The sequence below is a fragment of the Eleutherodactylus coqui genome, chromosome 3 (assembly GCF_035609145.1).
Source record: "Eleutherodactylus coqui strain aEleCoq1 chromosome 3, aEleCoq1.hap1, whole genome shotgun sequence".
Taxonomy (NCBI): domain Eukaryota; kingdom Metazoa; phylum Chordata; class Amphibia; order Anura; family Eleutherodactylidae; genus Eleutherodactylus; species Eleutherodactylus coqui.
In genome coordinates, this window is record NC_089839.1 from 207,332,117 (window position 1) to 207,404,205 (window position 72,089).

At 47.6% G+C, this 72,089-nt stretch overlaps 1 protein-coding gene across 1 annotated transcript; it reads left to right on the plus strand.

Annotated features, from left to right (window-relative positions):
- Positions 1–7,339: 7,339 nt before the first annotated feature.
- On the plus strand, positions 7,340–35,442 carry TEX264 (testis expressed 264, ER-phagy receptor). The gene is made up of 4 exons (XM_066596912.1): positions 7,340–7,682; positions 9,966–10,187; positions 24,389–24,545; positions 32,098–35,442. The coding sequence occupies exons 1-4, from the start codon at positions 7,416–7,418 to the stop codon at positions 32,361–32,363; spliced, it is 912 nt and encodes a 303-aa protein (XP_066453009.1). The 5' UTR covers positions 7,340–7,415; the 3' UTR covers positions 32,364–35,442.
- The last annotated feature ends 36,647 nt before the right edge of the window (positions 35,443–72,089 follow it).

Genomic DNA, 72,089 nt, shown 5'->3' on the forward strand with positions numbered 1-72,089 from the left:
GGCAAGCGCAAAGTCCTCCATTCATTTCAATTAGAGCGCCAAAGATTCCCGAGTCAAACGCTCTCATTGAAATGAATAGAGTGCAATGTGCCTGCCCGACCTCTTCTTCCTGCACTGCCCAACTTGCGCTCCCGTCATTCGGGTACCGACCGAGCCCCTGTTCTTGTGATCAGTGGGGGTCCCATAGATAGGGGATAACTTATTGGAACCCTTTAATGCTTTTAGCTAGAATACCTGCTAAAATAAACCTCTGCTATTTACTTGAATAAAAATTATTTTTTTAAAACCAGGAGTGTCTATAGCTTATTCATATGAAACCGTCCAGTATTACCACCATTAATGGCTCTCTCCTTCTAAACTTTTTATTCCTACAACAGTTAAATAAAAAAAAAAAACTGAGCAGCTCGAGTCTGATTGGGACATGTGTGGGGTATTCTTGTATCTTGTCACCACCAGGCTGATGGGCGGAGACAGGCTGAGGTGAAGGGAACGCCCAGAGGTTCTTATTGGCAGCCACATACACCCCCTCATTACTGTGCCCAGAGCTCCACCTTCAGAAAGCTGCAGAGAGCAGCAGCTCGGTGGAGACGTGAAAAGGCTTCACAGAGGGAGGGAGCTCCCTCTGTGTTGCTGGGTTGTCATGGCAACAGGACGCCAGATACAGGCGTCCTGCTCTGCCAGCGACTAAATCAGTAGTGTACAAAAAATAAAATAAATCCTTATTTTTTTCTTAAAAAAAACTCTTTTGCTCTTCTTTCCCCTATTTTCATGAAGCACATTAAACATTTCAGCTAAACCCCACATATGTGATATCGCCACTGGTCCCTTTTAGGGCTGTATTTTTGCAGAGGTTCCCGTGGCGGCATGATGCTGCGAAAAAAAATCGCATGCTGTATTTTTGCACCGTGTGAGTTCTCCATTAATATAGTATTAAAGGAGACCTTCTGAACACCGCAGAAAAACATTTTTTCACAATCGCCAGCAGGGACTTTTTGGTTATCTCCATGGGATTCCCACGGCGTTAAACTGCGGTCATATCCCACTCCGTCCGTGGCGGACTCTGCCAGCAGCATATCGCACTAGAGTCCCACACGGCAGCCAAGAAAACCACATACTCACCTCTCTGGATCGCATGCCGTGCCGGCGGTGGACGGTCATGCGTAATCACGCGATACTTCCGCTGTGCTCACAGTGGAAGTCTCGCATGACCGAGGTCTTCCATTGGCTACAATAGAAGCCGGACACGTGTTTCTCCGCGGTACTTCTGTGCTCACAGCGGAAGTATCGCTTGTTGGACAGTTTCTATTGACTACCATGGAAGCCGGCTGCGTGTTTTCCCGTGGCAATTAGAACATGCCGCGGTTTCTTTCACACTGCGGAATTCCACAGCGTGAAAATTGAGCTATTAGGCCGGATGCCAACGGCCAGAGCGGGATTCTGCCGCGGCATTACGCACGATCGTCAGCAGGGATAAACAAAAAAATGCCCACTGGCGATCGCGGAATAACGCACGTTATTCCGCAGTCACTGGGAGGTCCCCATTAATACTGTATTAACGGAGACCCATGTCGCAGAACATCGCGGTAGAATAGAACATGCCGAGATTTCTTTCCCGCAGTGTAAATCCGCGACAGAATCTCGCTAGTGGGTACTAAGCTATTAAGTTCAATACAACCTAATAGCAGCGGATTTCCGCCACGTGAACTGCAGCAGGAGTCTGGCAGTGGGCATTAGACCTTAGGTTCAATAGAACCTAATAGCTGTGGGATAACGCCACAAATTTCCGCCACGTGAAACACGGCAGAAATCCGTCCGTGGGCATTATAAGGCCCCCTGTCCACGGGAGCAGGGGGGAAAACTGACATATAGGCTCACCGCGGAGAATCGTGTAAAATCACAGCATGGCGCGATGTGAATCCCACAAGCAGAGAATCGCTATGATTCTCCACTCGTGGACAGTGGGCTGCGCTTTCTGTAGTTAAGTCTATGGAAAGCGGTCACAAGCAAGAATATGTACCTAAAAATGATAGAAATATAACCTACAGCTCATGAAGCCAAAAGCAAGCCCTCCCAGACCTCCGTGCATGGAAAAATAACAAACGTACGCCACTTTCCATGCGACGTTTCAAAAATAAGTATATTTTAAAAACAAAAGCTGTTTTTTGCCTGCAGAAGAGGAAAAAACATACCAAAATTATGTTTTTTGCATCGTTGCAATCATTCTGACCCCCTGAAATAATATATTGCCATTATTACTTTCCAATCCAATTTGTATTCTGGTTTTCCTAGGGGGCTTACTTTTTTTTGCTGTTATAAAATGGTGCCATCTGCTGGCTAAAGCCAGTACTGCATGAGGTGACACGTTGGATAGGCTCCGACAGCAGAGAGGCTGGCGACATACAGTAAGAGAACCCAGACGGACGTCTTCCAACATCAGAGCTGTACAGCCTTAAATCATAATGTCTTCAGAGGTCAGACAGTGGATTGGAAAGGGTTAATGGTGTATGATTGATGCTTTAAAAAAAAAAACAAAAAAAAAACATGGCAGGATTAATGCAAGTTCTCCCCCCCCAAAAAATAAAATAAATAAGTTTTACAATACATAATACCCAAAAAAGGTACCAATAAAAAATACACTTCGCAACGGCAAAAGCAAGTCCTTATACTGGCGAGACTACGGCAATAAAAAAAATATATATATATGGCTCTTCAAAAGTGGGAAATCAAATCCACAAAACATTGTGGTGTTCTTGAGCCCAAAATGGGCCATGTCCTTTGGGGTTAAAGGCCACAAGCACCGCAATTATACTGGTACGCATACTAAGAACAACGAGAAAGCGTCTCCAGCAATCGACTTAAACTAAGCAGCAATGTCACGTGAAAACCAGTTAGTTACACTAAAGGAAACTGGGCAGCGATCTGCGCCATTATGTCCTTGAAAGGGGTTTTCTCGTGCCCTTTTTTCCACCAATATTCTGCCAAATGTCCGGGCTGCATGTTTGCTGGCGTTCCCTTCATACGTTGCAAAATGTAGTTCTTCATGTGTTCCCAGGTAGTTTCAATACGTTGTGTATTGGTACCGCTTACAGGGTCAACAAAAGGATGCTGATGATTAACAGTCTTATGGATATAATAGAATCCCGCCCGTGGACATTGGGCCTAAGGCCGCTCTCACACAGGACGCTTTTTACCACGATTAGTGAAGTGTTCCGAATGCCATGCTAACCGCAGTACAACGCCGTCATCGAATTCAATGGGGCCTCACAGACCAGCATTTAAAGGCGGCGTTTCTAAAACATTTTTTACAGCGATCTCCTCTATTTTGCGTGTTTTAGTGCTTTTTAACGCATCTCAGTGATTGGGTGCATTAAACAATGCTGTAACGTGCGTTCGAAAATGCATTGAGAAATCATAAAATGCCGCAGCTTCGCACAGCGTTTTCTGAACACGTGTGAGAGCAGCGTAATTGTTTTAGAAATGTGGAAAATCCTGCAGAGTGAAAAGCTTGCAGGTAAGATTATTCCATTTAGGCCGTAGTTACACGGGCGCATGCGATACTGGTCCGAGAAAGACCAGTATTGCACTCTTAAACCCGTGATTTTGCCTACGTGTGCGATGGGATTCTTTTTTTACTCCCATAGGAAATAATGGGGGATATTGCCCAAAAAAGTAGGACATGCTGTGATTCTTCTTTCTCATAGCATCGCTGCAAGAGAAAAATCGCCCATGTAAATAGATCCAACCTGGTGCAATAAAGTTGGCCATGTAAATGAGGCCTTACTTCTACTCATTTCTAGCCTTATTCCTCTGGGTACACTGCACTTCTCTCTATAAAACACATTGTGGTTTCCATGGAGATGATGGATTCATTAGTGGCTGCAGGAATGTCGCTGCACACCGGCCGCCAGGCTCACCATCTCACCAGTGTGAGGCTTCACCTAGGAATACTACAGCTGTGGATGGTGAGGGAGGCGCCGGCGGGAGGTGAGCTGACAAGTCTCCGAGGTGTCATGCAGTACATGGCTCAACACTTGCATCACTCCCGCTCGCTCCGTGCAGAACGCACGTCTGATATTTACCAAGCAGAGCTACATATCTCTACTCAAACTGCTACATAAACACAAATATCCTAAATCGTCCGCGGGTGGAGACTCTTTCAAGATTTGTCCAGTTCTCAGAAAGCCTAATGGCTGCCACTACAGTTCTTCACCCAGCTTTCCCGGACTCCTGAACAGCAAATATTCCTCATTATGCAGTGACACATCCATCACTCCTGTATTGCTACAGGGACCAGGCAGGTTTGACATTGAGGAGCCTGGGAAAGCTGTGAGATCACCTATGGGGGGGCTGTAATGTGGTCATGGTCGGCCTTTGCTGCGTTCCACCCATGCAGTCACAGAAGGCAGTACCCCCTTAGTTTCGCGTGGCCAGGTCTTGATCCGTGCAGCAGTGTCTTGTGGAGCTACTGGCTCCGTCTTCTTCCCTCTGATGCGCCGAGATGCCACTGTCAGCCCTGCCACACAATTGCTTAGTTCTGCTACTATATTTATGTTATGAGGTTGGTTCTGGGGCCGTATTTATTTCCTGAGCTGTTCTGCTGTACATAAGCTTCTTTCTGCATAAAGAGACTACAGGCAAACTGCCTATTGATGCAATATATAGTTTCTTTTTCTTATGAGGGGAGGAGGAGGGGGGCAAAACTAAATTCTGCACAGGGTGCCATCCAACCTCAGGCTGGCACTGAGTGTGGTTTTCCCCCAAAAGGGCTAATTGGCTTCTGTCTCTTGGGGTTTTTGCCTTCCTCTGGATCAACAAGGAGGTTAAACAGGCTGAACTAGATGGACAATGTCTTCATTCGGCCTCACATTCTGTGTTACTGTTACACATAAGCCCTCCAGAGCTTCTGACTGACTGATACTGCTACCTCTTAAGGCCCATTTACATTGGATGAGTGTCGGGTAAACGATGCCCGACACTCCTCCCTGTACCCCCGAGCTCCCGTGCTCCTGCACAGGAGCTAGCACAGCTGGCTCGCACACGGAGCGGTCAGCAGGGGGCGGGGCAGTGCAGGAGATTTCTCTCGCTCCCCCGCCCCTCTCCAGTCACATAACACAGGCGCCATTCGCTATTGAACAGCGGCTGTTTAAACTGAACAATGAGCGATGAAGCCCCCCTGCTGTTAACCCCTTACAAGTAAAAGGGTTACACAGAGAGAGTGAACTCCCTCCGTAAGGTCCTCGGACCCCCACGAGAAAAATAGCTGAGGCCTGACGGGTCGCCGTGGTAACAGGATGCCAGATACAGGTGTCCCACTTTGCCATAGCCTCCACCAAGCTCTCTCTCTGCAGCTCGGTGAAGGCACATGATTCCCGCAGCCAATCGGTGGCAGTGGACGTGACCTGGGCGTTACCTCTAGCTCAGACCAGTCATGCCCACACTTCCGGTGGAGACATATTGCACCAATACCAGAGCCTAGTGTTAGGAAATGTTGCCAATCAAATTTACTATCATTTATTGTTTGAACATGGTGTTCTTGGAACCATGATTTTTGCATGCTCTGCTCTATTTTCATGCATTTTCAACACACCTTAACATCTATCACAATGATTACTTCAGGAGGATCTGTGATCCAGGGATTGTTCTGACTGTCAGATTGTTATCGGGAAGGAATTATTTTCCCTAAAATTAGGAAAATTGGCTTCTACCTCCTGTTTTTTTTTTGCCTTCCTCTGGATCAACATTGCAGGATCATGGGCTTAATTGGATGGACGGACGTCTTTTCTGAGCCTTACATACCAGGTTAATTCAAGGTAAAACTGCTCAGTTTTCAAATGTGTTTTTCATGAAGCGCCCATTGATGTTAGACTCGCAGGACGCTGGGAGTTGTAGTTTTGCAGCCACTGGACTGCCACAGGTTAGTCATCACTGTCATATACAGATCTGGTAGCTTTATGCGGCTTCGCACGGATCACTTTGTGTAACCGTTTGTTAGTGTGGTTAAGAACTTCATGTGCTGCTATAAAGCCAACATAATAAAGCAGAGCCCGATCGGTGGCGTCCTGAAGAGACTTTAATCAAAGGGGCTGTCTGGTTACTTGCCAACCCCGCTTCAATAGGACCAACTGCAATAAAATAATGAAGTGAAGTATATGAACCCTTCCACGGCCGCCGGGATCCGGCGCTGATCCTGGTTACTGCTGTAACAGATAATGTCACAGGAAATCAGGTGACCCCTGCAGCCAATGAGGAGCTGGCGTGTCACCGCTCACTCTCACATCCTGAGCGCCAGGAGTTCAGGAACAAGCCGCTGCTGCTGTGGTCACCTGACTTCCTGTGACATCATCTGTCACCGCAATCCCCGGGACCACAGCGGGCTTACTATATTAACCCCTTAGTGACCAAGCCTGTTTGCACCTTAGTGATGGAGCCAAATTTTGGAAATCTGATGTGTCACTTTAACATAGAATAACTCCGTAAAGGCTTTACATATCCAAGTACTTCATTTAGGTGTTAAAAATAGATGGATAGAATTTGTGTATATTTACTAGAAGCGCCAAAATTGGGAAAATGTGGAAAAAAATGATCATTTTTTTCACATTTTCAATTGCAATATGTCAAACGTGCAAACATACTGTACAAATCTTTGTTAGATATATATTTCCATGTTTACTTTATTCTGGACGCACATTGGAAAAGCTTTATATTTCCTTTCACCATTTAGGAGACGTAAAAATTTAACATTGATTGTCAGCATTTTGAGGAACATTTTGTTTTCCTACACCAAGCCAAGATTACAAGGCTCATAGTTGTCAGAATGATAGACACCCCCCCCCCCCCCCCCAAATGACCTTATTTAAAAGCTGCGCCCCTAATGTATCCACTGAGGGGGTCAGGAGGATTCTGACTGCACAGATTTTTTTCCAGAAGTTAATGCAATTTAGTGGCGCTTTAGATCCGTAATTACGGTGCTATTCCCCCACTACATCCGCTCGTCCCCTCGCTCTACAGCGAACCCCTAAGGCATACCATTCACCCTCCGGCCTCCAGGACTTCATACTTACAGAGAATTGTCTAGGACGGCCTCAAATGCATGAACTACAAGTACCAGCAGGAGCAGAGCTATATGTTATACTATAGTCAGACATACAGGGCAGTTTTGTGTGGGTTTCTACGAGTTGGAGGACTACAGGTATCAGCATGCCCCCCATTCGGTCAGAAGTCCTACGCGCTCCCCCGTCAGTCAGGCGTCGCCGCTGCTGCTGCTGCTTTGATCTTCCCGCCTTTCCCTATGATCACGTGACGCGGTGACGCGAGGGGCGGTCACATGACTGCTGTGACAGGTCCGGGCGGAGCCGCCGCGCAGGTGAGCTGATCCACCGCTGTGTCCTCCGGTGTCTCCGCCGCTGCTGTCCGGGATGGGCTCGGTACCGGAGTGGGTGCTCATCTCCCTGATCGCTGCGCTCATCGCCCTCCTGCTGCTCACCCTCTTCGGGCTGGCCGTGTACTCGGGGCTGCTGACGGAGGTGGAGGTGAGAGCCGGGCCGCCCCCCATCCGCGGGGTGGTCGTGGCCTACAAGTTCCGTGTGGGGCCGTATGACGAGAGCGGGAACCTGTACACGGAGAGTGTCAGCCTGGCCCCCAAGCTGGTGTCTGTGGGGGTCTACTACGACAACCCCATGAAGGTGAGAGGGGGAGGCTGGCAGGGCGGGGGGCTTATAATGGGGGGAGGCTGGCAGGGCGGGGGGCTTATAATGGGGGGAGGCTGGCAGGGCGGGGGGCTTATAATGGGGGGGAACATGATGGGAGCCCATGGCATAGTGGTGAAGGAGGGCACAAGGGCCCATGGAATAGGGGCAGTGGGTGAGGCTGCTAGAGTGGGAACATGAGGAGGCTGGCATAGTTTTGGGGCCATGGCATGGGGACATAGAGGATGGGGGTATACAGGAAGCCCATGCTGTAGTGGGGGATTGCAGAGGGGACATTAGATTATGTGACATGGTGGGAGTCCTTTATATGGCCAGCAGCATGGGCGAGATTGACACGGTAGTTGGGGGCATGGGACCCATGGCATAGTGGAAAGCTTGGTGGGTGCCTGTGACATATTGGGGGGAGGGTGGGCATAAGAATCTACGGCATGGTGGCACCCTATGGTATAGTGGAGGAGGGCATGATAAGAGCCCATGGCATTGCTGAGTGTATTATGGTGCCAGCCCATGGTATAATGGGAGCATAAGACCTGGTAGCGTATTTGGGAGGCATGACAGTCCATCGTATACAGGAGGGGAGCATGGTGAGAATCCCCTGCATGGCATACAGGAGAGGGGCAAGCATGAATGAGACTGGCATGGTATGGGGGTCTATGGTGGGAATTCTCTACACGGTGAGGAGCATGGGTAACACTGGCATGGTGGAGGGATGGGGGCATGGTGAAGACTATGGATGAGACTGGCACGGTGAGGTCCATGATTGACAGTTTTGGGGTTATTACTGCATCTTGGGGGTCCCACGTTTGGTGTACAAGTCCTGTCCGTTTCTCGCTGTGCTGACGCCTCCCCTCCCCCGCCCCTCGCTCTTTGCTGTGGCTTCGCATGTAATTGAGCGTCATTAAGCCGGTGGCTTTTTCTGGTGTAATAATTTACACTCTGTTGCACCCAGGAGCGATGGGTACAGAGAAGAAACCCACATCGGCTCCTCCCGCGGGACCCCCAGCTTATTATAGCGGCAGGAGCCCCCGGGATCCATGCAGCAGGTCTCTGGAGGCGGCACAAGGTGGTGGAGCGCAGGTGCAGCGCACTCGGTGCCAGGCCTGCCGCTCGTACCAGGGAAGATGCCTTGAAGGAAACGGGAGATAGTAACTATAACCTGCACCTTTCTGCTAGAAGGAATGAGGGGCCCTGGGGCCCCACGGAGCGACTGCCTACAGTGTATATAGTGCGTTGTGGAGGACGTAGCGTAGTCTCCTTCATTTAGAAAATGGCGCAAAGGAGGAGATTTATTCATCATTTTACGCCTGTTTTCTGGTACTAAAAATGTGCGCATTCTTGTGTAAGTCGGATGTGTAGAGCGGCTCTGCGGGGGCTTCGTGGAGACCCCCTCGCACATACATGTGATTGCATGGCTGCAGGTTACATGTGGCGCCTGAACAGGTCAGTCCGGTCCTGCGGCCCCGGGAGGATATACAGACCGGTCTGTGTATATGTAAACACCGAGGATATAGAGGGTGTTGGCGTATTATCTTGGCTTCTGTTTTGGGGTAAATCTGCAATGTTTTTGGTTTTACATGGGACAGCTGTCGTCTAAATAGTCGCGGTAATGTAAGAAAGGCTCGTGGACAACAGTCGCTCTGTGTAGCCATCGCTCAACGAATTGTTGGGAACAGGTATACGGGCGAGCTAGTTGAGGGGGGTGAGGTTCTTTGGGGGGGAGGTCAGCCGCTCTGTGACTCGTTGGTTGAGGAGTCTGCACATAGCTACGTACAAGCGGCCTCTCGCTGGTTCAGCTGAACAGTCGGTGCTGCGGCGAATGTCTTCAAAGACTAAATCCCGCCAGAGACCGCGGCAGCGAGTGTGTTGGGGTTTTTTTAGGTTTTTTTTGAAGACCAGCAGGAACTTTTCAGCCAATGAGCGGTAAGTAGGAGGGCAAAATGTTCATGAAAATTGCATTCACCAATTGGCTCAATGGGACGCGCACGCCGATTAAGCGCACACCTCCCCGCAAAGTTGTTGGCTGGTCGTTGGAATACAGCGATTACCTGATTCCACCAGACGACCATTAATGACCAAGGGACTATTTTTAGGTGAGCAGAAATGAAGCAACGAGTCAACGAATTCTTGTTGGTCACCTGGTGACACGGAGCCGCTGTCGCTTACATTCGCTGTATGGCGCGCCCTTTCGGACGATAGTTGTCCCTCGTATAGCCACCAGCTCGTTCTCCACTCTCTAATGAACACATTATTTTCCTGCAGGTCCCTGTAGAGTTCTGTCGCTACATCGTGGGCAGCATCCTGAGCGAGGGCGATGAGAAGCCGCTCCCCGATCACGTCCGAATATTCCGCAAACACGGCTTCAAGTTCTGCGTGTTGCCCGAAGTGAATCATGCTGTGATGGCCACGTTTCCCTACACAACCCCGTTCTCCATACAGCTGGCCACCACCAGGGTGCACCCTGCGCTGGAGAAATACGTCAAGGTAGGAGGGAAATGGCAGGTGGCATGGTGCCCGCAGAGTATTGCAGTCTCCTGTTTGGCATGGCATTATCAGATTCCCCACAGTACACTGCAGACCAGCTGTCGTACGCAGCGCCGTCCATGCAAGTGGATGTCAGGAATGGCGTGGTTTAGGAAGAAAGCAGTGGAAGTGAAAGTTCTCCCATTTTTGCGTCGTCAGGCCCCATGAAGAGGTCCTTTTTCTGCACATTTTTGTCAGATGATTGTTTTGTAAAGGGGTCATCCGAGTTGTGCCATCTCTGAACATCCCCTTCCCCGTGTACCAACATAGCAGACTATCATATACCCCTCTCCCATTGGCCCCCATGATGGCGCTCGGTCCCCTGCGCCGGTGTCTGTTGACAGCTGCAGTCCTGCCCTGTTCACAGGACGTCACGGGCTACAGCCAATAAACCAGGCGAGACCGGAGTGGGGGACCGAGCGCCATCATGAGACACAGTGTAAGTGGGGAGTATATTACTGTTAGTGCAAGGGGGTTGTCCAGAGATGGTGAACCTCGGACAACCCCTTTAAGTCTGTTAGGATTGGGAGTGGAAACGTCCCAGGATTAAGAGTCCCTACACTTTCACCTTCGGAGCGCTTCTGCTTTATCTGCTGGCTTCAGCTCCTTCCGGCAGCTGAAGACGGCCCCATATATCCCTATATAAAGGGTTAACAGCCATGGCATTGATCGCTAATTGCATGTGTTGCGACCAGTGCCAGCTGTCAAAGATGGCTTACACCGGCTGTGTATGGGATGGGCTTGGCTCCCAGTCCCGTTCCATACAAACGCTGCACACCCAGGATGTACATATATGTCCTGCCTCGTGAGGGGGGTAAGCAATTAGAGGGAACAAAAACTAAACTTTTTGTACACTGTGCCCATAATAAAACTAGGTAAAATTCTCTTTAAAAAAGTTATTGAAAACTACCCTTTGTGTCATGAAATCCGCCCTTGTGTATAAACACAGAAAATAATGGGTAGTTTTTCTCACGTGAGTGTCGTTAATATAGCAATTGGCTGGAAATCGCCTGCGTAAAGATGGCTTTATACGGCACAAAAAAATGAGTTGCCAGCACATCTCCCCATGTAGACGGCGGGTGTGCTGCCCACAGGGATGGGACAGGGTGGGGGATGATTGATCATATGTCCCCCATGCTGTCTGCATCGGCCTGTGTGAATGCAGGTGAGTGAGCGCTGATCTCATTGATCAATACTCGTTACTGGCTCGAATGGAGACGCTTAAAAAGGCCCTTACCTGAAGCATGATTGTACCAGTCAATCACCTGTAGGTGGCGTCAGCGAGCTGGATTTCTTTCTTGCAGAGCCGCACACAGACTTTCTGCTTCTTTATTCGATCACTGAAGACAGAAATCCGTATGAACCCCGCCGGGAAGGAGATTCCTGAAGCTCCTCAGAAGGCGAGGGCTACTTGGTGCGCAGATTGCATGGCCAGAGATCGCAGTGTAGCCAGGAAGCTCGCCATATAATAGAAAGCAATGTGGTCTTGTTGCTGTTCACAAGTAGCCGCGACCCGCAGGTTATCAGTGATCAAAAAACAATGAATTTCTTGCAATCAGTGGGTCGCGGCTACTTGAGCTACACAACATGACCCCATTGACTTCTATTAGATTGCAGGGTAACACTATCCCCCCAGCGCGCTCCGCCTCTATTCCCTGGATGACTATTGCTCCTGTGTGAAGGCTCAGAAGCGATAGTCATTGGGAAGGCTGTTGGGCCCTTTTTGAAGCTGATGGTCATCCGATGTAAAAGTACTTGGCTAGGTCATCACTATCGGGGGTTTTGCCATTCAGCACCCCTGCCACTTAGCTTCTATCCGCTGGTTAGAAAGCTTATAGCGCTATCCATTTATCAGCAGTCTGGTTTTGTGTTGCAGCTCTCAGCTGTGGATGTGAATGGACACAGCGTAATACTTGATTTCCCCTGTAGGAGCGCTGCAAGGAAAGGTAAAACTTGACTACCAAGTTTCCCCATAGATTACAACTGATCACTTGGGGTCCCAGCTTGGGTGCTCTTTGTGATCTGCTTATTGTCAAGTAGGGATTATTCAAAGCAGAGAACCCCTTGTAATGCCGCACTAGAATGGACATCCCGGAACGTATGGCATCGCCCCCATACACATGAGCTCGCGCAGAGTCCTCCAAGAATGGCCTGTGGGCAGGTTAAGACAATACATGCAGCAGAAACCACTTCTATTTAGTGAAAGGAGAAGAATAAAGTTGTCGCCGTGAAGATATTTTTTGATTTTGCAGCCAGGATCTTAATTTTTGCTGATTATCAGAGGCGACGAACGGAAGTGAAGAACAGATGTCAAAGTTTAATTGAAAGTTGCAGAACTTCTCACAGCGATGAAGCTTAATTGATATTTACCTGGATTGGCTCTTTACATATTATAACACCCATGTACCCCATTCTTACTGGACAGCTGCTGCAGCGCTGCTTGGATCAGTCATTGGTTATTTGTATGTAGATGTTAACTCCTCACAGACGGTGACCATTTCTAGTAGCTGTCGCCAGGATCCGCTGTGCCTGTAGCATAGGGCTCTGTTCGCATCTGCCTCACAGTTCCTGTTTGTGTTCCTGTGACGGAACAGAAGAACGGGGACCCAAATGCAGATGTGAAGAGCCTTCGCTAGGTTGCTCAGGGCTCTTTTCGTGTTTGTTTTTCTGCTCCCCTTTGGGAATCTGCCAGAGTGGTTCCTTCCTCTGACAGAATTGAGCAATGCTGAATGGACCCCATTGGATATAATGCGGGGCATCCAAGTTTTATGTTGTCCGACAACAGTACATCGTGTTACGCTATTTTATCTCAAATTTTTGGATGGCTCTGTGCCGGCGCCCCGACTGTAGCCTCTGACGCACATGTGAACCAAGCCTTAGCTGACCGCTGTAGTTCTCGTCCATCAGGAACATCCATTGTATTTAGGCTTTTGTTGGTGTAGAGCGTGATTGTTAGAGGGGGGTGGGAGCCGGATTCGCGCCTTGCAGCCGCTCGTCTTTCAGGCTGAGAGGGGGGGCTGTTCCTGGCTCTGGTAAGGGAAGTGAAAATTGCCACCTGCTGTTTGTTCTCAGGTGAAAATGAGATCGGAGACCAAGAAAAGTGGAGAATTGGATGGAAAAGGGAGAGAGAAAACGTGGAGGGGGGAGACAGCGGGCGCTGCGGAGAGTATTCCTGCTCTCTACCCCTGTTGCGCACCGTCTCGCCTGACGCTACTTCCCATTTTCTCACGTCTCATTATTTTTTGCTTGTTTCTCATCCATTTACAATTTACTGGCTGTCTGCTGGCATTACGCTCCTTCCATCACCGACTCCCTGAGCTCCTTCCTTATTGTTTCCATCTTGCTTTGTGTACTTTTCCTGCGGCCTGAGCAGTTGGGGGGGAGTGAAGCAAGGACGCTGAGGAAGGAATAGTCCCCAGGGGTGCGAGGAAGGAGGAGGAGAAGGACTCTGAGTCCCCCTCTCCGCCCCGGGACAAGTTCTCCTTTAGAGAGACGCTGTCACCATGTTTTTGCAGCCCTCCCTGAGAGCTCCATAAGGCAGCGCCTGTCACACTGACCGCAGTGATATGTCTGCTGCGTGCACCTTTCACGCAGGACGCAGCGCAAATGTGGATTTCGTCAATTAGTGCAGGTTTTGTTGCATTTTTAACTGCGGCATGCTTTCTGCAGAACTTCTTGCGGAACTTACTGTTTTTTGTTTTTTTTTGCCTGCGCACTTTAATTGCAGAATTTCATCTTCACCTTAATTTTTTTTTTTTACTTGGGGGGGAAAAAAAGTTATAATTATTAACTTACAAATTAAAAAAAATAAATTATATGTTTACAGTAAAATAAAGTACAGGTTTGCTTTCCTCAATTTGTATTGACTTTTAATATATAATTTGTATAGTTTTGGATTACAGGACACACATGGCGGCTTTGGTTGGCGGTGGTAGTGTCACGTCTTTATGTATATATTTTTATTTTCTTCTGTAATTTTTCTTATTTTTGTAACCTTTTTTTTTCTCTCTCAATGTCACACTTTTCAACAGTAGCTGAGGTGTCCATAGGAGCCCCAGTTACAGGGAAAAACATACCCCTAGTGTGACTGTAGTCACTGGCAGATCTTATCAGGGTATGCTAGGACCCTGCAGTTCCCTTGTGACAGGGGGCACCCGGCGGTCACGTAATTGCCAGGTCGTTTACTGGAGCAAATACGTTTTGTTCCCTTGTGACAGGGGGCACCCGGCGGTCACGTAATTGCCAGGTCGTTTAGTGGAGCAAATACGTTTTCTCCCTTCTCCTCCGGGTCCTTGGCCGTGTCTGACAGCCGAGGACCTGACCTGCTTGATTGAAGAAGCTTTAGGCCACTTACACAGGACTCACACAGGCGATTAGCACGGCGTCCTGAATGCATATGTGAGAGCAACCTTAATCCCATACCATACTTCTGCTATCGTCCGGGGTTAAAGCCCTGGACCAAGTGCTGTATGTTTACCGTGCTCGGTCCTGTAGGGATTTTAAAGGCAAGTTTACTGTGCAGATCCAACCAGCAGACATCACTGTCATCAGTGTGACTGTCACAGAGAGCGGTGCAAAAAGATGGTGAAAGTCTCTTAAAGATCTTTTCATTGTTGGATCCAATAGACCTTGTACAGTGCCGGCCACTACACAGAGGTTGCAGCAGAGACCTCCGCTGCTTCTCTTTCGACCCCTCTGTAATTGCGGCTCTGTCAGCAGGGTACACAATCAGCTGATCGGTTGGGGCTCCGAGCATCGGTCCCTGGCCGATCAACTATTGATTACCTATAGGATATAGGTCATCAATAATATTTTCTACGGGAAACTCCTTTAAATACACAGCGGGTCCAGAAAGTTTGCACACTTTCATTTTTTTAGATTTTGTTATTCTGTGGCCTTGTGTAAATTGAAGAAAATGTTTTTTATCTCTCTCCCCCCCCCCCCCCCCCCCAAAAAAAAGAAAAAAAAAATCTGCGCTGAGTACTGCATGACAGTGACAACAGAATTTTTAAACTTTTTTTTCTGCTTTTTAAATCTACAAAAATTTCTAACTACCATTTTGCATTGACATAAGTATTCACACCCTTTGGTATGACACATTTAGCTCTAAGCTCTCCCATTTCTCCATCTCTAAGATGTTTTTACACCTTGCTTGGAGTCCCATGTGGGATATTCAGTTGATTGGACATAAAATACCCCCCATCTATATAAGGTCTCACAGCTCACAATGCATATCAGAGCCAAAACCAATCCATGAGGAGGAAAGAACTGCCTGCAGAGCTCAGACAGGATTGTGTGAAGGCACAGGTCTGGAGAAGGCAACAAAAACATTTCTGCTGCCCTGAAAGTTCCCAAGTGCCCAGCAGCCTCCATAATTCTTACAGGGAAGAACAATCAGGACTCTTCCTAGAGCTGCCGACCCACCAAACGAAGTCATCTGGGAATTAGGGTCTTGGTAAGAGAGGTGGCCAACAACCCAAAGGTCACTTTGGCTGAGCTCCAGAGATCTTGTGTGCAGGTGGAAGAAACTTCCAGAAGGTCATCCATCACTGCAGCCTCCACCAATCTGGGCTTTATGATGAAGCAGCCAGAAAGAAGCCTCCTCAGTAAGACACATGAAAGCCGCCTGGAGTTACCAAAAAGCATCTAAAGGACTCAGACTGCGAGAAACAAGATTCTCTGCTCTGATGACACCAAGATGGAACTTTTTGGCCTCAATTCTAAACGTTATGTCTGGAGGAAACCAGGCGCCGCTCATCACCTGCCCAATACCATCCCTACAGTGAAGCCTGGTGGTGGCAGCATCATGCTGAGGGACAGGGAGACCGGTCAGGGCTGATGGAAAGCTGAGTGGAGCAAAGTACAGAGATAATGAGAACCTGATCCAGAATGCAAGGAACCTCAGACTGGGCAGAAGGGTCACCTTCCAACAAGACAAGGACCCTAAGGGCGCAGCAAAGACAACAAAGGAGAGGCTTAGGGACAACCCTGTGAATGTCCTTGGGTGGCCCAGCCAGAGCCCTGAACCCAATGGAACATCTCTGGAGAGACCTGAAAATGTCTGTCCACAGATGACCCCCTCCCCCCCCCAATCCAACCTGACCAAGGGCCTAAAATCCCCAAATTCAGGTGTGCGAACCTTGTCGCATCATACCCAAGAAGACCGGAGGCTGGAGTCGCGGCCAAAGGTGCTTCAACTAAATACTGAGTACGGGGTGTGAATACGTATGTCAATGCTAAAGGGTAACTTTTAATTTGTTTAAAAAATGTGCAAAGATTTCTACCCTTTTGTAGTCACTTTGTCATTACGGGGTACTGAGTGCAGAATGAGGGGGCAATGCACAAGGCCAATATAACAATGTGTTTAAAAAAAAAAAAAAAAGTGTGAGGGGTCTTCAGACTGTCCCACTGTAGTTGCAAATAACCGAAGCAGCGGTACTTGCCTGTCCTCTGCCAAGGAAGCCCCACAATCCTCCTGGTCTTTGTTTAAAAACTGCTACCACCTGATCTCTGCAGCCAACCAGAGGCCATAGCTCATGTGCCTGCCTTCTGCCATCATGGCTCCCAGCATCTGAGTGGTGATGCCAGGAGAACATGTGACCTCTGATTGGCTGCAGCGATAAAGTGGTTTTGTTATAGAGCAAAGACCAGGAGCGCCATAGGGTTTCAGCGCTAGATTGCTGGTGGAGAGGACAGGTAAGTACTACTGCTTTTGTGTTAACCTATCTACAGCTCTACCTAAAGGGTCAGACTATTTATCTATTTCTTTAGAATTAGGCCGCCTGCACACGAGCGTTCCGGATTCCGCTAGCGGATTTTCACGCGCGTATGGTACCTAAATGTGCTTGCGGATAGGTGCGGATGCGTGAAAAATCACGCGCGGATATACGCGGATGTGTTGCGGAAAAAAACGCGCAGAAAAACCAGCAGACACCGCTTATTGTAAACCCAACCCCTAGAGAACTGCCCATTCCTTGGAAAACAGCTTAAAAACCAACACCCAGACTCCGTTTTGTCCCTCTTGCTTGTGCGAGCACCGTTAAATTATTCTGGCAACATGCTTTCACCCGGTGAGCAGATGTCTTTGTGGGCATGGTTGATCCATGTAACTTTTTTCAGGGCGCTTCTCCAGCGTGACTTTATTTCAGTCACTGCAAAAAAATTCACAAGAGGAATTCATTACTACAGATTTTGCATTCTTACATCCTGCATTGGCAAGAAATACTACCTATCTCCCTCTACAAATTTGCCTGTGAAGCTCTGCTGTGTGTTGGGACGCCTCCTACCATGCCTACTTCCTGTAGTCATAGCAACCAGTGACTCCATCTGCAGCTGCACTGCGGATGTACTGCGTGAAAAAACGCACCCATTCACTTGTATTGGAGGCTTCACGCGCAGAATCCGACCCAAATTAGAACAGGTCGCAGATTTTTTCACGCGCGTGAAAAAACGCGATACAAATCCGTCCGTCTGGGGACAACTGCGGATCCTCATAGGAGTATATTGGCTGCGGTCTGGGGCAGATAATGTGCCTAAAATAACGCGCTGGAAATTCCGTTCGTGTGCAGGCACCCTTAGGTAGAGGAATATCTATCGCTGTCCACTATCTGCAGAGGCATGTATATCCTGCTTCTTGCACCCCCAATGGGTCAGGAAGGGTATGGTTTCTCCTTAATAAGAGCATAGAGTGAGCACACTTGTAAGGCCATGCATGCTCCTCTGGGAAATGTATGCAAATAGGAAGATGGAGCAATGCCTCTACAGCGCCACCTATTCAAATGCAGAATTACTGCAAGTCAATATCAGACCATTTTCAAGTCTTGTAAGCCAGTGCCTGCTCCAGAAGGATAAGGCGACTCCGGTTTTAGCTTATATTCCCATTGTTACAAGGCTTGTTAAAAGGTGTAATGTTTACTTGCAGGAATGCTGTCTTCCAATAGGTGGCGCTGTGGAGGCATTGTTCCATTTTCCCATCTACACATCTACTCACACTGGCATCATCTGATCCCCCTCATGTAGTGTTGACCTTGAATGCCAGCAGAGGACCCCACAGTTTTGTTGCTCCTTGTAGTCCCTCTTTGGATATTGGCAATTTGCAGTGGATTTGACACGCAATCTGCCGTATGAACATATCCTTAGCGTGCTTTCACGCGTGGCAGAATGTCTAGCCGTGGCAAATCCGTACCAAATCCATGGATTTAGCATGTGGATTTTGACGCAGCTTTACGTGGAATTGCTACATCTGCAAATCCATGGCGGTTCTACGTCAAGGACGCCTTTACTAAAGGCAGAATATTCGACCATTAGTGAGGGCGTCCGTGGGCTTTGTTCACATGACAGAATTTCATGACAAATTTGGGTGCGGATTCTGCATCATTTTGCTTTTTTTTTTAATCCCATGTAACTCTACACCGTAGTTCATGAGACGTGGATTTTTCCACACTTGGATTTTGAAATCTGTGGTGTTGGTGGAATAAAATGACCATGCAAGTTCTTGGTGGTGTTTCTGCAAATTTGCCACATTGATGGGAAATAATTTCGTATGGGATCCACATCAAATCTGCGCCAGTGTCCGTACATTTAAATGGCAACCCGTATGAGCCTGTACGGTGCAGATTACAAATCCACACAGCGTGAGGAGAACGCATACGGAGCCCTCTTGCAATGGCTGCGTAGGGGCAGAGTTTTAATATGGAGCCCATAGGAGGGCTCCGTGCCATATACAGAGAAGTAGTGCATGCTCTGCCATATGAAAATGCTGTGTCCACACGCTGGTGAGCATGGAAGAAGGGAAGTCAGTTGACTTTCATTGCCTCCACTCACTGCAACACAGTGAAAGAACGCCCGTGGACATTAGCCCTTAGGCTGGGGTCACATGGGACGTATTCCCGGGGAAAATCTCGTGGTTTGGCTGCAGCAAAAAAACTCGAATTCCGCTGGGAAAGCGTTCCTTTAAAAGCGGCGGCACTTAGCCACAGGTGTTGAAGCGGCTTCGCCGCACGCTTTTTTCCTGCGACCAACCCTCCCATAGAGGAAAGCATGAGAGCAGCGGAAAAAGAATAGACATGCTGCGACCAGCAAATCCGCGCCGCAACTCCGGCTTTGCTGCGACGGATTCGCAGTCCCGTGTGGATGAGATCTCTGAGAAATCTCATCCACATGGCAGGCTAATGTCGGGATTAGCAGCCGCAGGTGGATTTGCTGCCGTGAAATTCAGAACGGAATTTCCGCGGAAAATCCGCCTTGTGTGAACCCAGCCTTAGAGGTGGAATCTGCACTGAAACACCCAGTGTGGATTCCAAAGTGCCCTTGGGCTTCGTTCACACGGGCATACGACAGAATGTGTGTCCAGTCTGGCAAAACGCTGCCTTGTGATTGAGACCTAAGGCCACGCTCACACTGCTTTTTACCGCAGTTTCCTGAGCACCGCGGTACAACACTTCCATTGATTTTAATGGGGCTTCTCAGACCTGTGGTTGAACGCCACGTTTGTAACACTGCGGTTTTAAAGCACCCCATCACAATGATGGGATGTGTTTAAAAAGCGTGTTCAAAAACGCCGCTCGAAATGGCAGTAAAATGCTGCGATTTTGAGTAGCGGTTTCTGAACACGTGAGAGTGGCCTAAGGGCTTCCTTACATGGCGGAAATCGGCGTGGAATTTTCCGTGTGATTTCTGGTTTTAAAAACTGCTGCAAAAATGTCTTTTGGCCATGGATCTGCTTGCACGCTTTGCCTATTGACAGGGCTAGATCTGCGGCAAAATGATGCAGATTTGCTTCTGTTAGAGGTGGAATTTGCTCAGGAAATTCCACAATGACTTCCGCCATGTGAACATACTCTGAGGCTGCCTGTCCACTGGCATTGCGGTATCCCGCGGCGGATCTCCGCCGTGGGAGCCGCCGCCAGCAGACAGATAGGCTCACCGCGGAGAAGCGCGGCAATTCACAGCATGCTGCGATTTGACAGCCGCAAGCTGAGAATCGCTATGATTCTCTGCTGGTGGACAGGGGGGCTGTGCTTTCCATAGCAACGCTATGAAAAGCGTGCACTGCGTTCCCCGCAGCTGGATTATCGCCGCGGGGAACGCAATACAAAACGGCCGTGGACAGGCAGCCTTAGGGTTGACGACTGTCCTTGAGAAAGAATCCTACTACTGCTCTGCCTGCCGTGGACATCCTGTCGTATGCGTCCCACTCCTCATACCTGCCCCCTACCATACCCCTTAGTCACTGCCCTGCTCGCCCTCCGTGTACCCCACTTCTCAGCTCTCCTCTGTACCCCTCTCTTTCTCTCTCGCACCCTCCTCTGCTCTCTTTCATGTTGTCTGCTTTGCTCCCCTCCTCTAATTGTCTCTCTCACCACCATCTCTCCGGAGGCGTTCGCTGCCCTCCCCCGGGCAGCATTGGTCGGGCTGCCCGCGCCGCTCCTCGGATTGTCAGGATCTAACTTGTGTTTTAATGAGTCAGATCCAGCTGGGAATAAAATTTTAATGAGTTTGCAGTGAGTAGTGGTGTTTCAACCACCAAGGGGAAAACAGCTGCCGCCGGCCCCCCGCTCACATATATATATACACTTCAGCTTTAGACATGTCATAAACGTGTTTGCAGCTATATATAGACCCCTCGCTTCCTATCCGATAATTGCCTGTGAATGACTCTATGTACGGACGCATTAGTGTGGTAAATATAGAAGGTGGGTGTCACCTCCGGGCAGGGACTGCCATGGGGGGCCAGAAATGCTCCTGACGAGGGGGGCGTCCTTGGCTAATGCATGTAGATGTATACGCACCCAACATCTGCTATGTATTCCCGGGCCAAGACGGCAGCTAACACAAAAGAGCAGTCCCTGACACACACAAAGGTGACACGCAACATGCGAAGCCGCCGTTGGCTGCTGCAGGTCAGATATGGGGGTTTTATTACGCCACAGCTCATTTATTTCAATACAGCACCCAAATCAGCCATTTTTTTCAGAAAATGAACTCCTGTAGTCTGGGATGGCTCTGGGTTTTGTGCTCATATATGTTGCTTACAAATTAATTAACCCTTGATTTCTTTAATACCTTCCTGTTGCGGTCCTTCAAATTTTATTATTTATTTATTTAGTGGTACTGCTAAAAAAATATTGGGGTGAAATAATAGCTTTCTGTCACCATCTTTTGACCTCTATAATTTTTAAAAAAATTTCTGGTTGATGGGGATGTGTCGGGGCTCTTTGTTTTTTTTTCTTGTTGCCGGGTGACCTGTAGCTGTTATTGATACCATATTGGGGTGCATATGACTTTTTGACTGCTTTTTATTCAATTTTTTTCTTGGAGACAGAAAAACCAAAAATAGGCGCAATTTTGGCATTGCGTATTTTTTTTCTAATGGCATACATTGTTCAGGATTAATAATGTGATCTTTTAACAATTTGGACTCTTGCAGACACCACTTTTTACATTTTAGATTTTTTTTTCTTTTTAATCTGATGCCTGGGCAAAGCTTTTAAAGGTATTTTCAGAGTTTTCTTTTATATAGTTTTTGGCTCCCCATACTGAAAACTATCTAAAACAAATATACTCACTGTCTCTGCAGTCCAGTGCGGCAGCATCTGACAGGTGACAGCGCCCAACCAGAAGGCCTTGTGGTGTCCCTGTCGGTCTCCCACTGGCTGCAGTGGTCAGGTGCGTAAACAACCCATGTGGTCACTGCAGCCAATGTGAACAGATGACCAGAGGTGGCAGGGAAGCGGCACACAGCGGAATGGGAGTTTAGCAGACTGTCGGCCGTGTAAGAGGGGCATAAGTCGCCAGCCGCAACACCACCGGAACATCCCCAGACCGTAGTGGAAGCTCCTCCATGCTTCATTGTGGGCTGATGCAGGCAGAACCCTGTCGCACGATGAAAGCACTTTCTTCTCTTTGACCCAAACTTCAGTTCATCCGTGCAAATCCTCTTCCGCTGATGAGCAATCTAGTTTGTGATATTTTTATTTATTTATTTATTTTTATTTTTTATTTTTTCCCTTTTAAGCTGATGGCTACAAGGCGGTGTCTGGCGGTCACACACAATCGACGCTCTTCCTTCCCGCTTCCATCAGAGCAGTTCGCATCTGACAAGCCATTTTGAATCTGTCTCATTTGGAACACTTTGGTAAATTTTTCTGGTCACCCAAGGTTGTCCGGGTTGTGCTTGATCACATACCAATCTTTGGCGTACCACTTGAGGATACACTACATCCCTCCAAAATAAACCCTCTCCAGGCGACCAGTAACACATAAACGCCACCCTGCATTTCTCAGAGCAACTATGATAGATTGTTTTTCAATTGCCGCCTCCTTCCTGGGAGCTGATTATGAGGCCACTGCACGGTTTTCACAAGTTTGCATAGGATTGCAATACAAGGCGAATACCGGAAAAACCTGTGTAAGGAGCCGTCCTCCCTTCCACACCGCCTTGTGTGAACCCAACCTTAGAGGTGGAATCTGCACTGAAACACCCAGTGTGGATTCCAAAGTGCCCTTGGGCTTCGTTCACACGGGCATACGACAGAATGTGTGTCCAGTCTGGCAAAACGCTGCCTTGTGAACGAGACCTAAGGCCACGCTCACACTGCTTTTTACTGCAGTTTCCTCAGCACTGCGGTACAACACTTCCATTGATTTTAATGGGGCTTCTCAGACCTGTGGTTGAGCGCCACGTTTGTAACACCGCGATTTTAAGCGAGTTCATCCGTGAAACACACTTTTTTTTTTTGTCCAAAAAAAGGATGAAAGCTTAGCGTTTCACGGATCCATAGGCTGAATGTGGTCAATCCATACATCTGACTTTTTTGTTTTGTTTTTTTTCTTCAACACTGCAATCTATGGAAAATCTCTGGAAACGCATGTCAATGTTTCCATACACTTAACATACACTTTTTTTTTTCAGGATTTAAGGAAAAGGCATGCTGAACTAAGAACTGTTAAAAAAAATGTTTGAAGTGAAAAATGTATTTCTTTCATATCAAAAATGGAGCAAAACATATTCCACACGTTGTTGTAATGCCCACTTTTTTTCCCAAAAACTTGTTATATGCGTGATCATGTATGTAAAAGTGCCAGACCCTTAGTGAGAAACTGATGCCTATAACATCCAATCACTGCTCTGCTTTCATTTCATATTCTGCTTGTGAAAAACGAAAGCCGCGCTATGATTGGTTTTGCTCTTAGGTCAGTTTCATTGTCTCGTTTCTTCAAAAGTGATAGTTTTCAAAGAGCTTAATATAAATAATGCATAAATGTGATGTCTGCGAGAGCTGAAAACAGCGGCTGGACTCCTTGTGCAAAACGCACATTTCACGTTCATCTTTAACAGAGACCGCGACAAATCTGGGTGTGTATTGAGATGAATGAGCCGTAGTGGTTACAGTTGGTGTGTTCTTGCCGCCCCTGGCTCGGTGTTTGCAGACCGATCTACAGCGGACATGGTAGGAACATTTAGGACTACAGACACGAAGTAAACAGATCGGCTCTAGATGGCTTATCTCCAACTCTTGCCTCTATGGAGGCAATGGAGCCATTGAAAACCTATTTCTGTATTTCTGCATCAAAATCCGCAGTTAACCTGGTGAACTTTGGTGCGGAATTTTTTATGGCAGCAGCTGAAGGTGCGTCTCGCGGTGCGTCCTGGCAGAATAATCCCACCCAAGTGAAAGCACCCTTAAGGTGTGCCAGTACCCTGATGCCATCTTGCCTCAGTACCCCCTCTTCCCCATTAAAGCCCGACTTTGAGAGCTAAAACCTTGGGAACAATAACCAGATAGAGGTGACAATGTCGGTAATCTTTAATGAGCGCGTTTATCAGGCAGCTTCTCTTCCTCCGCGTTCTTTGTTAGGATTCAGCCTTTATAATCCCTACCCACCGTGTATCCGAGTGGAAGGGGCTGCTAATGAGAGGACTGAGCCTCTGCTCTCCTGGGTAGAGCTCCAGCATCACCGCAGGGCTCAGCGGGGCTGCCGCCTCTAATTAGGCCATAAGGGGAGCTGCGAGATGCTGCAGGAGGAGGAGACCCCCATGCACAATCCGCTGCCATGCAGATTGCACGGAGAGTCCGTGACCTGCATAGACTAGAACACGTGAACCAGTCAATGTACATAATGTAACCTCGTTGATAATGGTGACCCCTCTATTCTTCCAGGAGAGGAAGCTGTGTGCCCACCCCTACGTGGAGATCTATAAGGGGGATAAAATAATCTTTATGTGCCCCCTGTCTCGCCAAGATGACTTCTACGTCCCTGAGATGAAAGAGCTGCTACGGAAGGAGAGAGGAGAAGCGCCCCTGCCAGAATCTGAAGGTATGTGCCAGCTCTCTAGAACACATGGCACCTATAGCTGCACCTTTCGTGGCATGCTGGAATTAATGACTCCACATCGATTGGGTGGTTGTGGTAGTAAATAATAATGTAAGCGCTGAATGATAGTATACGTTTCTCAAAGTGACACAAGGGAGGAGTTGAACCTGTAAAGTATCCCTCCGGTTCCTGGGGGCTAACTTTGTCCAGGGGCTGGAGGGGGAAACTTCTATTACTTGGAGTCATCCTTTATTCCCATACTTCCACTGATTTGCCTGTTTTTGGGTCCTTCTTCCAAGATGGCCAATCGCTGCTATTAACCATTTAAATGCCGCTGTCAATTCTGACAGCGGCATTTAAATCCCCCGCAGTGAGATCGGGAGAGCTGTGCAGGTGTCATGGCAGCCAGGGGCCTAATGAAAGGCCCCAGGGCTGCCTTACCAGACTGCCTATCAAGCCATCCCCGTGGGGTGGCTTGATAGACTGCCTGATAAATTGCAGTATAACGTAATGCTATAGCAAAGCATCGCATGTTAAAGTCCCCCAGGGGGATTTCAAAGTAAAGTAAAAAAAAATCAGTTTTTTGTTGTTTTTTTTTAAATTGTAAAAAAAAAAAAAGTTATAAAGTTTAAATCGCCCCCCTTTTGCCATATCTATTATTAAAAAATCTAAATTCTAAAATAAAAATATGTATTTGGTATTGCCGCATCCGTAAAAGTCCGATCTATCACAGTAGGGCATTATTTTTCCCGCACGGTGACCGTCGTCCGAAAAAAAAACAAAAAAACAAAACGCCAGAAATGCACTTTTTTAGTTACCATATCTCTTGCTGGGAACAATCACATTGAAATGAATGGAATGGCTGTTCACATGTGCAACAGCCATTCCAGGACACTCCCCACCCCCACCCCCATCATCCTGAGAACTAGGCTGGGCTCACACAAATTGGTCGGATTGCGCAGTGGAAAATAATTGTGAAAGATTGCGAATTCGTGAGGTTTTCCACATGAATTTACATGTATGCACGGCATATCGTCCGTGCGAAAGAAAGATCTCTCTCCCCTCCAGCGGCGTTCCGGCTTTTGTCTATTCTATAAAGTCGCGGAGCGGTTTCACCGCTCATACGCAGTGTTGATTGAGTATGGGCTGTGGATCGCTTGTATCCATAGACCTTTATTGAGTCGGTCCACACGGAATCCACATTAAAATAGAGCATGCAGCAGTTTCTTTTTGTTTGTTTTTTTCCCTTCCGCTCGTGTACCCGTGAGTGTGGAGGAAAATTCAAAAATACATTCCTTTCAATGCCTTCATTTTACTGCAGATCAAACGCGGAGAAGGCGACTGCGGAATATGCAATTCAAATCCATATGTGTGAACCCGGGATTAGTGGGGGTTGCAGTAACCTGACCCCACGATCAAGTAATTATCTCCTATCTTTTGGATAGGGGTAACTTAATTTTGTTAGACAGCTCCTCTTAAAGCATTCTCAATCACAGTTGACTCCTACAGTGCAATAAATAGTAATTCCCTAATGCGCCATTACTACAGCAATTGTTCACTTTGTGAGACAAAAGATGTAATGGAAGAGCAGGGCGGCTGCAGGGAGCTTCAATACTTCACAGCTGCCGCCATTCATCAGCGGAAGCAGGCCATTGTATCTGTGGATCAGGAGGTAAGACGGCCCTGGTGTACAGGGGCTCCCCCTGATGTAGTGGTGAAAGCCGGCCTGAAGGCTTCCGTGCGCCGGGGTGCGAGGTAGTGCTCACCAGTACATTCATACAGGTCTCCAATAGAGACGCTGACTCCTTTCTGCATTTTCCCTTCTAGTTCATAAGCTGGAAATCCTCGTCTGCTACCGGAGTAAATCGCAGCCCCCGGATCCGCTATTATTGTATATCTGTCACACTGAGGCTTTGGATCTATAAATAACGCCAGAGAGGAATCCTGAGCGATCACAGCGGTGAATTCTATCTGCGTCTGATCCGCCGAGCTCCTGGTGTTCCCATTGAAGCCGTCAGTTTTTCTGTTAGTATAGTTACTATGGCGCACTCCTTCATTCTGCTCTAGAGGTTAGGAGAAGGTGGCGTGGAGGAATCACGGGTCGGTGCAGCCATCGCCGCGGCTCTTGCGCATTACAGATATCGCCGTGGAGGCTGCAAAAGTCAGAAATGGCACAGAAACATTCTTGTGACCAGAGACTCGTCTCGCTAGTGTAAAAACCTAACTGCCCCTTACATGGCTTCACTTGGGGCGACTAGTGGCTTCATATAATTTCCTGCTGAGTGCAAACCTCTTTGTATATAATAATAATTATAATAATCTTTTGTATAGCGCCAACATATTCTGCAGCGCTTACAAGACTGGTGGGAAAAAAACAAAACCATAGGTACATGAAGTAATCGATTGATGAAAACAGTAGGGGTGAGGGTCCTGCTCCAACGAGCTTACATACTACAAGTAATGGGGTGATACAGAAGGTAAAGGGGCAGGTGATGTGCATGGTTTGGCGGTATGTGCGCGGTCAGACATAAGCCATCTAGTGGCTGAATTGGTATTAATGCAGGGGGCGGTTGATTGCGCCTAGCAGGGATTGCAGTCTATAGGACAGGGAGCATGTTATTAGGCAAAGAACAGAGGGCTTTGGTTTAGGGGATGTGGTATGCCTCCCTGAAAATATGCATTTTTCGAGCACACTTGATGTTTTGTGCGTCATGGATTGCCCGGGTATCCTTTGGTAGTGCGTTCCAGAGGACTGGTGCTGCTCTGGAGGAGTCTTGGAGGTGGGAATGAGGGGCTCAAATTAAAGAGGCATTTCGACTGATTTTGTTAGAGCGGAGGGTGAGGGCTGGGTGGTGGATTGAGATGAAGGACGCAATATAGGGCAGCGTGGTGCTGTGGAGCGCTTTGTGGGTGAAGGTAGTGAGTTTAAATTGAATTCTGTATTTGACCGGCAGCCAATGCAGTGACCGGCACAGGGCAGAGGCGTCAGATTAGCGGCTGGACAGAAATATGAGCCTGGCTGCCGCATTCAGGATGGATTTCAGGTATATCGCATCTTATCATGTGGCCGCAGTTCATCTTGTAGCACTGGAGAATCCGCCCAGAAGCGTCCGCCACCATAATCGTGGCAAGAAACCAGCTGCCAGAGAACAAACTCCTGCAGTCTCCGGTAAGAAAAGAGATGGCCGGGGGAGGAGAAGGATCATCCATATTTGCCTTTTACATCTATGGTAAACCATCAGAGGATCGCCAAGCTATGTGACACAGACAACTAATTGGAGTAGATTTATTAAGCTAAATGCACAGGATTTTGCATTCAATTTCTGCTAAAATAGCGTGTTTACATTTTGCCATATTTATTGTGTTTTGGACAAACTTTTAGTTGCTGTGACAACTTTGACACATCTTCATACTGCTGGGTGTAAGTTTACACTGTCTTTACATGGGATTAGTAAATTTGCACCATTGTATGCGGTGCGGGAGAAGTGTTCCACCAACTGGACATGGACAGAAGCGTGAACTCTGCACCGGACCCGTCCCCTATCCCTAAGCTGAAGTGTCAACTGACTAGAATTTAGAACGCCAAGTAGGGAAGGAGGAAGAACATGAAGGAAGTCTCTGACCCGAACCCAATGGAAGTGCTGAAGCAGGACCTGAAATTTCAGTTCATACACGAAAACCTCCACTGCACCTGGAAAGATTGAGCTCCGTTATTAAAAAAGGGTTTGATTGCATTATGTGGTGCAGTAAGGGGGGGGGGGGGGGTTCAGGGGTGCATTACTCTTCCATAGGTGTCATAGCCATTGGTCCCTTGATTACAGCTCCCAGACGTTTATTAGAGCTCCCAGTCCTCATCGTGCTGACCAACAGGCGCAGCACAGTCAGGAGCAGCTGAATACAACGCCGGTGCTCCAACGAACATTTCCAAACGCACAACTCGCCATTGTCACCTGGTCAGAACATGTCAGCAACTACATCTAATCTGTGGCAACTACAAGAAGCTTCCTGTCCACAGGGGCCAAAATTCCTGCAGAATGATTGGAATCTACGTCACGATGAAATGCTGCTGCTCTGCAGGCCGAAGGAGGTCCAACGTGCTACTAGATGGGGGTCTAATGGAGGGGGCCGATCGGCGCAGGTTGTCTGTTTTATAGATTGGCGAAGGGTGATTTTGAAATACTTCTTGTAAGGAGTAAAAGTTTCTGCATTCTAGGAGTCTGCAGTCATCTTGAAGGAGGCAAATGCCTCTTGGCAGCGCTGTGCTATCGTTGTCCAGTATAAAGTCCGTGGGTCGGCGCTGCTCCTCAGGAGCTTCTGTCTAATTGCTTCCTGCTGCCTCTGCCATGCCTGCGCTTGGATTACGTACCTCCCAGGGTGCTTTGTTTTGCTTCCTGCTGCCCTGGTGATGGGGGGTCTGGGACGTTGTAGAGTCAGGATCGCAGACCGAGTCCTCCAGCTGTGTCAGCCGCAATTAACATTATTTTACACTTAATGACTCCCTAGAGCTCTGTCACCAGCCGTGGGCAGTACCAGCTGTCACTGTCACCTCCTCGTGTTACGTTGCCCTCTGCCCTGGCTCCCGGCACTCACTGCCAGCCAAGGTCATTATTTGTCCTGGTAGCGAGGCAGCGTGCGAGGCGCAGATTTGGTTAATGTGCAGGCGGGGGGCAGGACATGGAGCTGACACCCCTCATCGTCTCCCTCTGTTATTATCCGCATGTGTTATTAGGCAGCTGGAAGCTGACGCACCACATGGGCGGTGGGTACAATAAATGGCATGTTATAATCTGCTGGGTTGGGGGCCCACCTGTGAGGGAGAGTCAGGATAGTCGGACTAAAATTAGGGATGTTGAAATCAGAGGAGAGATGGAGAGCAGGAAATGCAAAGGAAGGAGGAAAAGCTCCAGCTAGTGACTGGACTCTCGGCACGAATGCCCCTTGTTAGAGACTGGGAGGACGGGAGACACCATCATCAGATCTTGCGTGGCCGATGTCCTATGTAAATAAAGCTTCTTCATTGTGTGTCATGAGACTGGACAGACCCTGGAAGACTATGTGGCTATTTGGGGTTTGACTGACATGAATGGGAACATTTATCAGCGGTTATATGGAGATGGAGAGACGCTCACAGGGATGTGGGGACGCCATGGGTAAGGCTGAATGCATACGACCAAGTCGGATTCCACATGCGGAATCCAACCCGATGCCCAGCTGGTGAACCCTGCATTCCTGTCTGCAGTGTCCTCATCTGTCATGCGTATGTGCTGGACAGCACATGCGTAGTACAAATCACGTCGCGCTGCTGCAGATCAGACAGCTACCATTGAGCTCAATGGAAGCCGTCTGCATGGAAATCGCGCTAAAATACGACATACTGTGATAATTTTTATAAAATGTGGTGTTTTTTTTTAAATAATTTTTATTTTTTCCCCTCTGTGAGCAGACAATTGCTATTAATTTCCGTAACAAATACTGCCCATTGACATGCTATGCTTTTCCATAGCATGTTAATGGGCAGTATGTGTTGCGGAATCTGGAGGCGGACGCCCGCGCTGGATTCCACAATGCAAATCCACCCATGTGCATTGGGCCTCAAGTGCAGAAAGCCTTTGCGTTCTCGCCTTGTGTCAGTAGGGCTGGGTTCCCATGGTGTGGAATGGCCGCACAGACTTTCTGCACAGAAATTCCGCCTGCAATTTTTATCCCGGGATAAAGCAGCAAAGTGGACAAGATTTGCAAAAATCTCACCCACACTCTGCGGAGAAGCCGTTGCAGCCAAGCCACACTGAAACTGACAGGCCGCGCGGAAATCAAAGCCGCGGCATGTTAATTTTAGCGCTGTCTCCACTGCGGTTATGTCTTCTCTTTATGGGGGAGAGATGGCCACAGCGGGCTCCAGGCGGTGAAGCCGCTTCAAAACCCGCACCGAACGGGTCTGTGTGGTCGTTCTGTGAGGTATCTACGGGATTTATGCTCAGTGGGAACCCAGCCTAATGCTTCATCATTTCTGACTGGAATGCAACTTTCTAGTAGACCTTGGGTGGGATTCAACAAGGCCCTTGACAAAAAAAAGCCACATTCTTGTGCAAGCATTGGGCTGCTTTCACACCTGCGTTAGGGCTCCCATTCTGTTAGGTCCCTTTTTTTTTTTCTTTCTTTTTAATTTTGGACCGTGCTGTATTTTCCCATGCTAAAAAACAAATCTAATGGAATGGAAGCAGACTGAACCCTTTCTGTTTTTGCTTTCAGTTTTTTTTTTTAAACCAATTGGGAGGGGAGGGGGGGTTCTAAAGTGCTTTTTTCTTTTTTTTTTTTCTTTACGTTTTTTATTTCTGTAGGCTCCAGCCAGATGGCTGGTAATCACAGTAGCTGCTTCAGCTGAGATTGGAGTACTCCTTTAATAAATTAGTCCCATCTTAAGGCCCATTTACATGGAGTGATGATAACTCAAAGATCGCTCAAACGGCAGTTTTGAGCGATCATTTTGCATAAACTATTAAGTAGCTACTCTGCTACTTAAGAGCAATCAAGTGTGCAAATGAAGCCTTAGCTGAATGCAGATAATAGCCCGAGGGCTATTATCTCCATTCAGCTACTTTGTTTTCCGTCGGGAAACAATGCTATCAGCACTACCCGTGAAGAACTCCTGATAAGACCGCATGACGATTTTTAGGTTGACCTGAATTTGACGATCAGCTAGCGGTGCACGATTATTGCTCAAATGATCACACCGTGTAAATGAGCTTTTACTCTAGCAGGCACTTCATTAGAGGGGTTGGCCCATGTTCTAAAACTATTCCCTATCCACATCAATTAAAATAAACGGAACTATAGCACACGTGTACAACCGCTGCTTCTTTCATTTGGGGGCTTTCAGAATCCCTTCATTCTCGGAATTGGTTGAGCCCCTGTGTTCAGACCCCCACGGATCATAAAATTATCACCTCTGCAATCGGGACATTTAAATGCCAATTGTAAGAATTAAGGGTGGCCTTTAAAGTATTAAATCAGCTGTCAAAGGCGCCCAGCAACCACCTTGCATGGAATATGATCAGCTCCCCATCCCACTCCGTGTAAACCCTGCACGCCTAGGCCGTAAATGTACACCCTAGGGTGTAGTGTTAATACCCCATCCACACACCTTGTACTGTAAGTTGCTACACTTTTCCGTGTGTCAGCTGCACTACAAATCCACATGTACACTTACCCTTTCTCCTGCCTTGGACTCTCGGTGAATTGCTTTTACCTACACTGTGGAATTGCCAGTAAGATTCTGCTATTTTCAATTCTGTACCAAAATCTATACATCAGCCAGCAGATTTTGGGGCCAAGTATTGCGCGGGAGGCAGATTCTGCAATGTTGTCCTCTGTGTAAGGTCCCTATGAATGCTCTTATTGACTGCGAGCCGAGTTATTGAAAGTGTTGAGAAATCGAAAAACAAAGTATTTAAGTTCCAAAACTTTTTTTCCGTAGGAGTGGGCGCCCTTCTGTAAGGGTGGCGAGTGTAGTGAGCTGTGTATTCTGTCCGTAAACTCTCCTCTGTCCTCTCACCAGGTGCTGAACTAGACCCCCTGCTCCTAGAAGACACCCTAAGCCTGGAGCTGGTGTCAGAAAATCAAGAAGAGACCGAGACGGAAGGCGCCCAACGAAAAGAGCAAAACGACAGCGAGAAGAGCCCCAGCGAATCCGGGGCGAGCGCATCATCCTTCGAAGAACTGGACCTGGATGGCAACGCAGCGGCCGCTAAAGCCCAACAGGACGCAAAGACAGAATGGAGTTCAATGCCAGAGAGCTGGGATAAAGAGCGAGCGGAGGAATGACTGATGGACAGTAAATGAATCCTTGTAGACCTCTCCATGATTATAGCCGTTAGTATAGCGACAGCGCGCTCCTCCCACCTGTACACATCCGCGTCTGGAGGCGGCAGCGCAGATTACAGTCATCCTCCAGCGGGGAGGTTTAGTTTACAGACATTTGCAGAGTTTCTTTGCAGAAAAACAAAAGGCTTTCTTTTTTTTTTTTAAACTTCTTTTTTTAACTTTTGGTATAAAATGTCTTAACGTTCCAGCTGGGAGACTATTTCCGCCGCTGCTTTTCTTTTTTTTGGAAGGGGCATATTATCTGAGCGGAGAGCGAGGGCCGTGGGACCGGGGAGAAGATCGTGAAATAAAGACGACTGCGCTGTGCTTCACACATATTGATGAACGTGCAGAAGAGACAGCTCTGTCCTCGGGGAGTCCGCAAGATTCAAGGTTGAAGATAAAGGTTTAGAAATAAACCACACAAAACGAAGCCGCCGCCGCCGCCGGATCCTGCAGCTCCCCTGCTGCGTCCTAATATAGCATCATGGAAATCTCTGCGTTGGATGGAGCCCTATAGGAGTGGAACTGGAGATGGAAGCGTATATGTGTGCGGTAAAATGATCAGCAGTGGGTCCTGATAGTTACTGGATCGTAGAGAAGTAGATTTCCATCAAAACCCACTTTGCATGTTGGGTTTATAACCATGTGAATAAGGACTTGGGCTATGTTCACACATGGGAATGCCGCAGATTTTCAGTTGTGAACAAACCGCAGCATTTTACAGAACAGGTATTGCGGATTAGATTTCAAAGTATCTCCTCTACGCTGTGGCCTTCACCTCTTCAAATGAAGGGATGATATCCACATATTCATCCATTCATAGGCGGATAGTCACCACGGAATCCACATCCTGTCTCTTGCCGAAATCTATACAGCATTTCGCTTCTTAAGCAGATTCTGCTGGGACACAACTGATCCCTAGAAGTGTACCCCCAAATGCATCTGCATATGTAGTGGTGGTGCACATGCATGACCACTGCTCCATTTGCTTCTATGGGGCAGATGGAGATCCATGCTCTTGGCATTTTCCAGCCATCTCCTAGAGGTGAATGGTGCGGTGCTCATGTACGCAGGGGGTCCCAGCGATCAGACATTTATCCTGTGTTCTGGGAATGGGGTTTCAATGTCTCTGGTGGTAAAACACCTTTTAGGGTTCATTCACACACACAAATTTAATTTCTGTCCATAACTATGCTGCCTATTCATGGGCTGAAGTTGTTTCCTATTCCCTGCAGATTTAAACATTCCTTCATTTTTTTGCGCTCCTACGTACTGCTTATTTGAACAATAAAATCGCATGCAGCCATATTGACTTTTTGCGCAAATGCACAATGAATATATATGAATCTTGTGCATTTGCGCAGTCCTGTTGACTCTAAGGGCCTGTTTTGGTCTGTAATACGGAACCCAAATAGGACATTCTGTGTTTTTTGTTTTTTTTAACATGCATATTTACACGTAATAAAAACACGTGTGTATACCCCACTCCAAATCCATGGCGATTTACTGCTGTGTATTACGTGCCCGTCTGAATGAGCCCTAAACATACCTTGCCAGGATAGAGAACCACCAGGATCCCAAAACGTGCATTTCCTCACCTGGTCTCTGCTTGTGAGAAATGTTGTTTTATTCTGCGCTTTTGTCTCAGATGCTTGGAGGCTGGATTACAGGGATGTCACCTGATCCCTGCGGGCGGATCCACCGCGTCTGGTTTCTGGGGAGGTGATGGTATTAAGCACACTCCAGCGCTCATGATGAGATTAGGCCGCATTACTGTGGTCCTGCAGCCAAGGAGGGCTGGGATGTCTGATCAATCCCTGAACCTCAGGTCCGGACCTTTTCTTCTCCCCCCCCCCCTTCCTTCTGTGCCAGATTAGCAGGATTTCCAGATCATCAGGTGCCATAGGAAATACGTTTCATTGTACACCTATTGCCATGTACCAGGATCTCTAAAGGTACACATGAGAGAGCTAGCTCCACCTGCCCCAAACCAATATGCATACACTCTGCTCGCTTGAGTCTACATCGGGAGGGGGGGGACCTGCTGCCAGATGCCTCTGTCCCTTTCCTCCACCTTAGCATGTCTCTGGCAGCAGTTTATTTTCCAAGAGATGAAAGAATCAGGTATGTTGAAATCCAGCATGAAAGGGGGGGATGAACAGGTCCCGCCAAAATCGTCAGGGTCACCTATACTATACCTAATGTGTATGGCCACCGTAAAGGAAAATCTAATTGTAGGAGGCCGACCAGACGAGAAGTAATGAGCAGGTACATGTGAACAGAGGCCGGGAAAATCTTTTAATCTGCCGTCCAGTAGACTGGCAAGTCGTGGTGCTCCTACTGTGTCAGTCCCGTTACATAACATTCTAGACCGATTTTTCTAGCTTCTCACATGGTGCGGCTTCCTTTACATGCTGATCTTAGACCTAACGCTGAGATATTTGGATATTGACCCACCGTCCACCTGGAGGAATCCTACGAATATCCCCATTGGAAACGACGCAGACTCTAAGCGGTCAGCTCACAATCGCTGACCGTGGAAACCGTGCCTTACTGCTCGCCTACCCAGCCGCTCCTTGGGTTCTCCACAGTCCTGAATGATGTGACCTCCGTGTGATATCACATTTGCTATAATTGTCTGCTGTGCACTGATAGCCTCAATGTCCTTTATCGGTTCGTGTCACTGCAATGCACAGGTGTCAGCTCTGTGTCCCCGCAGTGCCGCGGCTGCGCTCTGTGTCCCCGCAGTGCCGCGGCCGTGCTCTGTGAGGGTCTGTGATCCGAGCCCTTCATCAATGTCCTGGAGTTTACATCTCCATCCTCAGTGTCTTCATAATTTGCGCAATTTTAGAGGCGGTTTTCTCAGTGTTTGTTTGAAGATTTCTGTATATGATATTTATTACTTATTTAATGACTTCTGTCGCCATGCTTCTCCTTTCATGCGTCAGGTTTGGCGCCGTTCTCGCTTTCTGTCTGCAGCGGTTTCATTTTCAGTAATTATAGCTATTCTGAAATAAAGCACATCTCTTCTCTGAAATGTTACGTCTCTGTTCACTGCACAGAGCGCTAAATGTCGCTGATTGCGAGGCGCGTGCGGCGTCCTGCAATTATATCAAGGTTGGTGGAACATTTACATGAGTGAAACGTCGTCGCAGTCTGTTCTGTTCATCTGTGAGCACAGAGAGGGAAAAACACGGCGGCCGGACCTGCAGAGCGGAGGATGGCAACCGACTGACCCCATCACCGTTATACAGGTCACCTAGAGCAGACGTGTCAAACACAAGAGTCCGACTGCTGACCCACCCAACTCCCGGTGTCTAACTGGGCCGTCTTGTACGCAAGGCAGAGGTCAGTGGTCACAGCCTCAGCAGCAGGGGGTCGCTGCTACTACTGGGACAACGATGTGGGTCACTTATTACTACTGGGCGTAATATAGGGGACACTTACTACTGGGGGAACGCTATTACTACTGGGCCTACCAATATATGGGAGACTGTGGGTCACCATTACTGAGGTCACTATGGGAGGTTACTATCATTACTGGGGACACTACTACGGGGGAAGGGCAGGGGTTACTATCTCTACTGGGACCACTGTGGGGGACACTTACTACTGAGCCAATATATAAGACATTGTTACTACTGGACCCATCATGGGGCGGAACTATTACTACTGGGGCCATCAAATATAGGGGACATTACAGAGATCACTACGAGTGGTGTCACTCACTATGGCAGACCTTATTACTACTTAGACCACTATAGGGTCACTATTACTACTGAGGCCACTATCAATACTGGGGCACTACGGGGAATGTTAATACCGGGGTCACTATTACTACTGGGGCCATTATAGGTGACACTGTTACTACTACAGCCACTATGGAGAGACAAGGGGGGGGGTGGGTGTTGTCGTCACTATCAGTACTAGGGCCAATATGGCGGATGCTATTACTACTGTGGCCGCTATGGGGGGGGGGGGGGGGGATTACTATCAATACTTTGGCCAGTATGGGGGATGTTATTACTACTGGGGTCACTAAGGGGTGGGTTTCACTATCAATACTGGGGCCACCATGGTGCACCCCATTACTACTAAGACCACTATGGGGGACACTACTACTACTGTGGCCATTTATGGGCTGTCACTATTACCACTGGAGCCACGTGTTGTACCAGCAGAATAATGATTGCAGCTCTGGAGTATAATACAGGATGTATATAAGATAAGTTTGCTAGTGGGTCCACTAACAGAATAGTGAGTGCAGCGCAGGGTCATAAAGCCTAGTATAGAGTTTAAGTGCTCATTCACATGACCGTATAAAATACTGTGTGGGTCACGCAGTGGTTTACCGGTCTGTGTGAGGACTCGTGAGCCGGCCATTGCTGTGTAAGGCAGCGAGTGCACTGCGCATGATAGTGTATGTCGTCCATGCTGTCATGTGCAGTGTGACTTTTGTCTTTTTTTTAATTCCCCGCTCTCTGCAGGGTTATCGTCACTCATACACAATATATTGCGTATAGACAGCAATGCATACGCTACCTATAGAAAAGAATAGGGTTCCCGCTGCATGATACGTGGTGAAATAGAGCATGCGCCAATCTTTTTCACGCATTTATCTACACGCTACTGTGAATGAAACAATAAAAGCCTTATGTACTGTACTTTCATTGACTCCATTCACCGCATGTCATGCGGCCGTGCATCGCGTGCGTAATACACGCTGAAACCATGGTTGTGTGAATTAGCCCTAAGGCACAGCATAAAGCTCTGTGTGAATCCCGCCTGAGAGCGGTCACACTGCTGCGTGCAAGAGATTGACCCATTAATGCCTGTGGTCAGGTAGAAGATAATGGAGAAAAATCAATGCTGGTCATCCTTGTAGGGCGGCCCAAATCTCACAGGGGAATAATGTCACCAGTTAGTAGGTCAAGGATCCCAACATCCATCAGGGACGGTTAGTGCATCCATTTGACTTGAGTTAAAAGATTGTTGTAGCTACCAGCCTGTACTGCACGTCCTACACCGAATTACATTACATTGAACTGAAGCAGGACTCAACCCAAATAAATGAATATATATATATATATATATATATATATATATATATATATATATATATATATTGTACCTGGTTATAATCACAGCTGCATTCTCTATTAAATTGTGTATTGCAACGTCGGGCCCCTTTATTAGAGCCCCTGGCCTCTCATGATTGACGTTTCCCTGTATGGAAATGATCCCCATGACCCCGGAGTGCAGCACAAAACCACGTGACAAGTTTTCCGTGGATCAGTTTCAGTGTGAATCCACATTAGATGGGAAAATCCAGCGATCTGAGCGACTTCCAACGAGGCCTGATCATTCGTGCTGGACTAGCCGGGGCTGGGATGTCTCTGCCAACCGCATAGGGTTTTCTCGTGTAATAGAGTGGAGAGTATACTGAGATTGGAGAATATCCAGTGAAGGGGGATCCTGTTGATGGAAACAACTCGTAACTGAAAGGGGTCAGAGGAGGTCGTCAGGAATTGTTCTGACCAACAGGTGCTGCACAGTCTGCCGAATGCATTACTGATGCTCCAACTAATGTGTCCGAACACACAACTCGCTGTTCCTTGGCACGGATGGGCTATAACCGCAGGCGACTAATTCCAGCACTATTGTGTCTAAGAGAAACAGAAAGGTGAACATCTAGTGGGCAAAAAAAGCGCAAAACCTGTATTGCTGAGCAGCAGAAAAACATTGCCTGGTCTAATAATTCCAGATTTCTGTTGCACTGTGCTGGGAGGTCAGAATTTGGCGCAAGCAGCAGGAATCGATGAGCCCTTCCTGTCACACTGGCACTGGTGGAGTAATGGTGCGGGGAATGATTTTTCAGCACACCCTGTGGATAGACGTCATGACGAATGACTCTGAAGGCCAAAGGATGTCCAATGCGCTACTAGATTGGGGACTGTGATAAATTCAGCGCATGTTTCTTCCGGAGCTTCATTCACAATTCTGCTGGTTTCCTGTTGGCTCCCAGTCTCCTGAGCTCACCCGCTGGCTGCGCAGCTTGTACTCAGTTGTATTGTGTTGTGAGGAATTTATTAAGACCAGTACTTTATATGGTGGTCTTAACATGATTCCAGTGAAGGAAGATGCGCCAAATCTATTAAGAAGTGCGCTGTGGGACCTTGCAGGAATGGTTCCCAGGTGATAGCGCTTCTATGGAGGCTTCCACCATCCCTCCCTTCTATCTAGGATAAGTAGTCTGTGAATGGAGGGGAGGAAAGGGGGACCAGCATTTTTATGTTTAATTGCATGTCTTTATGTTTCCTTTTAAGACTTTTACTTTGTCTTTGTTTTCTTAAAAGGAAAAGTAAAAATGTTCCTTAACAGCTTCTTAATGCATCAGCTTCTCAGGAGGGAAGGATGCGGTTCCCATGGAGACAGGATACGAAGCTGGTATCGCTACACTGCACCTTTGACATAATGTACCGATGATGATGTCATACATTAGTTTATGATCTCACAGCGTACTCCGCTTGACCCCCTGAAGTTTTTGGGGTGAGAGATTGCTTGCACCGACCACAAAGCGATCAGCAGAAGGACTGCGGAGTGTACGGCTCTTCGCTGCGGGAGCCTTGGCACGGCGCACATCTCGTGTGTACAGGTTCTGTTAATTATTTTCCTGTTATTAAAGTTGCACGGCTGCTGCGAAGAAAGAATCTGGTGGGCGAAGAATCAAAGTAATATGTGCGATATAAAACAGGAGTATAGGACATAGGAGGCGGAGGAGGGGGGAGAAAACGTGGATGATACACCGCCGAGACAAGAGCAAAACACGACACACGGAGGGGGCCGAGTGTGAGTATACAGGATATATAGAGGATGCAACAGCGGCCACAAAGAGGAAATCATCCGTCATCACAAATATAGTCATTAGATGGATGAGTAGAAGACTAGATACATATGAGATAGAGGAGAGATAAATATAAGATAAATAGATACATATGAGCGTAGGAGACTAGATAGATAGATAGATAGATAGATAGATAGATAGATAGATAGATAGATAGATAGATAGAAGATAGACAGATATGAGATAGATAGATAGATAGATAGATAGATAGATAGATAGATAGATAGATAGATAGATAGATAGATAGATAGATAGATAGGAGATAGATTACATAGACAGATATGAGATAGATAGACAGAGACAGATAGATATAATATAGATAGACAGAAACAGATATGAGATAGATAGATAGTAGATAGATATGAGATAGACAGATACATAGTTATGAGATAGACAGAGACCGATAGATAGATAGACAGAGACAGATATGAGATAGATAGACACACAGATATGAGATAGACAGAGACAGATAGATATGAGATAGATAGATAATTGGATAGATATGATCTCTATTACGTCTCCCTGTCTATTATAGATATTCTGTTCTTTCCATACTTCCATGAGGCACAGCACATAGACATGGCCGCTAATGTTCCCATTGCCCAGTGGGCAGGTCAGCCAGTCTGCATTAGCTATAAGAGCGGGGATTGGAGTGCATTAACTTTATATATAGTACGTACTGGAGGCCGCGCATTAACCACTGACGGCATATATAGCCCTTCAATGTCCCTTGCTTTCATCCTACTCTGCAGTTTTCCATTAGAAAGAAAGGAGTTAATGTTCCTGCATCCTTCCTCAGCTACACTTGACATAGAGGGATGAGATGGAGGGGGGGGGGGGGGGGGGGGCACAATAAGTGTCTCCTAGAAGCTCTACAAGGGTCAAACTTGGCAGTTTTGTGAGTCCTCCCTGCAAAGAGAAGACGTTCCAGTTCCCGTGTCCTTAAGGGATCCTGTCCAAGCTATTGAGGATCAGCGTAAGTCACTGGCAGCGGACCGGGCAGAGCGCGCTGCTCGGGATCTAGCTGCGAGGAAAGGCTGAGGAAGCAAATCCTTCTATTATTATATGTCATGGAGACAAGTGATAACCCTCCGCTGACCAGGAATGACCATGGACACATTTGGGTGCATTTATGACTGCGGTTATGGCAGAATTCTGGCATAGGGTGCACTTTTTTTTTTTGGCGCAAATCAAGTTCGACAGACTTACTATTGATTTGCGCCAAGAAGAACAGATGTTCCGCCTCTCCACTTTTCCAAAGTGTCTAGAGAAGGGGGCGGGGTTTGAGTGCAGTGAGGGTTTTAGACAGATTTATGACATGTGACTGCTTAACCCCTTAGTGACCAGGCTTTTTTGCTTTTTTCCATTTTTGTTTTTTCCTACTCCCTTTTAAAAAATCGTAGCTCTTTTATTTATCCATCGAAGTCGCTGTATAAGGGCTTGTTTTTTGTGGGACGAGTTGTATTTTTCAATGGCACTATTTATTGTACCATATAATGTACTGAAAAACTTTTTAAAAATTCTTAGCGGGGAGAAATGGAAAAAAAAACGACATTCCACCATCTTTCGGTGCATCCTGTTTCTACGACGCACAAACTGCAACAAAAACGACCTGATATTTTTATTCTATGGGTCAGTACGCTTACTACGATACCAAACTTATATAGTATTGTTTTTGCTGTAGTACTTGTTTTTTGTTTTTTTTTTAAGATATTACATTTTTTTCAATTATTTTCTGCGGTCATTTTGTGCGCGCGATAACTTTTTTATTTTTCCGTCGACGTAGTTGAGCAAGGGCTCATTTTTTGCGGGATGTCCTGTAGTTTCCGATAGTATCAATTTGGAATACATACAACTTTTTGATCGCTTTTTATTGCGTTTTTTCTGGGAGACAGGGTAACTAAAAAAATGCATTTCTGGCGTTCTTTATTTTTTTTTTCGGACGACGTTCACCGTGCAGAAAAAATAATGCACTACTTTGATAGATCGGACTTTTACGGACGCGGCGATATCAAATACATATTTTTATTTTATGATTTAGATTTTTTAATAATAGATGTGGCAAAAGGGGGGTGATTTAAACTTTTATAACTTTTTTTTTACAATTTAAAAAACTTTATTGATCTTTTTTTTTTACTTACTTTGAAGTCCCCCTGGGGGACTTTAACATGCGATGCTTTGATCGCTCCTGCAGTATGACGTAATGCTATAGCTTACGTCATACTGCTTTTTTACAGGCAGTCTATGAAGCCACCCTGTGTGGATGGCTTGATAGGCAGTCTGCTAAGGCAGCCCTGGGGCCATTCATTAGGCCCCCGGCTGCCATGACACCTGCACGGATCCCCCGATCTCACCACGGGGGGGCCGTGCGGGACCCCCAAACAGCGTTCGGGGGATTTAAATGCCGCTGTCAGAATTGACAGCGGCATTTAAAGGGTTAATAGCCGCGTTCGGCCGAGCGCGGCTATTGCCCGCGGGTGTCAGCTGTGACGCCCGCGCTGTATGGAGGGAGATAGCGGCGCTACCTCCCTCCATACACGTCCTGCAGCTGCAGGACGTAAAAACACTATGGCCCGGTCGTTAAGGGGTTAAAAAGTCGTAAAATATGTTACAATCTCACTTCAGTAGCTGGGGAGAGTACAGAGCAACTCCTCCACATCCCCAGACATATGTGTATATTGCAACAAATTTCTAGTCGTTGTGCAACTTTTGATAAATTTGTTGCACTTTAAACTGGAGAAAGAAAAAAGCTTCCAGAAAACTGGTGTCAAAAATTTCCCTGATGACGAATCCCCCCGTAGTGAGCGAGCGCCACTCATTGTCCTACTGTGTCCGGCATCATCTGAAGTGGCTGAAAGTCCTCAAACCACCATCCCCAGCCCTTTATATTGGTGTAGAGCTACATATTGGTGTAGAGTTATATACTGGTGTAGAGCTACCCTGTGTCTTTGAGAAGAAGACAGTGTAATATTAATTTTCGCTCCAAAGGATTATACTTTTTTACATGTATAGCTGCCTGGACACTATTTAAATTGACTTTTCTTATTAACTGTAAATAGGGCGCTTATTTTTGGAGCAGGGCTTATATTTCAAACTTCCTCAAAAATCCATATAAATCGTGCTAGGGCTTATTTTTAGGGTAGGTCTTATTTTCGAGGAAACAGTATATATGAGTGTAGAGCTACAAACTGGTATAGAGCTACATAAAGAGTTCTCAGCACCAAATGAAACTTTCTCTGTGTAATTGTAACGTTGATATAAATAAGAGCAAAAGCATCAGTTATTGTGGAGAACTGACCCTTTGAATGACAGCTGTAGTACCCTGTTGTATTGCCTCTAGCTTGGATACAAGGTGTTGTTTGTATAGCACCAACTTACTCTGCAGTGCTTTATTACACCCCAGCAAACTGGGTACTCATTTTACCAACCTCAGAAGGATGAGCTGGCTACCTGAACCATGCAGGAAATGGACCTGCAGCCTTCAGGTCGTGAGTGAGAGCTTAGGACTGCATACTGCTACCTTAACACTCTGCACAACACAAGGATGCGAAATGTGATATGGACGGGCATAGAGGCTCTAGTACCCTATTGGGCCACATCTAGCTTGGATATAAGATGTGATACCAGTGACACTGACACTGAAACAGAACCAGCCCTGGATTTGTGCTTGAAAAACGAGAAACACATTGCACTCTGTATTGTTTGTCAATGAATATCCACTTTATTTAAATACTAAGGATTCATCACTTCCTTTCCATCACCTTTTATTGACTGCATAGAGAGGTTCTCCTCAGATGTAATGCTTTCTACATCTCGGTATTATTGTACCTTGACACCACTGGAACTGGTGTGCACAAGGAGAAGGCTGTTTGACAGCCAGGTGACACCCCGTTTGTCATTGGCTGCAGGGTGCGCTCCCCGTGCACAGGTCCTGGCAGTGGGAAAGCACTCCGTCCTCATTGTTCCCAGCCAAGCAATGCGTCTCTGGTCCGGCCACTGTGTAGTGGGGTCCTGCGGCTCCGGGAACTGGTAAGGGGAGATGGGAGGCTGCCGTTGGCCACAGTCACAGCGCTGCTGGCAGGGCGGCAGGGCTACACTGACACCAAGGGCAGATGCAGGAGCAGGGGTGCTGCAGCAAATGGCAGCTCCAGCGGGAACAATGCCAGCAGCGTCGGTGGCGCCGCAGCACATGACAACCTCCAGCGGGGACAAAAGCAGCGGCGGCCGGCAGCGCCAGCTACACAAAGCGGGACAGGAGCAGGGGCGCCGCAGCACAGCAAGGGTAGGATTGAGGCACTCACCGTGAGGTCTCCAGACATGAACATGGCCGTCGTCAGTGCCCAAACTAAACCTGGATTCATCGCTGAAGACAAACCGGTTCCTCTTCATACATCCATCCAGCTTCTCAGATCCCAATTATGGCCCCTCTCAGACTCTGGTAACGTGGTGACATCTCTTCTCTGCGTCGTAGAGGCGTCTAGTGGTCAACAAGCTCTACACAAGTGAAAGAAGAGGTCACTACACACAAGGAGCCTCCAAGAGCCTTTTATAGGCCAAGGGGGAACCAATTTTAGGGCCTCGGGTCTTACAGTAGAGACTCCATAGTGTGACCATGTTAACCATAGAGGCTCCATAGTGTGACTGCTTTTACAGTAGAGGCTCCATAGTGTGACCATGTTAACTGTAGAGGCTCCATTGTGTGACCGCTCTTACAGTAGAGGCTCCATAGTGTGACCGCTGTTATAGTAGAGCTTTATAGTGTGACCGTTCTTGCAGAAGAGCTCCAGACTGTGACCCCTCTTACAGTAAAGAGCTCCATAGTGTGATCGCTCTTATGGGAGAACTACATTTTGGGACTGCTTTTACAGTGGAGAGCTCCAAAGTGTGGCCCCTCTTACTGGAGAGCTCCATAGTGTGACCATGTTAACTGTAGAGGCTCCATAGTGGGACCGCTCTTATAGTAGAGCTTTACAATGTGACCGCTCTTACAGGAGAGCTCCAGAGTGTTATCCCTCTTACAGTAGAGAGCTCCATAGTGTGACCGGTCTTACAGGAGAGCTACATTTTGGGACTGCTTTTACAGAGGAGAGCTCCAAAGTGTGACCCCTCTTACTGGAGAGCTCCATAGTGGGACCGCTCTTACAGTAGAGAGCTCCATAGTGTGACCGCTCTTACAGTAGAGAGCTTCATGGCGTGGCCCCTCTTACAGTAGAGCGCTCTAAAGTGTGCCCTCTCTTAAAAGAGAGCTCCATAGTGGGACTGCTGTTACAGTAGAGAGCTCCATAGTGTGATCGCTGTTACAGTAAAACTCCATAGTGGGGCCACTCTTACAGTAGAGAGCTCCAAAGTGTGGCCCTTCATACAGGAGCGCTCCATAGTGGGACAGCTCTTACAGTAGAGAGCTCCATAGTTTGACCACTCTTACAGTAGAGAGCTCCATAGTGGGACAGCTCTTAAAGTAGAGAGCTTCAAACTGTGCCCCCTCTTACAGGAGCGCTCTGTAGTGGGACTGCTCTTACAGTAGAGAGCTCCATAGTGTGACCTCTCTTACAGGAGAGCTCCATAGTGGGATCGTTCTTATAGTAGAGAGCTATAATCTGTGCCCCCTCTTACAGGAGACGGCTCCATAGTGTGACAGCTCCTTTGTAACACTTCTGCAAATACATCACATGACTTATTTCCCTGATCTGAGGAGAGAAGGGTGGTGGTTTGTATTTATGATGAGCGCTCTCTAAGATGGATCAGGTGATGAAGGGAGAAGCACATTCTTAACCTTCATCTTTAGAGAATGGGCCCCAGGGCCACATTGGATTTGGATTAAAAGACATAAATCCAAGAGTTCTCCGCTCCTTCATTGTTCTTCTCTCAGAGCAGGTAATATTCACCTCAGGCGCAATCTTCAGATACTTCCCTAATATAACATTGTCAGTAATGCAGTAATATAGTACTGTGAGGACGTTATTTAGCATGTCAGCAGGAATCCTGCATGGCTCATGCCTACCAGTCAAAAATAACCCCGCAACCACAAATCCTTCTCAGCGGGTTATTAAAAACCTACCTACGGAGAGAGCCATGTTTGATTCCCACCAGGTCAATATTAACCCTACAGGACTGATGAAACCAACTGCTTCCCATCATGTCAACAGATTCCATCATTACAATAGATTCCACAGGGTCAGTATTAACCTTGCAGGACTGAGGCGACCCCAAGTGTTTTCCATCAGGGCAAATAAAATCCTACAGCACTGAGGGGGCATGGCTGATGCCCGCCTGGTTAATAATAACTCTGCAGGACTGAGGCAACTCCAACTGCTTCCCATCAAATCAATAAAAACCCTACATTACTAGGGAGGCCATGTTTGATGCCCACCAGCTCAATGTTAACCCTGCAGGACTGATGCAACCCCAACTGCTTCCCACCAAGTCAATAGATTTCATGCAATACTGAGGCAGCCATGGCTGATTCCAACTGGGTCAGTATTAACCTTTGTTACGGACAGCGAGTGTGGAGCAACTGTGCCAACTAACCGGTTTGGCTTTGGGCTAATCCTAAGAGCATTATCCTGACAGCTCCCTGGTTTTCACCCTTTAATCTCTGTACAGGGATCTGGTCCCCAAGAGTCAGGGACACCGGGGCAACACACCACAAAACAGTCTGAACTACAATCAAAATCCAGTCCAATGTCAGGCCGGCAGAGTACAATCGGAATCCAGGTAATAAGTCCCAGAATCAGGGCAGACAGAGGAGTCAGAAGCATAAGAGACAAACTCACACCAATACTGAGGCAAGGAGGAGGATCCCCAGCTCATCTAAATAGGATAGCAAAAACCTATTACCCTGCAGCTGGGCTGAGAGCACTGGGGAGGATTAACTCCTACAGGGCTGATGGAAAGTACACAGCTAGGAGCCCACTCATATAGGAGGAGCAGAGCGACGCCCGCATCTGCCTGGAAAAGCAAGAGGGCGGCAGACACGGGTAGCCGGCCTAAAAACCCTGCTTCGCACCAGCTCAATAGAAACCCTACATGATTGAGAGAGCCAAAGTTGATGCCCACCAGGTCACTAATACCCATGTAAAACCGAGGCAACGAAAATTGCTGCCAAGCATGTTAATAATAACAATATAGCTCCTCCAGAAAGCAGAGGCCCAATGATCGCGTTAAGCCCCGTTGCTTCTGATCATGTGACTTGACCAGGGAGGAAACAGGAAGAGGAGGCTCCATTCCCTCCAATGATGTCAGCTCACTACCCCTTGCTGTGCAAAAACAGTCCCTACAGCAAGGGGTAGTGAACTGGGCTAAGTCCCACTCCTCAGTGATGTCATCGCGCTAAACCCCACAACCAGAAGCTCCTTGAACTTTCTAGTACCCCATGCACCATATAAATGGCCACAGCTGTGAGCAGCAGCAGGGACCCAGCAGCATCTGTGATGCAGCAAAGGAGAGCCAAGAGCAGTCAGTGAAGCATTCTGGCATGTGAATTGGCAGAGGCTACTATGTACAGCAGCAACGCTGTCTCCATACTGAGGAGCACAGCAGGAGACCATCGGATGGAGGACTGAAAAGGCCTCCATGACTGGGGTGCGAAGAGTAGAAGTTTCCTGGAGCTATATAGACATGCTATGATCTGTGCTGCATCTGCCTTCAGAGGAGAGAAAAGCTGCAGAAAAGAGAGCCAGCACTGTGTCCATAGCTGTTGGAGGTCCCCGGGACAACCAGTAGTACTGAAGAGGACTTCTGAAGATCCATGGTCGATGCATGCTCCTGATTCAGGACTAACCAGAACTGGTGGAAGCCAGAACAACCATGCTACTACTGTAAGTGAGGCTGTCCTCAGTAAAATTTCTCAGTGTGTTGACTGTAAGGGACTAAACAGTCAGCAGGCCTGCTGTGAGGGTAGCAAGGATGCAAAAAGTAATTAGCTGGACTGTAATGATTTAATGGAATCTGAAACAGTAGTAGCAGACACTATTACCGGGTTTGAGCCTGGACATTTATAGACAGTGTTGAGAGAGTTTATGCAAAGCACGGAACCTCGAGAGTAGTGATGTCTACGACTTGGTACATTCTGGGTTTAAGGATGTGGCCCCTACGGAGCAGAAGAGGCTACGTTCCAGGAAGTGATGTTGTTATTGGACAAATGTCTGGAAGGCTTGAGTTTTTTTTACAGATGCCTCGCTGCTATTAAATATGAGTGTAAAGTAATGCTAATGATTGTGCTACATATGAGCATGCAACAAGCCACCTGATGCTGCCAATGATAAAGTGTGTCATAGCAGGGTAGACCTGAGTATAGACACAGCCCCGAGTGAACTGGTGTAAAATCCAGGCTTCACCATTGACACCCCCCCCCCCCCCCTTTTTTTCCCCTACTTTAATACCTGACTTATGTTGGCCAGGCTGCTATTTTCTTTGTGGCCATCTATAGCACTTAGAATTGTCTTTGGAACATTTCCATTTACTAAACCCTGTGTGTAATCCTGCTAGCAAAGCTTTATGCCAGTTTTATTTTCTGTTGGTCACCTCATTACTTGTCTAGTTTTTTCCCTCTTTTTACAGTTCATATACTTTTTTTATTTTAGTCATATTTATTGTTTATTTCCTTTTATTGAAAAATAAATTATTCATACAAAAGAATAAAAATAAATACATAAAAAACATTGAAGACTCCTATGGCTCATTGTTTGATGTTGGATCTTTTATACCCTTAAGTGCCACTGAATCCAAGAATGGAGAAACCTGAAGAAGAGACTATAATGAAGTCAATGAGAAATCCAGCCACTCTATCTCCAATTGTCTTCAGTGAAAAGTAGACATGTATGTCTGAGGAGTCCCTGGTGTATGGGTCAGGGTTTCCCCGATGCTACTGGGATAATATTGGTAGCACAGAGGTTCTGAGGATAGCTCACATAGGGGTCAGGAGCTGACATATATGCTTTCAGTAACAAACTTTAATAAAAGGAAACAGATAAACAGTTTATGTCCTGTTCCGGAGTGACTCACAACCGTGGACCAGTCGGCTATTACAGAGGATCCACATTAGCAGTATTGTGTTAAAAGTACAGTACCTGTTTATCGGGTTTCTCAAAATCCTTACCTGGAAACCAGGGTTTCTATCTAATCCCTCTTTTCCCAGTGTAATGGGTCTCTCAGAATTCCTTAACTGGTGACCAGCAATGTAGTCTCGAGCAGCTCTGTATCACATCAAGGTTGTTGGGCAAAATGGAGGGGAACAAGCAGGCAGAAGTCTCTCCAATGTTTGTATCCAGTTTAGCCTGTGTCCAAAAGAACCACTATCCCATTGACAAACTCACACCTATAGGACTAATCTGCACACCACAGTTACTCTCACACCAAGGGGAATGGGGGGTGGCTGGAAATTCCTTGCTCCTCACTCCACAGCATAGGTGCACACACTCAAGGGAGTATCCCCAGCTCCCGCACTGCAGCATAGCTGCATTGACTATTTCCTGTCTCCTCCTCCTGCTCAAAAAGTTGTTTCTTGTTCCCTCCTCTCTTTAAAATCACAGTACTTTACAAATTACTGACACAGCAGAACATCAAATGAACAATAAAACAGCCAGCTGCAACTATACCCCCCTTACATATGTGCAGCCGCCTCTCTATCATGAATGTGGACAAGACACTCTGATACTCCAGATTAGAAGAGAAGAGTCTTGTGGTATAAGTGGAGGATGAAGGGAGGAATAAAAACGCTTCCACTCTTCAGATCCCTGGCTACTAGCTGATCAGATAACGCTGCTGGGGTAGTAAAGTGTTAAATGTCACTTATAGAAATCTGTGAGCATCTATGTAAGACATTACGCAAGAAGCCCTATAGCGAGAATCTCTGCTACAGCTAATACAGGGATGCTGCTACGGTGAAGGTAGCAGCACAAGTACCAGGATACGTGGTGGACAACAAAGTAAAAAAATAGAAACTTTGGCCTATTTTGATGGTTTGCGTAAGGGCCATAGCTCTTGTCCTGACTCTGGGCAATAGATTTATTGGGCAATTGGTGGAATGTCAGCGAAGGATGAACCAGGACTCCCTCTCATAATGTTTGACACAGTGGCACATTGTGTAAGCCAAGGAGGAATTGATCTCTTAGAATTTGGTACATTAGACCCTTGGAGCATTTCGCATACTGCGGTGTATTCTCTTCTTCTTTTTGGACCCTTGTAAAAAATTGAGCCCCGAAGTTCCTGGCACTAAGAACTTCACCATAAACGTCCTCTAGAAACAATGATAACATCCACAATTTAGCGTCCAGTTTCAGGTAGCAATAGTACAGTTTACCATACAACCCTTTACAATGCATTGAAGGTCAGTTCAGTCTGTAACTTTGGAGCCACATTTTATAGCCAAATGACACTTCAGAGTTGGGCTATTCAATCCGTAAGCATGATTTATTCGGTCAGATGGCTTAGAATGGCGCCAACTGCTAAGACCCTTGCAGGGGTTCCACCACTTACAATAGGGCCCACCACTGTCATGTTGGCATCTGCACTATGCACCTCCGTGTCCGACATTGTATCCTGCTGACTATGCCAGAAATGTTGCAGTGAAGATACGCAACACAAGTACCAGAATACGAACAACTAATATATTGTAAGGAGGAATATGGGTAGGCAGTTTCACTACAGCAATCACATCAATGTTACGGAGTCACTATACGAGCGTGAATAACAATGATGGAAAGTAAGAAAGACTTTTTATATGTTATATCAAATATCAATTATTTGTAAGGGCGGCCACCCACTGGCAATTTTTTTTCCCTGCGAAATTCGCAGCATTTTTTTCTCTGCAGGGGTCTATGGGACTTGTAATGTTAAAATCGCGATCGCGCAAAATCGCGATTTCGCGCGATCGCGATTTTAACATTACAAGTCCCATAGACCCCTGCAGAGAAAAAAATGCTGCGAATTTCGCAAGGAAAAAAATCGCCAGTGGGTGGGCGCCCTAACCCTGAATTAGAACAGGATGCACTTCAACAGAAACTGGTCATATTAGCAGCTCACTGCATACAGACAACAGATTGATTAATATCCCATTTGGACAGCTCAAGTTGTCGGACAATTGATGCTCAACAGCTCGTCCCAGTGATGCTCAATCCTGTGCTGTTACACAGTAGCGAGTATCTGAAAGTGCTTCTGGCTTTCTTCTCCCGCTTGCCTCCATTCACAGTCATTCAGAAGTGACCAGCTGCTGTTTATACTGAACGGCTAGTCATTCAGTTTTCTGCATGCAGAAACTGAATGACTGAACAACTCTCATTCAGTCGCTGTATGCATTTACAAAGGACGACTATTGTTAATATTTCCATGGGAGCTTGAACAATTCTGAATGATAATCATCCCATATAAATGGCCCTTAACCCCTTAATGACGCGGACCCTTTTTCTTTTTCCATTTTCGTTTTTTCCTCTCCCCTTCAAAAAAATCGTAACTCCTTTAATTATCCATCGACATCGCTGTATGAAGGCTTATTTTTTGCGGGATGAGTTGTATTTTTAAATGGTGCTATTTACTGTACCATATAATGTACTGAAAAACTTTTTAAAAATTCGAAGTACAGTAAAATGAAAAAAAACAGACATTCCACCATCTTTCAGTGCGTCTCCAGGACGTACCCCTAAGTCCTTGGTCGTGAAGGGGTTAAAGAAACTCTGTAATGGGAGGATTCTGACAAAGTTCTAACAATAGTTCCTGGACCGACCATCCTGGGTGTCCAGCTAGAGCCAGTTAACAAACTCAGTCTTATGTTTCAGTTGGATGCGGTGTCCTGGAGTCAAAGCAGAAGTCCTGAATCCCTTTTGGGATTCAGGACTGTAAATGCTTTCAGCATGCGCACTGTTCGTTGTTTTATGAGGCCTCCCTCACTTACTGTAATGATGCAGGGGTAATCCTGATTCCATTCTAGCCATTCTGTTGGTGCTCTCCCGTACACACAATCTCTTCAGAAGTTCCTAAAAAATCCTGGACCCCTGCTGTACATACTCTCTCCATCTCACTCCTAAAAACTACAGAGTCACAGCAAACAATTCTTATTTTTCCTCAGGGAATAGCCAATCAGTCTTAGTTTTTTGGGCATGCCCTGTTTATGGGCATGGCATGAGATCCCATCACAAGAAGTGATGAGAAACTGCATTGGTCATCTTACACTGCCTGATGCTGTAGTCCAATGGGAGACAAATAGAAGATCCGCCTACAAATCCCAGTTACTCTGTTTTGCCAGAGAGGAGCTTAAGGAAAAGAAAATGCCTCTTCCACCACCCGAGTAAGTAGACACAAACATTGTGTGATTACCTGGGCTGGAATGTCTGAAAAATATTCCCAATCGGGCTGCTGTTGTAAGAGTGGTCACAGTATGGTGCTCTACTGTAAGAGCAGTCACACTATGGAGCCTCTACTGTGAGAGCGGTCACACTATGGAGCTCTACTATAAGAGCGGTCACACTATGGAGCTCTACTATAAGAGCGGTCACACTATGGAGCTCTACTATAAGAGCGGTCACACTATGGAGCTCTACTATAAGATCGGTCACACTATGGAGCCTCTACTGTAAGAGCGGTCACACTGTGAGTCTCTACTGTAAGAGCAGTCACACTATGGAGCTCTGTTCTAACATTGGTTACACTATGGATCTTTGTGTCCCTGGTTCCGGCTGCGGAGAGCTGTGCATTCCCATGCTGCTGCTTTACTTTCATCTGTCTTCATTTCTCTCTATGACTGAGGCTAAACTGGTGTCTACAACCCTCAGCATCCTAGCTGTCCTGTGTCAGGTCTGGTGCTGATGATTGATGTCGCCTTTACCTAAGTGTGACACTTTTCCTTCCACCTTCTGCTTCCCACTTGCCTCTGACATTGAGCTGCAGTGGGCGATTCTCCGCTCAGTCCTCCTCCATCATGGTGATGATACTCATCTACAATGCTCCTGATTATAAGCTGTGACTGCCAGACAACATGCAATTACTGTACAATATAATGAGAGGGCTGGAAATGCCGAATAAGAGAGTTGGACATTTTACATTACAAGAGTGATATATGGGAATGAATATCAGCTATTTTCCTATTAAATCACAAAATCATTATCCTCTCTGCTGTATGTTCACACTCGCTGGTGCATCGTCTCACTGACAAGACAGCAAAAAGCTGCTCAGAGAAGCTGCACTCACTATTCTGCTGGTGGAGTTACTATGTCTATACATTACTTATCCTGTACTGATCTTGAGTTACATCTTATATTAAACTCCAGAGCTGCACTCACTATTCTGCTGGTGGAGTTACTATGTCTATACATTACTTATCCTGTACTGATCTTGAGTTACATCTTATATTAAACTCCAGAGCTGCACTCACTATTCTGCTGGTGGAGTCACTATGTACATACATTACTTATCATCTACTGACCCTGAGTTACATCCTATATTATACTCCAGAGCTGCACTCACTATTCTGCTGGTGGAGTCACTGTGTACATACATTACTTAGCCTGTACTGATCCTGAGTTACATCCTGTATTATACTCCAGAGCTGCACTCACTATTCTGCTGGTGGAGTCACTGTGTACATACATTATTTAGGCCACCTGCAGACGGGTGGAAATTCCGTGGCGGGATTTCCGCCGCTGGAAGCCTGCATAGGATTGCGTTAACAAACGCAATCCTATGCAGACGGCTGCAGTTTGGCCGCGCAAAATCTCGTGCGGCAAACAAACCGCAGCATGCCCTATTTCTCTGCGAGCCCCATACAGAAACGTCACTCACCCGCCGCCGGCTTCGGTCTGCGCATGCGCCGGCTGCCCAGCAGCTGGCACATGAAAGATCCGGAGCTGCGGGGCGCGGGTGAGTACGCTCTGCTCTCTGTAGGCGCTCGGGTCGGGTCCCGCGGAGAGAATTCTGGCTACCGGATCCGACCCGGCCGTCTGCAAGCGGCCTTATCGTGTACTGATCCTGAGTTATATCCTGTATTATACTCCAGAGCTGCACTCACTATTCTGCTGGTGGAGTCACTGTGTACATACATTACTTATCATGTACTGATCCTGAGTTACATCCTGTAGATCTTTTATTATAAAAGTGAAAAACATAACAATAAACAGAACATAAATATCGCTCACTTGGCATAAAACATAAACATAAAACAAAAACAAATCATCACTTATATTATCTGTACTTTGCCTTACTGCAGGACAAAGGAACAAAAGCAAAAGGTCCATCTGGTCCAAACAATACACACAGCACACTACACCAACCTGCAATCCAAACTACACTCACTCATCCTCACCAATACATATACACTACATACTACATATAACAATATACACACATGTGAGAAAACATCCCTAACTCACAGGATCCAGCCTGAAATCCCAAAAAAAGAAGAAAGAAGACGACTAATAACCAAAGCAATTATATAATAACAATAATGCAAATAACAAAAGTAGTAACAATAAGAACAACCCAATACCTTTTTTTTTTTTTTTTTTATTAATTTTTTAATTTTTTTTTTTATTTTTTTTTTTTAATGCCCACCACCTAAAAAAAATAAAACCTTACATAATCCTAAACTAACCCTATATCCAGACCAAACCACCACACACCCCAAACAACCCCCTACGGTGCAGCCTGGGAGCCACGCCTGCATCCCAAGTCCGTGCTCAATGTCTATGTCCAGGACGAGCCGAGCTGCACCGCATACACACACCCTGCCCGCCGCAGCCTGAGGGCCACGCCCGCACCAACAGTCCGTGCCCAGTGTTCATTGTCCAGGACGTGTCAAGCTACGGCTGAGGCATAAATCCCCCCCCCCTCCCCCCAATAAACCCCCACCCAACCTATCTATAACCCCTCACCCTATATACAAAACAAAACATAACATAACATATAACATCTCTTATACTACACAACTACAAACCAACACTACATATTAATACCCGAAAGCCTAAGGTTCAGTTACCTGCAGCCGTACATACTTTATCTTTGACCGAAAACAAAAACTCTACTAGTGTCACACTCAGCCCTCCACAAGGACTGGATATGATAAGCCGGGCACCGACCAAATAGAGAAAAACTATCCCTATAGTTAATCTGTCCCTACAATGTCCCTACTCCTTCCCTAAAACTTACTCCAGAGAAACTGTCCCTACCTCTCCCTATTCTGTCCCTACAAAGACCCTAACAATAAGAAGACTGTCCCTAACGAAATACAAACCCTCTCCATAGGAGAGAGGCCTTAGTCGTGCCCAACCTCTCATAATCCAGAGAGTGCACCTTCACCAGGTCACCCAGGATGTTTCTATTCACCTCATCCACGGGGAGGATTTTCTCTTCCGTCGAAACTAGACACCGTGCGTTCCAAATGTGAAACCTAACCACTAGGCTGACTAAGAATAAAGTGCACCGGTCCCTGCCACCAAGGTCCCCGAATGCCCCATAGACCCATTCCGCATACGAGAGGCGTGCCAACCTGGGCCAACCAATGGAGGCTCCCACCCGTTTGTACACCTCTGTATTAAAGGGACACTGAAGCAGGAAATGCTCCATGCTTTCCAGTACGTTGCTACACTCCTGGCGGGGGCAACCCCTATCTACCAGTGGCCTGCTCTTCAAGTTGCCCCTTACATACAGTCTCCCGTGGAAACAGCGCCAAGTCAAGTCCCAAAACTTCAAGGGGATCCTGTCAGAATTCAATAAACGTAACCCTCCCTCCAGGTCCCGACTTGGGCAGTCCTTGAGCGCCAGGGGCTTCTGGAAATGGGTCAACAGAACCCTCTTATCGAGGAGTTTCCTCGACAGAGTTCTGATCTCCCACATCCCCAGACCCCACCGACGTATCATCTTCAGAACCACGGTAGCGTAAGCCGGAAGATGCCCGTGCGGCGTGCGAAGATCCTTCACTCGCCCTCCTGTCTCCCATTCCTGGAAGAAAGGCCGAAGCCATCCCCAACAGGAGAATACCCACGGAGGAGCCCTCTCTTGCCAGAGGTTGCCTATATTGATCTTAACAAAGGTGTTTACGAGAAACACCACGGGGTTGACCATAGATAACCCCCCTAGTCTCCTCGTGCGATATGTGACATCTCTCCTAATTAGGTTCAACCTGTTCCCCCACAACATTAGGAAGAACAGGTTGTAGACCCGGGTCCAGAGAGGTTCTGGCAAAATGCATACGCTGCCCAGGTAGATGAATAAAGGGAGCAGGTATGTTTTGATCAGGTTAACCCTTTCCCGAAGGGTCAAAGACCAACCCTTCCACTGGGCCACCTTCTGAGTGGCACCATCGAGCCTGACCACCCAATTTTGCATGGGGTAATCTCCCCGGCCAAATTTGATGCCGAGAACTTTAGCCGAGTCCTGGGGCACTGGAAGGGTGTCCGGGAGACCAAATGTAGGATCTCCCCTTCCTAACCAGAGACTTTCGCACTTATCCCAGTTGATGCCGGACCCGGATGCTTCCGAGTAGCGATCCACCTCTGCCATCACGTACTCTGCCTCCCCCCTCGAGGACACAAAGACGGTGACGTCATCAGCGTACGCTGCCACCCTGAGGGCGGCTTCCGGCACCGCCCGATCCATCCCGACCCCCGCCATAGGCCCACCATCAATCATCCTAAGGAAAGGATCAATGGCAAACACGTACAGCAAGGGGCTCAGAGGACAACCCTGACGGACGCCAGACCCAACCTCAAATGGGTGGCCGACCCAACCGTTCACTAGCGGGAAAGTCTCAGCCCCCGCGTACAATGTCCTGAGCCAATTGACAAACCCCACTGGCAGGCCATATCTCAGAAGAACAGACCAGAGGTACTCGTGATTAACCCGATCAAACGCTTTGGCCTGATCCAAGGACAGCAGGTACCCCTCCCAGTGACCAGCCCTACCCTGCTCCACTGCCTCCCGGACACCTAGAACAGCACTAAAGGTGCTACGGCCTGGAACAGAGCAATGCTGGGCGCCCGAGAGGAGCCGGGGTGCAAACTTGACCAGCCGATTAAACAGCACTTTTGCCAGAACCTTCCTGTCCGTATTGAGAAGCGCTATGGGACGCCAGTTCTCAATACGGCTCGAGTCTTTACCCTTTGACAGAAGGATCAAAGCCGACCTCCTCATTGACTTTGGGAGAGTGTCCGAGGAAAGACACTCATTGAAAACCTCAGTCAAGAGGGGACTCAAGAGGTCCTTAAAGGTCTTATAGTACTCAGATGTTAAGCCATCCGGTCCTGGCGATTTTTTGAGCGCAAGCCCATCAATCGCCAGTTTAACTTCCTCTATGTTGATCTCCTCTGTCAAAACATTAAGGGAGAGGTCATCCCCTGGCTCAGGAACAGCTTCAGCCAGGAAAGCCGACATCACATCTCGATCTAGATCCCTCTTCCTCAAAAGGTGCGAGTAGAAGGATCTGATGACTTCCAGAATCCCTGATCTGGACCTGTTCAGAGATCCCGTACCGTCGATCAGTCCAGTGACAACTTTACGATTCACTGACATCTTGCAGTTTCTGTAAGGGTCAGGTGAGTGGTACTTCCCGAAGTCCCTCTCAAAAACCAAAGATGCGTGCCTATTATACTGGCACCCTTTGAGCAAAGACTTCACTCTGGAGATCTCCTCGCGGCTACCTCCAGTCGAGACGAGATGGTCGAGTTTCCTCCTCAGGCCCTGATAAAGACGATACTTACTCAGGCTCCTGAGGCTAGAGAGCTGGCGGAAGAACCTCGCAGCCCTGATCTTGAACATCTCCCACCACTCTGACTTACTGCTACAAAGATCCAGTAATGGTACCTGGCTCTGCAGAAAATCCTCAAAGGACTGTCTTATCTCTGCTTCCTCCAGGAGTGATGAATTCAGCCTCCATAAGCCTCTACCCATCCGGGGGGTCTCTGCAACATTCAGGGAAAACAAAATCAGACAGTGGTCGGAGAATTCCACCTCAACAACAGAAACTGGTGAAGAGATGGCTTCCTCCTTCAAATAAAACCTATCTATTCTAGACCTGCACTCGCCTCTATAATAGGTGAAACCCGCGTGGCCTGGGGTGTGCCGGATGTGGACATCCACCAGGCGAGCTTCGCTAGCTATGCTATTAAGCGCGACGCTATCATAAGTCAGCTTGCCTAGGGAGCCTCCCCTGTCACGGGTCCTCGTGACTGCGTTAAAGTCACCCCCAAAGATCACCTGCCGACTAGTAAAAAGGTACGGCTTGATCCTCATAAAGAGATCCTTGCGGTCCCGCTTGGTTTGGGGACCATAGATGTTGATTAGCCGAAGCTCTTGTCCCTTCATGAGAACATCCAGGATCAGGCACCTCCCTATTTCTAACTCAATAACCCGTCGGCATTCAACCGCTGCGGTAAAAAGGACAGCCACTCCGCTATATGGCTCGGCCGCAAGAGACCAATAAGATGGACCAGACCTCCATTCCCTCCTTGCCTTGTGCACAGCTGCCAAATTTGGCAGCCTGGTCTCTTGCAAAAACAAAATGTCGGCTTCAACGCGGCCGAGAAAATCAAAGGCCGCAAATCTAGCCATATCAGACTTAATGCTGGCAACATTAATGGATGCCAGCGTCAACGGAGCGGGTGCCGCCATCATTGGTGATTGAGTTAGATGGCTTTCTTCTTCCCACCCCCCTTCTCATCAGGGTCTGAGGATGACCCCTTGCCACGTTTCTTGGACACTGAAAGGTCCATGGCAAGGGGCTCCTCAACCTCGTCCTCCTTGCCACTGGGCTCTGGGCCAGCCCTCCCCCTGGATGTCACCAAACCCCCACAAGAGGAAGGCTCAGCACCCCCTGTAGGCCTCACGCTTGTCCTAGGCACCTCTCCCTCCAAGGACGAGAGAGCTTGGTACCTGTTGGAGAGCCCAACAAGAGGAGAGTTTGGATTGCCTTCCTGCACCTGGCCCGTTGCAGGGGAAGATTTCCCTTCCCTTTTTTTCATTTTCTTGGAGCCCTGCTTGCGCTTTTTCTTTTGCCACTCATCCTTGCCCTCACCCACACTTTCATAGTGGGAAGAATCTGAATAAGTGGCATCCTCTTCCCTTTGGATCCTCCTGACCTCCTCATCCAGCTCCCTGTCCCCTGGAGCCTCAGCCACATGATTTGCGTCCGGAGCAGGGGCCAGCATTGACCCACCTGCCACCTGGGTTTCTACCAGCTCCCTGCCCCTTCCGCGCTTCTCTTGGCGCCTTAGCTTGGCTGCCCCAGCATGTTTGTTCTTCCTTGGCTCCTGGGCTCCATCGCCTCTGCTGGTCCCCTCCCCTGCAGAAGCAACCTCACGGCTCTCCTCCGCTGGGGCCATGACCGCATTGGCGAAAGAGCGCGGACAGCGACTGAATGGGTGACCGAGGTCACCACACAGGTGACACCTAATCTCTGCACAAGATGCCGCAAGATGACCTACCTCGCCACACAGAGCGCACTTGATGACGTTACAGGCTGCACTCAAATGTGTGGGGTCGCCGCACTTGTGACAGAGCTTCGGCTGCCCCTGGTAGAAGGCCAAGATACGATCCCTGCCAAGGAAGGCCGCGGATGGTATGTGGGCCACCGAATTCCCTGAAAGCTTAAGTTTTACCATAAACGTCCAGGCTCCGGACCAGATGCCGTGTTCGTCCCGGTTCTTATTGGGCATGTCCACCACCTCTCCGTACCGACTTATCCAAGTCATGATATCATAACAAGAGAGGGACTCGTTACGAGTCAAAACGGTCACTCTCTTGACTCCAGTCTGGCGGGTTACCACTTGTGCAGCGAAACCGCGCCAGCCGGGCTCGTCCTTCATCAGCTCATAATTCCCCCAGAAGAGCTCCAGGCCCTCCGGGCGAGCAAAGCTGATGTCGAACTCAGACGTGCCATAAGGATGGATCAGGGCATAGATGTCATTTGCCCTGAAACCCATCTTCAGCAGAAGCTCCACCACCTTACTCCTGGATGGGCACGCATCATTGCCTCTCCACTGAAGACGAGCCACATTCCTACGGCCAATGTCCTGCCCGGTTGTCGGCAGGGACCAGACAGTCTCCCCCCTTTGTTCTCGGAAGGCACCAAGACCATGTCTCTCCACCCAGAGAGACAAATCCACAACTCTGCCCCCTACATTCATCGAGCTCTCCCCCCTCCTCAAGGCCTCCAGGAGGCGCTGTTGCAAAACGCCGTCCCCAGAGCCCAAAGACAAGGAGGACGCCTCTCCCCTCCCTCCAGCGGCGACACTGGCATAACTTCTACCAGATGTTGTCGCCGCTGGAGGGGCGACTGGATCCTGACCCACGCCCTGACTACCCTCCGAAGCCCCACCCACCCGTAAACAAGGTGGCATACTTGCCGGGGAACCGGGGACAGCTGTTCCTGCAGGAACAGGGGCAGCAGGAACAGGGGCAGCAGGGGTACCAACAGCCGCATCCATTACCTCACTCACTTCTCCATTCGCTGCTGGACCAGGACCCATGTAATCTTTACCATTAACTTTCCCTTTATGCCCTGAGGGCAAGTCCATGGCACTTCCGGTGGGTGGCTGAAGATGCACTTCAACATTTCTCTGGACATTGGTGGCTGTAGCTCCGCCCACCTTAGCCACTCTAGGAGTTGTAGTTCCTCCAACTTTCCTTGCAGGATCTTTACCATGTGTGGGAGGGTCGGCAGACCCAGCCACCACCCCCTGCGCCCCCTCCGCACCGGAAAGGCGCTTTAGGGACACAGGGGGGACAGCTAAGCCACCACCGGTGGGACCTGGCGCCGGATCACGCCCCCCTCCCACTGGGACGTGACCAACAGCGCCAGCACCTCTGGACTGGCCGCGACTCTTCGCTTTCCCAATGCTCTTCTCCACCTCCTTTACTCCTCCATTCCCACTACTAGCACAAGCGGGCTTGGAGTTTTGGGCCGCATTAACCCTCTCTTCCCCAGTCCCCTGCACCGGACCCACCACAGAGCCCGGGACTAGGAGCTCAGGGTTACCACCCTGGTTTGACTTTGCAGCCAAACCAGAGTGCTTGGTGACATAAACAAACTTTTCTTCAATATACGTTTTTTCCTTTTTCCTCCTCTTTTTGCTTGAGGTCTCCGGGGGTAAATCATTCCCGAAATAGCAAGACTGCAGCCTCTCTGGGGACTCTTGCAGCTGTATCTGCCGCATTATCAGCGCCCCCTCTCCACTACTGCTGCAGCTATCATCAGTGTCCTCTGAATCAGACTCGCCTGATGTGGAGGGCAGGCTGACCTGTTCAGCTGGGATGCTGGGCCCTGTAGTCCCACCTGGCAGTGCTGATTGCTGCTCTCCAGAGCACCCAGCTCGCCCATCCTGAGCAGCATCGGATTCCACCGAGCTGCTGCTGCTGGAGTGCCTGGCAGAGCGCTCTTTAATAGCACCGCTGCTCACAGACGCCATTTTGATAAACCTTTCGTCATTTAACAGTTTTTCTTTGAAAGGTCCACTTCTTTCCAGGATCCTTTCCCTCTCCTCCGCATAAAACTCAATGGCCTCCTCACAGGCTTCAATCTGCCGTGATGTGGCCAGTTTCCTGGTACGGGATTTTGCCCGCTTCGCATCATGTCGGGCAGCGTGCAGCTCCTGCGTATATTTATTCAGCTGCCTCCCGACATGTCCATAGTCCTTCATATATTTGGCGATACGGGTTGCCACATCCGTTACAGACTCACCCTCCCTGCGATCAGCCCAACTTGCCTGCAAACGTTGTTTTGCCGCATGGTCCTCCACTCTCTTCCTCTGGCTGCGGGTCCTCTTGGGCTCCTCCAGGGGAGTCAGGGTGACATTGCTGCCACTCCGACCAGGTGTTCTCCCCTCCTGGGGTGCAGTCCTCCCTCCCCCTGACCGAAGCCAGAGGGAGGAGGTCCGGGACTCCATGGCTGGAGCAAGCCCAGCACCTGTAGACTTTTTTGGGTAAGATTCCTCTCACTGGTGACCACACCCTGGTTCCTGCAGAGCTCTCACACACCCAACCTTCTCCAGAGATGCACTCACTATTCTGCTGGTGGAGTTACTATGTCTATACATTACTTATCCTGTACTGATCTTGAGTTACATCTTATATTAAACTCCAGAGCTGCACTCACTATTCTGCTGGTGGAGTCACTATGTACATACATTACTTATCATCTACTGACCCTGAGTTACATCCTATATTATACTCCAGAGCTGCACTCACTATTCTGCTGGTGGAGTCACTGTGTACATACATTACTTAGCCTGTACTGATCCTGAGTTACATCCTGTATTATACTCCAGAGCTGCACTCACTATTCTGCTGGTGGAGTCACTGTGTACATACATTATTTAGGCCACCTGCAGACGGGTGGAAATTCCGTGGCGGGATTTCCGCCGCTGGAAGCCTGCATAGGATTGCGTTAACAAACGCAATCCTATGCAGACGGCTGCAGTTTGGCCGCGCAAAATCTCGTGCGGCAAACAAACCGCAGCATGCCCTATTTCTCTGCGAGCCCCATACAGAAACGTCACTCACCCGCCGCCGGCTTCGGTCTGCGCATGCGCCGGCTGCCCAGCAGCTGGCACATGAAAGATCCGGAGCTGCGGGGCGCGGGTGAGTACGCTCTGCTCTCTGTAGGCGCTCGGGTCGGGTCCCGCGGAGAGAATTCTCGCTACCGGATCCGACCCGGCCGTCTGCAAGCGGCCTTATCGTGTACTGATCCTGAGTTATATCCTGTATTATACTCCAGAGCTGCACTCACTATTCTGCTGGTGGAGTCACTGTGTACATACATTACTTATCATGTACTGATCCTGAGTTACATCCTGTATTATACTCCAGAGCTGCACTCACTATTCTGCTGGTGAAGTCACTGTGTACATACATTACTTATCCTGTACTGATCCAGAGTTACATCCTGTATTATACTGCAGAGCAGTGCTCACTATTCTGCTGGTGGAGTCACTGTGTACATACATTACTTATTCTGTACTGATCCTGAGTTACATCCTGTATTATACTCCAGAGCTGCACTCGCTATTCTGCTGGTGGAGTCACTATGTACATACATTACTTATCATCTACTGACCCTGAGTTACATCCTATATTATACTCCAGAGCTGCACTCGCTATTCTGCTGGTGGAGTCACTGTGTACATACATTACTTATCCTGTACTGATCCTGAGTTACATCCTGTATTATACTCCAGAGCTGCACTCGCTATTCTGCTGGTGGAGTCACTATGTACATATATTACTTATCATGTAGATCTTTTATTAGAAAAGAAAAAAACATAACAAAAATACCAAACGGTAACAATAACATAACTGTATAAACAGGATAAGGCCTTTCACCATCGGTCCATGATCCACAAACAGAAGTAAAAATCAGTTTATACCCATGCCTGGAGTTTTCCCACCACTGTACACTCACACACCCACACAGACTCAACATATAACACAATATACCAAAAAGAACAGAAAGCTATAGAACCTCAAACTACAGGTCCAGCTGAACCATACTGAAACCAAACAAATAAAATTAATAGCGTAAATAACTAACCAAAACATACTAACATAAAAACTAAGCCAACCGACGTATAACCAATCTACCTAAATTTATTATAGTTTTTTGGGGTCCCCAGTGCAGCTTCGCGGTTATGTCTACTTCACAAGTCCGTGCCCAGAGTTCAAGGTTCAGGATGTGCCAAGCCACACCAAGGTTATTTTTTTCTTAAATATAAACCACATTGTGCCCGCTGCAGCCTGGGGGTCACACCCGTTTCACCACTCCGTACCCAGAGTTCAATGTTCGGGACATGCCAGGCTACAGCTCAAGGCGTGAATCCCACTTCCCCCAACTCCCCACCCAACCTACATACTACCCAAAACATGAATATATAAATATATAAGGTGACCAGATTTTCCCAGGGTCAAAGCAGCAAGAAAGGCTGTGGTGGGAGCAGGGCTTATCGCGATGTACAATTTTACCACCGTGGTTATAAAAAGTACAGGGATGGTTCAAAAAAGACGGGGAGCAAATTCAGCAGCATTTCTGCATCCAAAAAACAGTCAAAATCAGTGCTATTGGTGCAAATTTTGACAGAAAATTAGCCGTGTACCTACAACTGATTTCATACTATGCAGCGCGCCCCCTAACCTCCTCCGTAGGCCTTCCGCTGTCAGCGTTCCTCGGCTTCCAGTTCCCAGCAGCCTATAGTGGCCTCACCTGACCAGTGGTGTTGCACCTGACCAACCAGCTAGGTACCGGAAGCCTCGGAACGCTGACCTCGAGAAGCCTTCGGAGAAGGTGAGGGGAGCATCACACAGCACGAAATCAGCTGCAGATACGTGGCTGATTTTCAGTCAAAATGGTACAGATGTTGACTATTTTTTGGATGCAGAAATGCAGCATTTCTGCCATGTGTAAAAATACTGTAAGTCAGCTTGATTTATGCTGCCACATACAGAGCGGCCTCAGTAGTAATAGTGTCCCCCAATAGTAATAGTGTCCCCCAGTGGCCCTCAGTAGTAATAGTGTCCCCCACAGTGACCCTCAGTAGTAACAGTGGTCCTCAGTAGTAATAGGGACCCCAACAGTGACCCTCATTAGCAATAGCGTCCCCTATATTAGCCCCGGTAGTAATAGTGTCCCCCATAGTGACCCTCAGTAGTAATAGTGACCTTCACAGTGACCTCAGTAGTTATAGTGAGCCCCACAGTGACCCTCAGTAGAAATAGTGACCCCCCACATTGATCTTCAGTCGTAATAGTGACCCCCCACAGTGACCCTCAGTAGTAATAGTGACCCTCAGTAGTAATAGTGAACCCACAGTGACCCTCAGTAGTAATAGTGTCCCCCGTAGTGACCCTCAGTAGTAATAGTGACCCTCAGTAGTAATAGTGTCCCCCACAGTGACCCTCAGTAGTAATAGTGTCCCCCACAGTGACCATCAGTAGTAAAAGTGTCCCCCACAGTGACCCTCATTAGTAATAGTGTCCCCTATATTAGCCCCGGTAGTAATAGTGTCCCCCACAGTGACCCTGAGTAGTAATAATGACCCCCATAGTGACCCTCAGTAGTAATAGTGACCTCCACAGTGACCTCAGTACCCTGTTTCCCTGAAAATAAGACATACCCTGAAAATAAGACATAGCATGATTTTCCAGAATTTTTGAGGATGCAAAATGATTTTTCAGGCTTTTTGAGGATGCTTGAAATATAAGCCCTACTCCAAAATTAAGCCCTGCTAACAGTTAATTAAAAAAGTCAATTTAAATAGTGTCCAGGCAGCTATACATGTTAAACCTTTTTGAAAAAAAAATAATATAAGACACTGTCTTATTTTCAGGGAAACACTGTAGTTATAGTGAGCCCCACAGTGACCCCCCCCCCACATTGATCTTCAGTCGTAATAGTGACCCCCCACAGTGACCCTCAGTAGTAATAGTGTCCCCCACAATGACCCTCAGTAGTAATGGTGTCCCCCACAGGGACCCTCAGTAGTAATAGTGACCCCCACAGTGACCCTCAGTAGTAATAGTGTCCCCCACAGTGACCATCAGTAGTAATAGTGTCCCCCACAGTGATCATCAGTAGTAATAGTGACCCCCACAGTGACCCTCAGTAGTAATAGTGACCCCCACAGTGGCCCTCAGCAGTAATAGTGACCCCCCACAGTGACCCTCAGTAGCAATAGTGACCCCCTACAGTGGCCCTCAGTAGTAATAGTGTCCCCCACAGTGACGCTCAGAAGTAATAGTGACCCCCCACACCGATTAAACCCATGAAACCTACCCTCTTCCTGGTCTTCAGAGCGCCACTGCTCCTCCTCTTCTTGACGCTGCTGCGAGAGGAAGTGTGTGTGCAACTGCAGTAGCGACTCCTCCCTTCTCCTCTCGCAGAACGAAAAAGGAGAGGTCAGGGGAGGAAGTTCCCAGATGCACATATAGAACATGTGATGTCAGTGTGTGCATCCGCCGCAGCGCTGCAAAGTGATTACAAGATTGGGAGCTGCGGCACCCCAGCTTGTAATCACTATGGTAACCAGACATCCTGAAAGTGGGACAAAGGCAGGACAAAGTCCTAAAAGCGGAACAAATGGCTGTCCCGCTGGGGTCCCGGCGGAAGGCAAGACACAGGGTCCCAAAGTGAGACTATCCCACCTAATTTGGGACATCTGATCACCTTAGAATATATACAAACACATAATAAACTCAATAAACCAACATACATATCATACACTAATCACATAATCGGAAGGCCTAAAATCAGCTCACTCGCAGCCCTACTTATTTCCATTTTACCCAAACCAAAACAAAAAGGCTTCATGGCGCACTCGCAGCCCCCGACTGGGATTGGGGATGATAAGCCAGGCACAGACACGGCCTTTTCATCAGAGTTCTGATCTACCACATCCCCAGATCCCACCAGCGTATCACCTTTAGAGCCAAGATAGCGTAAGCCTGGAAATATCCAGGCTGCGTGCGAATTTCCTTTACTCTCTCTCCTGTCTCCCATTCCTGGAAGAAGGGCCAAAACCAACCCCTGCCGGAGTAGACCTACAGAGGAGTCCTCTATAGCATGAAGTTACCCATGTTGATCTTTACAAGAAACACCACAGGGTGGACCATAGATATCCCCCCTAGTCTCGTAGTGTGGTACGTAACATCCCTCCTGATTAGGTTCAACCTATTTGTCCACAGAGGAAAGAGTCAATGGAAAGAAAAGATCAGGATAACAAAAAACAAGATGGCTAGATACAATCAAGGCCACCATGAACATGTCAATCATAGAATTGAAATAAGCCATGAAAGACAGAAATACATGCTGAATGTTGATCCATCGAGTGACCAGGGGTCGGATGCGACTGAACGGATAATCATCACATTTGTCCACAACATTAGGAAGAACAGGTTGTAGAGATAGGTCCAGAGAGGTTCTGGTAAAATGCATATACTGCCCAGGTAGACGAATAAAGGGACCAGGTATGTTTTAGTTTAAACGGTTTTTATTAAAAATTTCCACAAATAAAATTCTGGTGTACAATATTCTTAATTCCAAGCGCAGGGGTCCAATTATTGCTGTCTAGAAGTACTGTAAATTCTCTTTTTCTTTCTTAGAAAATCATACTCACACTTATAGTATATTAGGAAGGGGTAACAAAGGGTATAGAACGTGGGATTGTCAAGGATCCATATCAATTTTCTAATATTTGTATAATAGATGACTTAGAAGATATGTTATAACGTAGCCCTGGGGCTTCTAAATAGTCAATCGAAGATTGCCAAGTACCTAGGAAATTGGTTAAAGAATCCTTTCATATAGCATTATTGTGGATATTCTATTAATTCCCCCTGGAAAGGAAAGTTAACATGAATGAGCTGATGGGCTCTAAATTTAAGCTTTAGTGGTCGGTCTCCTAAAAGGAAAATCGAAGGAGATTTGGGTATCAGACCCACAAACAGATGATTTAATAGGTTGGGGACTTGTGACTAGGTATGTTTTGATCACGCTAACTCCGGTAGGGTCAAAGACCAACCCTTCCGCTGATTCAATTTCTAAGTGGCATAATCCAGTCTGTCTACCCAATTTTGCATGGGTTAATCCCCCTGACCAAATTTGATGCCAAAAACATTTGCTGAAGTCTGGGGCACCAGAAGGGTGTTCCGGAGAACAAACACAGGGTCTCTCTTCCCAAACAAAGAATCTCACACTTATCCCAGTTGACCCTGTACCTAGATGCTTCCAAGTAACGGTCCACCTCCGACATCACAAACTCCGCCTCCCCTCTCAAGGACACGAAAAGTGTGACATTGTCAGTGTATGCTACCGCCCTCAGAGTGACCCCCAGACCACCTGGGGCATCCAACCCCTGCTATAGGTCCACGATCAACCCTCCTAAGAAAGGAATCTATCACTAACACATACAACAGGGGACTGCAGAAAATCCTCCAAAAACCGTCTTATGTCTGCTTCTTCCAGGAATGACAAATTCAGTCTCCACAGGCCTTTGCCCATTCGGGGGAGGGTCTCTGCAACATTCAGAGAAAACAATATTAGACAGTGGTCATAAAATTCCACTTTAACAACGGATATTGGCAAAGAGATGGCTTTCTCCTTAAAATAAAACCTGTGTGTTCTAGACCTGCTCCTGCCTCTATAAAAGGTGAATCTCTTGTGGCCTGGGTTGTGTCGGATGTTAAGATCCACAATGTCAAAAGCCAACCATCTGTCACTGAAACCTTCCAAATCACGGGCCCTTATGATTGGATTAAAGTCTCCTCCAAAGACAACTTGACGGCTGGTAAAAAGGTAGGGCTTGAATAGACTCTTCCTGTCCTTTTTTGACTATAGATGTTGTCAAGTCTTAGTTCTTTTTCCTTCTTGAGGACATCTAAGATCAGGCACCTTCTCATTTCTAATTCAATAGACATGACATTCACTCTCTTTTTATCTTATGTATGGCTGTCAAATCTGGTCTTCAGCAAAAATAAAATGTTGATTTCAATACGGCCGAGAAAATAAAAGGCTACAAATATAGCTGTACCTGACTTAATGCTGGCAATGTTAATTGATGCCAGCATCAGCAGAGTGAGTGCTGCCATTGTGGCGGTTGGGCACAGACCTTAGCGTGAAGACAGCGGGGTACCAGATGGTTGTCAACGACAGCTCTATAGTCCCTACCTGGAACATCCAGACGCAGCATAGCCTAGCTGCACATAGTGGCAATAACAGTAGCAATGCAGGCTAGAATTTGAAATGTTTGCATGACGCCAGTACCTGTGCAATGAAGCATGCTGGTAGTGATGGAATAAAGGATCCAGACCAGAGTTGATAAAGTAAACCAAAGGTACACAGTTTACTTAACACTTGTGAAGTTAACAACGGTTCACACTTTTCAGAATTCGTAGTCAGAATTCAATTTAACAGTTCAATTTGAGCAAAAAATGCACGTATTTATTTCCTTAATTTCTCCTCTGTACAGGAAGATTAGCCCACCAGTCTAAGTTATCTGGGGCTTTCTTCCAGATGAGTATTTGTGGAGGAATTGCAACACTTCAGAGAGGTGAACCTGGGCACCTCGCTAACGTGAAGAGCTGGGAGGGTTCAGTGCTGACGTGTCACAGTGGCACTTACCAGACTCTGATCCCTGGGGGATTACACATAGCCAAGCCCAGAGCAGGATTGCAGGCCAGCTTCGACACTTCTTTGGCTAGGAGTGCCAATAAAGGGGATGAGGGGGGTTGTAGTAGATATCACTCGTGACGCCACCATTCCCACACACCGTTATTCTATGCGGCAGAGACGTGTGTAGTACCTCAGCTCCCTAGAAACGGTTAGGGCTCAGTATAACTTTTACTTGCAATAAACTTGACTAACAGGCAATACAGGTACAGTTCACTTTTGGCAGAAAAACAGGCTAAAGCTCAGAGGTAGAGAGGATACACAGGATCAATACGGCCCTATAGTCCACGTTATCTATATGTCACCGGTCCTGGAATTGAAGCACTCTGGAGGAGGAAGGGGGGGTAGGGGTCACTCCACATACACTCTGGGAAGAACAATTATTCAGGAAGCCTTAGCCAATATACACCCTACACGCAGATGCGTGGGTGTCTCAATCAAGAACCTCTGTGCGGTGATCCTATTGCCGGACAATGAACTTACATTGACCCAGACAAGGCCAATACACTTAGCAATACACAGTCTACTACACTTAACAGCACAAACACATACACACCACAGAAGGTAGATATTAAAGTGCTGAAGGGTCCCTACTCTGGGACACTACACCATTGTGAGTGTCAGAGTTAAGCCTTTTGCTTCTTCTTTTGGACATGAATGTGTATAATACAATGGGTCCCAAACCCCGTCATCCTTGTCTCCAGGCTCCAAAGTAAGCCCTCCCCGGAACGAACTACACCTCCACAAGAGGGAGACTTAGCACCCCCCATTGACCCTTTCTTTGCCCTGGGAACCTTACCCTCCATCTCTCTCTCAGAGGAGTAGGAAAAGATGTCTCAGAGTGCCCAGAACTTGGAGAGTCAAACTGGAGGCAAGCAGATTTCTCCTTTCAGCACTTGGCCCAGGGGAAAGAAGATCTTGAATTCCATTTCTGTTTCCTCCTCGTGGCACCTAGCTTATGTCTTTTTTTCTAACCCTCTCTTGACTTCCTCATCCACACTTTCATAGCAGGTGGAATTTGAAGAGTTTGTCTCATTCTCCTCCCTCTGGACCCTCCTGTCCTTTTCATCTAACTCACTGTCCCTCAAAGCCTCAGCTGCAAAATTCACTTCCGGAACAGCTCCCTACTCCATCCGCATTTTTCCAAAAGCCTCTGCTAAACAGCTATCTTTTGCCAGTTCTCCCCATGCTTCTGAGCTCCCCCAACTCTTTCCGTCCTCTCCCCTCAGAGGCCACATCACGGCCCCCATCTGTAATGGCTGAGACTGCATTGGCGAAGGACCGCGGACAGCGGCCATATGGGTGACCAAGATCACCACACAGATGGCACCTAATCCCTGCACAGGAGGCAGCTAAAAGACGATCCCTACCGAGGAAGGTTGCAGATGCTATGTGAGTCACTGAGTTTCCAGAACGTTTCCTCTTGACCATAAACATCCAGGCTCCAGACCAGATGCAATGCTCGTCTCTATTCTTTTTGGGTATTTCTGTCACTTCTCCATACCAAACGATCCATGTCATGATATGGAAGCAAGAAAATGACTCATTACAGGTTAAAATGGTCACCTTCTTGATCTTATTCTGCCGAGACACTACCTGGACAGCAAGTCTTGCCAGCAGGGCTCGCTTTTCATCAGTTTATAATTCCCTCAAACAGTTCTAGATCCTCCGGGCGAACAAAATCAATGTCAAACTCAGACATGCCATAGGAACGGATCAGGGCAAAGATTTCAACCATCCTGAAGCCCATTTTAGCAGATGCTCCACTACCTTCCCTCTTGGGCACCTAAGCCTCTCTACCTTCAATTGTAATTGAACTTTCCCTATTCTGTAAAACCCCAAGAAGGCGCTGTTGCAAAATGCCATCTCTAGAGGCCCGAGACAAGAAGGACCCAATCCCCCCAGCGGCGACACTGGCATAACTCCTATCAGATGTTGTTACAGCTTGAGGCGCGACTGGAACTTGTGAGCCCTCCTGACTATCCCCAGAAACTGAAACCATTTATGTTGTAGGTGCCACTGTAGGAGCGCCAAGAGCAGCCTGGGTCTCCGAGCACTTAAAAGTACTTTCACCATTCACACTAGTCACACCCTCACTTTCCAGGCCAGATCTTAGGTTATGGCCAGGTTTTAACTGGGCCTTGGTAGACATAGGGAGTGACACTGCTGCCCCAGCTTGTGCAGCTACAAACACCACACTGCCCTCCCCATGGTCAGTACTCTGTGTTACAGCAGAAATACTTTTTGTGTTTCTTTTGCTTTTACCCTTCTTTTTGTCTTTGCCAGAAGCCTCCGAATCACTGGGTGCCTGGGACCGAGAGACTCTTGTAGACCAACTTGTCACACAGGAGACTGGCCTTACTGGCACCAATAGTACCGACCCACCATGACCTTTTGAGACTCCACTCTGTATTGTCCTGTGCTGGCTGCCATACTAGTTATTTCTGTCACACCAACTTAAACAGTGACAGAGGACCGGGACAGTTTAACTCCTTTATCCCCATGTTCTAAACTCACTGCAGAGTCTAAACCTAAAGGTCTCAGGGTGGGAGTGACTTTGCAGCCAGACCAGTGCCCCCCTTTCCCCGTCAAATATACATTTTTATCCTGCACACGAAGCTGCTGTTGTCTTCCCTTTTTGCTCCTGAGCTTTGCATTTCTGGTAGGTCTTTGCCAAAATGAGCACCCCACATCAGGCTGAGTGTCCATGGGCGGGACAGAATATCGCGAGTGATATTTCGCCGCAGGGGAGCACTAATGTCACGACGATTTTCCGTGATAAACCTTTGTTAACGATAAGTTCATCATGGAGAATCGTAGCATGCTGCGATTTTTAGACGCAAGCGGAAAATCGCATGCGATTTTCCGGTCGTGTACATTGGGTAGCGCTTTCCATAGTTATCCTGTGGAAAGCGTGTCATGCGTGCTCCGCGTACAATTAATTTAGCGGAACACGCTACGACAAATTGCCCGTGGACAGCCAGCCTAAGGGGAAGATTCTCGAAGGTGCAAATGCTCCAGCACCAGAACGCCAAACTCGTGCTTTTCTTCCTCCAGATCTGAATCCCCAGAGGTTGTTGATAGCTCAATCTGCTCTGGCAGGAGGTTGCTGGTACTTGTGGTGCTGCAATATGTCATAGATTGTTCAGCTGCAATGTGTCATAGATTGTTCAGGCTGCTCCCCCTCTGACTCTGCTGCACATCCTGAAAGACATCCTCATCTGAGCTGTCACCTCACTGGACTGATCAGTCTGCTGGTAGCCACTTCGTCCTGCAGCCATCTTGGCAAACTGATCATTGTTTATAAGATTTTCTTAAAGGGACTGCACTCTTCCAAAATTCTTTCCCTCACCTCCATCTGTAGTGGCCCAGAGTTAGTGGGGCTCCTCCATAATGTTATATATCTGTCTCGTGCCATTGTCCTGTCAATGTCTTAATTGTGGAGTGCACTAGAGTTATGTGTATTGCATCTCTGCAGCACTGAATGGGTTAATGTCAGGGTTATGTCTGGAAAATGTATCATGTTGTGTGTCATGTGACTATGTCATATATATATTTACAAGGATGCAAGTAGAGGTTAGTCTGGGGAGTACAGTCTAGTCCAGTGGTGGCGAACCTTTTAGAGCCCGAGTGCCCAAACTACAACCCA

What these genes read in the sequence shown, in the direction of transcription:
- TEX264 (XM_066596912.1), top strand. Translation starts at nt 7,416, where the DNA reads ATGGGCTCGGTACCGGAGTGGGTGCTCATCTCCCTGATCGCTGCGCTC. An exon ending in CGCTGGAGAAATACGTCAAG is followed by an intron (nt 10,188 to 24,388) that starts GTAGGAGGGAAA and finishes CTATTCTTCCAG; the next exon opens with GAGAGGAAGCTGTGTGCCCA. An exon ending in GCCCCTGCCAGAATCTGAAG is followed by an intron (nt 24,546 to 32,097) that starts GTATGTGCCAGC and finishes TCCTCTCACCAG; the next exon opens with GTGCTGAACTAGACCCCCTG.